Source organism: Helicoverpa zea, chromosome 3, assembly GCF_022581195.2.
Source record: "Helicoverpa zea isolate HzStark_Cry1AcR chromosome 3, ilHelZeax1.1, whole genome shotgun sequence".
NCBI lineage: Eukaryota > Metazoa > Arthropoda > Insecta > Lepidoptera > Noctuidae > Helicoverpa > Helicoverpa zea.
Window position 1 is genome coordinate 2,941,012 of NC_061454.1, and position 72,089 is coordinate 3,013,100.

The 72,089-nt window shown below is 35.6% G+C and overlaps 4 protein-coding genes and 1 non-coding gene across 5 annotated transcripts; 2 read left to right on the forward strand and 3 right to left on the reverse strand.

Moving 5' to 3' along the window:
* Positions 1–10,011: 10,011 nt before the first annotated feature.
* On the reverse strand, positions 10,012–15,831 carry LOC124645647 (lysosomal thioesterase PPT2 homolog). Its single transcript, XM_047185472.1, has 7 exons — positions 15,504–15,831; positions 14,014–14,155; positions 13,605–13,712; positions 13,029–13,200; positions 11,321–11,422; positions 10,742–10,974; positions 10,012–10,598 (listed from the first exon to the last, which is right to left on the reverse strand). Exons 1-6 carry the CDS (start codon positions 15,636–15,638, stop codon positions 10,776–10,778), a joined length of 858 nt encoding a protein of 285 aa, XP_047041428.1. The 5' UTR covers positions 15,639–15,831; the 3' UTR covers positions 10,012–10,598; positions 10,742–10,775.
* Trnaq-cug lies at positions 12,159–12,230 on the reverse strand. Its single transcript has one exon. It is a non-coding gene; the product is annotated as a tRNA-Gln (tRNA).
* Positions 15,832–16,021: 190 nt separating the features above from the next.
* On the reverse strand, positions 16,022–17,955 carry LOC124645646 (DNA polymerase epsilon subunit 2). Its single transcript, XM_047185471.1, has one exon. The coding sequence runs from the start codon at positions 17,726–17,728 to the stop codon at positions 16,148–16,150; it is 1,581 nt and encodes a 526-aa protein (XP_047041427.1). The 5' UTR covers positions 17,729–17,955; the 3' UTR covers positions 16,022–16,147.
* A 267-nt stretch (positions 17,956–18,222) lies between these two features.
* On the forward strand, positions 18,223–26,882 carry LOC124645645 (HEAT repeat-containing protein 1). Its single transcript, XM_047185470.1, has 5 exons — positions 18,223–18,368; positions 20,006–21,190; positions 21,395–25,918; positions 26,008–26,427; positions 26,645–26,882. Exons 2-5 carry the CDS (start codon positions 20,028–20,030, stop codon positions 26,835–26,837), a joined length of 6,300 nt encoding a protein of 2,099 aa, XP_047041426.1. The 5' UTR covers positions 18,223–18,368; positions 20,006–20,027; the 3' UTR covers positions 26,838–26,882.
* A 9,042-nt stretch (positions 26,883–35,924) lies between these two features.
* Positions 35,925–38,485, forward strand: LOC124646204 (esterase FE4-like). The gene is made up of 3 exons (XM_047186301.1): positions 35,925–36,171; positions 36,442–37,733; positions 38,101–38,485. The coding sequence occupies exons 1-3, from the start codon at positions 35,986–35,988 to the stop codon at positions 38,267–38,269; spliced, it is 1,647 nt and encodes a 548-aa protein (XP_047042257.1). The 5' UTR covers positions 35,925–35,985; the 3' UTR covers positions 38,270–38,485.
* Positions 38,486–72,089: the final 33,604 nt, after the last annotated feature.

Sequence of the window (72,089 nt, forward strand, 5' to 3'; positions counted from 1 at the left end):
ATGTAAGCATGACTCATTCATTGTTATGTTACCTAAGACCAAACTCAAGATTGTGTCGACCGGAATATAGATAAAAATATTATGCAGATACGACAAAGAAAGTCCAAAGTATTCAACCCATATTAATTAGCTTTATTTCCGAAAATGACTCACGTTTTAAGACTTTCTTTATATTGACGAAATCTGGTTGTATAATCAGTAGGTATTATTGGACGATAATTTCGTCAGATTTTGTGATTTTTTTATCGATTTCGTCAGAATATATTTTTGTAACGCTTACTTGGATTTTGGATTTGTGCAATCATTGATGTGGTGCTCATCATTGATGCTGCAATGAAGTGTAATATTTGTAAAATCCGGCCTAATCCGGCCTATCACTTTCAGCAATGAATAAATAAAGAAATAGGAGTCGTTTACTTTTGTAACTACTTATCTCATTTCAAACTAACAGACTTTTGAACTTTTTAGGCTTTTCATCAGGTTTTTAAATGTCGCTTCTGCCAAAACAATCTGTATCAAAGGGATCCATTGAACGTTGAGACGGCACGCCCCCGTGAAAACTTCACGCTATGAATCATGCGCCGACGCAGCACGCGCCGCGCCGTTCAATCACCAATGTTACTATAGGACTTTTTATAAATTCTACACACGCATTTCTTAGTAACATGACGACTGGCCATGTCACCGTGATTTTATGTAAAAAGATAAAAAAAAAATCTATTCAGATCGAACTGTCGTATGTTTCTTTAGAAATACTGAGTGTAATTTTCTATGTAAATGTGTATTTCCTTATGACTTTTTTTGGTTTGTTGGGCGCCAAAACACGCCTGTCTATGAATCATGCGCTTGAGCACGCGTTGTTTAACATATAACAATAACAAAAGAATCAATGGACATCGGTCATATAGGTATGTACTTGTCAGTTATTTTTTTAATGGGGTTTCCCATTATCTAAGTAATAAGTAGGTATTATTTATAATCCTATCTAATCTTAACGGCTAAACAAAAACATTTGAGTAGATTTTAACTGTGGCTTTGTTTACATCTATTTAATTAGGTAAGCCATAAGAAAAATAATCAATTTTGTAAATTATTTGATTCATTTAGGTTTTGCGGACAAATTTTAACATCGTAAAAAAATATTCGTAGAAAGCTGCCTTTCTGTGCCAAAAAATCCCGACTTTCCTGTATTTATTTAAATTAATATTAATTCATTATGTTACATGAAAATTACACTTTCCTCCTAATAATGTTTTAGAATTAGATCATTTCTACAGAATCACATACAAAGGTGCCAACATAATAAAAAAATAAAACTAAGATAAGTATTAGCGTTAAGTCTGACGCTTGGATTTTGTTTTTCTTCGTAAAAAGTGACGATAGCCAATTTTTGGCGCCAGTTTATTTTTTGCAATCACATTTAGATCGCTTGTCGTTTATTTCAAAGAAATACTGAATGTTCCGTTTCGGTGTACCTAAAAATGATTTTTCACAATTCACACGACTTCTTGCAAAAAGAAAAAGACAGACTTAAAAGAAAAGATTAACATGTAGATTTCTGACACTTACGCGAATATTAGACATTGAATAAAAGTACTTTTACGGAGTTTATCGCGGTTGAGTATATTAATACTATTGAATTCCTTTAAGTCCTTGCTATAGAAAATAAAAGGAAGGAATTTTAAGTAAAAGGTTGCCATCGTAATATTTTTTTAATTTAATGCTACATCAAATTTGAATACCGAACGATGCGCCTGGGCAAGCCTCCGTGGGAATTCGTTACCGTGAGTCATGCGCACGCGCAGACGCGATTCATTATTACAAGAAACCAAAACAAACTTTTGTAACGTAATATTAAGACTCAGTTATTGTTTTTTTTTCTTAGTAAATGACAATGTTTTGGATTTTATTTGTGTTTAGTTTTATTGGAATTCTATTTTATTGGGGCTTTTGTATTTTCAGGGTTTTTAATTACTGAGAAATCTGTATTCAGTAATTTGACTGTAGTTTTTTACAGGGTGACCGCACAGACTGACGGTTCAGTTTTATAACAATGTAGTTAAAATTTTATGAATTTGTTATCAAGCCAATAAAAATAATTGGTAAAAAATATTTTTATTTACAAACCTTTACGCAGTTTTCGGTGATTTACAATGACTAATCTGTTATTGAAAATAAAAAGGGGCACCCCGCCCTTCAATAGGTTTAACAAAAGTACATGAGGATTATTAGATGTTATTGATAACCCTTATCTAGGTAAAAAACCTAACTAAAGTGGCATTGAGAGTTCATACGGATGTGCTAACTCTATTGCATCGACTCTATTGACACAAAATGTTTGAGTGGTTATCATAGTTTGTTGATCAGATTGTCAAAGAAGATATGAAATAGTAGTAAAATTTGTACTGTTGTAAGGGTTGTACCCTAGAAGTACGTACTAGGTACCGTTCCTGAAAGAAACTGTTCTTGAATTTTTAAACTTTTCTTCTTTTTCTGTTCTATTTTTAAGGCCCGGTTGTTCGTACGTTACGGTAAAGTTAAAGTTAAAATTTGACCGATGTCAATTTTGACCACGGTTAATTTGACGTTTTTATTATGAAATTTTGTCGTTCAACAACGCTTTTTGAATTTAAACCCTGTTAATTTTACTGTAACTAGAATTTAACCCTAACCTTGACGTAACTGAGCTTCGAACAACTGGGCCTTAAAGAGGCTGACGGAAACCTTTTTTTTAACGACGTTAAAAATCTTCAAATGACCCCTCTCGCTGTGGATTAGCAGCGGTGAGGGAGTGTCAGACTCTTACTAACTAAAAACCGCCGTGTTCCGTCGTAGGCCTGTAATGTACCTTGGAAAAGAAAAATATTAAAATCTACTTACTTACTGTCTTTACAACCGGCCAGCATTCCCAACACTTTGAAATGATAGGTACCTATAAGACGATCGTATTTTTTGATTATTTTTCCTCCCTAATACATGGTAGGTATGTAGAAAGTAGGTACCTACCTAAGTTTGTATGTCGCTACAATGTGCGGTTACTAACTTAATGACGTAGAACGATGACATATTGGCTTTTGATGACACCAAAATTTTAATACAGCTTTACCTATAAGGAAAGTTAATAGAGGTTTGTATACCTACTATGTTTTTAATGTATCTTCATACCTACCTTTTGGGATTGTTAATCAGGTACTTAATAAACTAATAAGGTAACTGTTTCCTGTCTGTGGGTTGATTGCATTTCAAAAAGAAAAAATACATGCACCGAACATGAAAAATACACTGCTCTGCTTCCTCGATACATGGGCTGTCTAACACGTAATCTTCCTGAAAATAAAGCATTCAAGCCTAGAAACCAACTCTTCAGCTTTATAAATGTATTACTACCTACCTACTTAGATATTCCTAAATGGCACCTACAATGCAAGATATCGCTGTTTTGTTGCCTAAACAATATCATTCGTATGACAAATCACGATAGGTAAACTGTCTGTGTATATGGCTAATACACGTGCCTAAGTCGGTTTTCCATAAAAGGCAGATATCTACCTAAGCCACCTCCATTATAATAACTTAACCGCCTGCAAGGAAAAACAAAGCCTTAATTGGTAACCTAACCTATCGGAAAAAATCTAACACAAAGGAAATATCGACCGCAACTGACCACTAATAAAAAAAACCTAATCATCTTATTGGTGGTTCCCCTAGCTGACTTGCTAATTAGTTTATTTTATTATCTACCAACACCTACGGCTAATTACTTGATATCACAATGACATAACTGCAGTGATTTACCTATTAACTACAAGAGATAATATTGTAAACTTCTAATCGATATTTCGTATCGATAGATCGGTATCATATCGGAAGACTTGATGGATCGAGTGCTCAGGGACTTTTTACGTTTGACGCAAAATTTTCAAGAGTTTCTGTTGTTTGAAGTGTATGTACTTAAGGTTTATGTAATAGACGGTAGTTTGATAATGTGATTACCCCGTGGAGTGCCGGAAAGATAGACAGGGTACTTTTTGTTTGAACAAAGCAGAAAGCTCTACACATGTAGGTAATTTTTTTGTGAGGGAGACGTAGAGCAAAAAAAGGGATGTCGACTGTGAAAGCAAGACCTAGAATGAAACATTTAAATATTCAGAATCATCATGTAAGTATGTATGTCCTTAAGAAAATGTTAAAAATATAACAGATCACCTGATTAACCGCAAACCACAATACCAAATATAATCATAGCATAAAAACAAACGAGGCCTAATTAGTTGCCAAACTAAATATAGCCAACAGTCCCAAAAATGGTCAAGAATGAGTCAAACCAATGCATTTAAAGCTTAACCAGCATAAAACCTCATATTTCGAAGAAAACGCAATGGAATTGACGGCCGAGTAAAAACTGCATAGTTAAGCCAACGGATGCAAGATGAGTCACACAAGAAATGTATCAAAGTATTCGAAAAAAGTAAAAGTCAATAAAGTAGGGATTGGATAACGTCATGCATGTCATGGTGAATGGTGTCGTATGCTGTTCAGCCTTTTAGATGATGATGTAAATATCTTACATCATTTAGGTAGTAGTAGAAAGGTTAACAATAAACCCCGATTTAGCAGGATCTTGTGTTGAGTTTATTTTTGTTTGTTTTCACAAAATTATGTAGGTAGGTAAGCAGCTAGGCACCTAAATAGATGGGAAATAAATAAAAGAGGATTTTTCGCAGGAAGGTAAAACACACATAAGCTATTAAACAAAGAAGACGACAATGAATACCTACATGGGCATGACACATTTGAATAGGTAAATAATACGTACCTGTATCGAATTCGATATGTCAAATTATTTGACACTCATTAAAATAATCAAGTTATGACATCTACCTATCAGTCAGTCATCAATTGATTACGAACCCGAAAGGCATTTCCCAAACTTACGACAAAGTCTTAACAGAGTTTTATACTAAACAGGGACTGCTGATACTGCTGATAGGACCTCCTCAACCCAATTTAAACGGTTAGTAAGACCGGTTGTCAGACTTTCTGGCTCCTAACTACTGCCACTCGTAACGACTGCTAAAAATGTTCAACGGACTGGAGGACTCCTCATATCAAGAGGGACACTTATCCTCCGATCGACCGGTCCAAGCGTTATGATCAATCAACCCATGCCATTACTTTGCCAATTTACATACAAACTATATTATTTAAAACATAGATTTTTCTAACTAAATGCGCATCGACAGGAATGCTAAAACCGCGATAAGAACTAACGGAACAAGATAAGGCATAGTTTTGAGTGCACTATGACTAATACTACTTGGAAGATATTGAGTAATACCTGATAACAGTCAAAATAGACACAGTTTTCGCTTCTTACCTTTTATGGGCATATAGCTGGCGTTTCAACGTTATCATTTTCAGAGGAAGTTATAAATGACGTTGGTGGTTATCTGAAGATGGCTGATAAACGCTTTTGCTTGTCACCTAGGTAAAAGATTATTATTTAGGGCGTCATTGAATTATTGACTCAAATGTGTTGATGACGTCAAATAATCTTTCTGAAAAGTACTTAGTTGAACTAGCCATTCGTGTCCTAATATTTCCTATTTCGCGCACCGAAATGTGGAATAACCTACACTACTAATATCCATGGTCCCATATGGGCTATGGGATTGCTTTTTTCTGTAACAAAGAAATATTATCGACAAAAAAATAATGTTTTGCAGTAAGTAGTGCGACGATAGCACTTTATGCGCTTGTAGGTCGGTGTGGTAGGTAAGTGACAGTTTCCTAGCAAGTGTCCAGCTAGGGAAAAAGCAAGACACAATTAATTGACGCATCTCGATGAGAGGCCTAAGTTCAGTAGGTACGTTCCCCATAGTATTGCGAAGAACAGAGTTTAATACCTACGTACTTACCTACCTTACGACATGCGTGAAGTCACTCAACCAGTCGACACGTCACAACCTCACCAACAGTGACCTCAATTGTTTTGATGTTTTAAACAAATGATACTAAAGGTCGCTGACATAAGTCAGTGACGTAGGCGTGGTCTGATGTGGCTTTTGCTGCATCACAGTGGTTAGGTAGATGAAGTTAAACCACGCTCACTGTGCTCTGAATAGATGATCAATTTAATTTCGACTGACACTCTTTCTTCCCATGGATACTTACAAGTTTTTTTGGTAGATGGGAAAACATCAAATGATTCCTATGTCGGAGAGTATAAAACTCAGTGACTAAACCCCAACCATGTTTCTTTTGGACCCCATAAGCAACTCTTTAAAAAAGCTCCAAGAAATTCGCTAACCTCTAAGAAGACGGAAAGTATGATTTTACGGAAATTAATTATATTTTCTGGGAATCCGTTTTGATTACCTACATAAAAGACTAAACAAATCATGACGTTAGCTATTACATAATTTATTACAACTATAAATATGCATGTTGTTAATAAATAACAGGTGTAAAATATTCAAAAAGTCAAAAACTGGCTAGTTAGGTAACGTTTTTCCCCCGAAACCGGTTAAGACCTACCCAAACTTAAAGAAATATTTGATTAGCTTTTTTAGGGTTCCGTACCCAAAGGGTAAAACGGGGTCTTATTGTTTTCGCTCCTCTGTCCGTCCGTCTGTCACCAGGCTGTATCTCATGAACCGTGGTAGTTAGAGAGTTGAAATTTTCACAGATAATGTAAGTATTTCTGTTGCCGCTATAACAACAAATACTGAAAACTCATATTTTGGGGGGCTCCCATACAACAAACGTAATTTTTTTGCTCATTTTTGCTCTGGTACGGGACCCTTCGTGCGCGAGTCTGACTCGCACTTGGCCGGTTTTTGTACAATAATATCTGTCATGGTAACCCTCATTATATTTTATGGCAGGATACACCTACTTTGTAGTTATTTATGATGCAAAAAAAGTATGAGAAATTAAGTGGTTCAGATTTAGATCCGGTTTTGGGAGGATCCTATCACAAAAAGCTTTTGAAGGATTTGAATTGAAGATTTGACGTAGGTTTACTAATATTTTGTATGTAATATTGAATTTTATTAGGTACAGCAAAATTATTTATCAAAATAAAAATCTAAAGTCAAAGTTCAAAGTAGACTGAAAATCAGCAAGCTCTTCAACACTTCCTATGTGTTTTCGCTGGGAAGAAGAAGTGGTGGAACAAACTCCCTAGAGACAACAATTCTGTCTGTGTGGTTTGAATTAATGACGAACTTAACATTGTTTACTAATATTTTATGGGCAGATAGTTATGGGCGCCCACACAAAACTGCGATGCGATGCGATTTTGTTCGGCAGCTCGTTTGGTAAGGTTTGTGTGGGAGCCCTAACATGTAATTAATTAAAATAGTAAAAGATTGAAATAAAAATAAAATTCTCTTTAAATGGTTACCTTACCCGACTAACAACTATAATACGAACGAACAACTATAATTAATATCCGAATCACTTTTATTAATAGTATTTGACGACCTCGATGGCGCAATGGTTACCATGCCGGACTGCCGAACCTGAGGTCCCGGGTTCGATTCCCGGTTCGGTCGACATTTGTGTGATGAGCATGCTTGTTGGTCGTGGTCTGGGTGTTACGATGTGTATTTATCAATATGTATATATGTAGCTATATGTAGTTTATCAGTTGTGTTAGCACCCATAACACAAGTTAATTAATAACTTACCATGGGGCTAACCGACCGTGTGTGAAAATGGTGTCCCGATATATTATATATTATAATAGTAGGAAAAACTCGAAGGTACAAATGACTTAGTATTTTCAAGAAACAGAACATTAGACACGCGTGTCATTTAGAGGTAAAACTAAAAATATAAGTCATTAGAAAACTGTACAGACGTCACAATCTTCGACAATTTGTGGTTGAAAAAAACCCTTGGTAACAAGTTGTATGAATCTGCCTTGAAAATTACGTTTTAAATGATTAATGATTCAAAGTGCATTATATCAAATATAGAAATCTAAATTCAGACCTGCGATTCAGTGTTACTATAAATAAATTAGTAAAAATTAAAAACACTATATAGAACAACACGCATTTATAATTGCACGTACAACTCTTTACACTACTTTTCTAACAAGTCCAAACACAGCTATCATATTGTTCCAGTTCATATCTTCCGGCTCCATCATCAGATCAGTTCGACAGTACCATATTATTGTATTGTCATCAGAAATACATACAGCTGCCAATTTTGACAACATGACGCTACGATCCTTGGTAGGTAAATTAGTTAGATTAGATTCCATTACACAAGTTGACCTAATATAAAAAAAGATCCCGAGGAATTGAGAACCTCCTTTTTGGGAAGTCGGTAAAAGGGGGTTAGGCAGGGTTAGGTAATAAAACAGATAGGTAATACTTGTATAAAAACTTCTTATTACTTTCCTTATAGGACTAAAAAGCCTACTTAACACAGCAATTATTAATTATTTGAACTATTGTCAGTAAAATTATATGTATCTATAAAATACTTGCATAATGTACAGAGATGTAAAATGAATTGAGAAATAACGGTTTTCTGAATACATTTTAAATGAGTTTTTTGATATCCAAAGTTCAGTGCGATTTCATGTGATTTTAGTACCTTTTAAAAAATGTTTTTAAACAAACATAATATTCTTATACTGATATCAAATTAAATAAGTACAAATAGATAAAAATCATCAAGACGAGATATTAAAACATGATAATAAACACGATTTGTTTTAAATACAGGAATTAAAATAATAATTATAATTGAGCCTTTGTTTAATATTATGAGATTGATTAAAATGTTGCCATACGATAAAATTATAGGTAACTAGCTTCCGCCCGCGGCTTTGCCCGCGTAGAGTTCGGTTATATCGCACTTCCAAGAGAATTCTTCAAAAGTCCGGGACAAAAACTATCCTATGTTCTTTCTCAAGGACAACTCTATCTCTGTACCAAATTTTATTAAAATCAGTTCAGTGTTTTAGACGTGAAAGCGTAACAGACAGGCAGACAGACAGAGTTACTTTCGCATTTATAATATTAGTAGGGATTGACTTATTGTTGATTTTATTAAAATAATGAAGATCAAACAATACCATCGTCCCCACTCAGAGACATTTAATGGTTACTTAAGCCATTCATTAGTGAAGGATTTGTATGACATTCCGTCACTAAGGAGTGACTTAAGTAATCATTAAATGTCTCTGAGTGGGGAGGTAAATCTAATTATATTACAATGTATATTAATAGGAAAAGTTCTATCGTTTTTGAAAACTTTCTAGTAATTTATTAGTAATTAGGCTTACAAACTAATAGTGCATTGTAAAATTCACACGAAATGAGAATTGAGCCGAAAACCGCCTCAAAGTAAATGTATGCGTCTGTATACATTTTTGTGCGTAATTTAACATTATTTCATACTTAGTATTTTCTAAATAAACAAATTAGCCAAGATATTTAGGTATTCTAGTTTTTAAGTTATTCAATATGAACTTTATAAAAATCTAATCATAAAAGATCTTACACAGACTCAAATTCCAATTCATAGCTTCATATTTTGGCATTATTAGGATTAATTCTTATTAAAATTGCTAAAAAAGGAACAGTATAATTTTTTTTTTCAAAGATTTGACATTTGATTATACAAATTCGAATATTCTCTTACATAGATATACACATACACGATATATCGGGTGTGTCGTTCATAATCACATTAAATCCTATGGCATATACTTTATAATATTCTATAGCGAATTGTAAAAAAAAAAATAACCTAATTCATTCAGTAGTTTAACCACAGGAGTCATTTTTCGTTTTTATAATTTACAACATCATGTGTAAAGCAAAGATAAAGTTAGGAATATCGAATGTTTTGATCGGTTGACAGCTGTCAGTTTTCAAGGGAGAATTTCAGTTGTTTGTAATGACTGACTTTTATATGGTGTTCTAATTTTCGCACATTTTTATTCTATTTACTTTGTTTGAAAAATTCATTTTTTTATTTTTACGTATTTTTATTTTTTCTTTGTGTTAATCGACATATATTAACCAGTATATTAACGCATTTCATTTAATGTGATTGTGAACGACACACCCGATATAAACTTCAATAAGAAGTTACATATTTAGAAAAGAACGTATGGTTCAAATCAGATCGACAAAAAATACTTAGGTATTGATAGCAAACGAGATACAATATATATCGAGAAAGCTACTAAATCATAAAACTATAAACTAAATGAGTTAGTTATGTAAAATTTGTCTACTTAATTAAATATTTATTTTTAAATTACCAATCACTTTCTTTCTTATATTCGAAATTCAATTTGGCTGTATTATAAATTCGTTTTATTATTTGTAGTAAGTATACAAATTACACCACTTCCTTCCTTAAAAAATGAAATAATGTTCAATAATTTTGAAAAGCAGATTGTATTTTTAAACTGTTTTGTACCGTTTTCAAACATTTTGTTTTTGCCGTTTTTATCTTTTTTACCGACTTTTCTTTAAACTTCTGAAGTTAAGAACTTTAGCCAGCGGATTTATAACTAAAAAATCCTTTCATGTAAAAAGGGTTTTTAGCTGTTTATTTTGCTGAAAGCAAAAAAAATCACTGCATTAATTGAAAACCAAATTCAAAAAAACAAAATAATTCAAAATCGTTCGAAAAATTATAAATAGACTACCACCATTCAAATATAGAACGTCCTTTCAAATTAAAAAGAAAGTCCACTTACATTTTTTCCACAGAGTTCTCATTCCAAAAAGGTTCTAATCCAAGTATGGTAGCAAATAGTCGTCAACGATGCTGATATTCATATGCCAGCTGAAATGGTTGACTCCTGGGACGGTCACGACATGGAGACGACCGCTCTCGTCGAGGGTACGAAGGCCTATCTTGTCTTCCATGTAAATATCCTGGGATTTCATTTCGATTATCGTCTCGTTCGCATCGTAATACCCGAATTGGCTGGAATTTTATACACATTAATCTAGGTATTTTTTTTTACTTAAAAATTTGTTATAAGTAACTGACCTATTTATAACTTTTACAATCAAACTTTAAAATGAATTTTGCTGCGTCACAATAAATTCTAAGCTGTGTTCTACTGCGTCATGAAAAATTATTTCGAAAACGAATCATTGACATTCCAAGTCTCTTAATAAAATGGAGGAAAACCGAAATAAAATTAAGTTTTGTTACTTTAGTAGGTCCTCAATGACGGTCTGACTCGTAATACGCTTTTTCAGTACAAAAACAAGGTATTAGATCATTTAATTAAAGGATAATAAATGGTGGTATTGACGGTTTTTACCTGCTTTGCCAAGGCGTGATAACGTTATCATCTGGACCTCCGATGAGCACCAATCTCTTCAGTCTTAGTAGATTTTTCTTGAAGTCCTCCGATTTTGCTGACCTGAAAAATGTTTGAAACAATTATTTTAATGAATATATTTTTGAGGAAATTAGCAAATATTTTATTTAAATAATATTGAGTGAGTCTTATCTATACAGAGAAATCCCATAATCTTTGACGATTTTGTTTTTGCAAAAAGTTAACATCATTATTATAAGTAGAAAAAAAAAGTTCGGAACATTATCGGCGGGACCTGACTCAACTGTATCGATGTATAATTTATTCACATCGCTGGTTTAGTAATTAGGTATTATTTATTTAACATATACACATTTTAAAGCAAAATGCATTAAAATTGCTTCTCTGATTTGTGGCAAAAATATTAAATGGATCTTTATTAATTATTAGCAAGTTAAATATAATTCACTGTTGTTATTATGCCCCGTCAAAACATGACCTCGTTTGAATGTTTGACGTAAGCAATTATTTTTAGATGACCAACATTTTAGATTATTTTTTGCTTCCTATAGATCACGCCTACACATATTTAAAGCTAATAAAATAATCCAATTATAATTAATATCTGTAGGAAATGTTGCAATAAAAGAATCCTATGGTATTTATTTCTAAATAATCAATAAATTATGAAATAAGAAATTGGATAACTATAATAAAATTATTCAGTCACAAATATTAATGAAAAAACAATTTCATATCCATTAAAAACTTCTTACAAATGCTCTTTTCATATATAGAAATGGATTCAAAATATTGTACCATAGACAAACAAAAGATCAGGTTCCACCGAGATTTGAACTCGGATCGCTGGATTCAGAGTCCAGAGTGCTAACCGTTACACCATGGAACCGATTGATAGCCGAGTCGAAATTACGAATCACTTACGACTTCTGTGCCAAATTATTTTGCATATTATTACATAATCCGCAATAAATAAAGTTTATAGTCGGCTATCACAGATTAATTTGCATTTAAAATAACTATGAAGCGATTACCGTTATCAGTAGGTATTTATTCAAGGTCACGTGACTTTTAACTCCGCATTTACTTTCTAATACTATGTACTCCACGTGGCTTGAAACAATGCCAATACATTGTATGCATTTGGCATTTATTAGCGAAATAAATGTAGCATGTATACAATAATGTTGTTCTATCGTGTAAGTAGGTAGTTAGTCAATAACATGAAAAAGGCATAGTACAATTAGTACATATAAACTTCAGGCTCATAATAAAAATTCCACATTGAAAAAGTAAGAAAGAGTTTCCGGTACAGGATTTGAACCCAAGTTTGTTTTACTACTAGAGGATGTTTTCATGAAGATAAACTAAGCAACAGGAGACTATTCTCTAAATCTCATCACGTCATTTTCGAAATATTCAAACATTAATTAACTTTAAGTCATACATAAGAGTTTTCTTTTGCAACAATTAACACAAGTGTCATCATCATCATCATCATCATCATCTCAGCCATAGGACGTCCACTGCTGAACATAGGCCTCCCCCTTTGATCTCCACAGATACCTGTTGGAAGCGACCTGGTAACGCAAGTGTGATGGGTACAAAATAATGTCTGAGCTTTTTCTAAAATTGAGAAGCATTCCAGCATTTGGCTGTTGGTTAAAAAAAAGAAATAAGTACTCACTTAATATGATTATTAATATAAGGCAGATACACACTGTAGGTTTCATACAAGCTCTGATGGTAAGGGTCGTTCCAGTAGTTACCGACGGAAGTGTGCTGTCCTACTCGAGAGTAAAATAGTTCATAGACTGTATCTTTGACTAGACCGGGGAATACTAGGTGGAGGAAGCCGGCTGGAAAGTAAAAAAGAATATGTTAGAAATTAGGTTCTATTTTTAAATGGAGGTTATCAATTGATTTTTTTTTTGGTGTAGTAAGTCATAGATCATTGCATCTATATTCACTCCTGTTGAGATAGACTAACTACGCTGCTTGATTATATTATATGTAATTCTAGCTTTCTCTAGGTTTGTTTTCCTGGGAACTTAGGCTTAAAGCTGAATACAAGGCTGTAGATTGGACTCAGCTTCTGAACATAAGTGAAGACCCCAGAACATTTATCACTTATTGGCACTGTGCCAAAGATGAAGTGTCATAATACAAAGAAGTGGTGAACAACTGATTTATAGGCCAATCTGAATGTTTTGTTGTCTTGAATACTGTTTTGAATATGCTATATCGGACATAATTGTATTACCTCCATATTGTCCAGCTTGAGGTGAGCTCAGGGATATAAATGTGCTAACAGACACATTGGGGAATGTCTCCACTATGCCGCGCGCTATCAGCCCTCCTTGGGAATACCCTGGAAAGTTAATTAAATAGTTGAAATTAAACATTTCAAATAATGGCTTATTTTTACACTACGAAGATAATTTTCTTGCCTATCTTTAGTACAATTACCCATTGTTAGTTCATTAGTACAATGAATAATGATTCTTTTGTTTTGTGCCTACTGAAATTTGTTGTTTGCTTGAATGAGCTTATCTTAGGACTTCTGCTGCTGATTTTTTTCTAGTTGAGGAAGGCTACAGGCTACCTTTTATCCTAGGGCATACAGTAGTGAACTGTTAGAGGCTAGTCAAAGGCATGAAAATATATCTTACCAATAAGATTTATTCCTTCAGGATGGCTAGCCGATATATTGGCTATGTCCATACCAATTTCCAACACTTGATGCCACATCGTCTCCAAACTGGACCAGCTCTCGAATCTGTTCACATTGTACACTATTGTTCCTGGGTGTTGCTGTGAATTTTAATAGTACATTTTTAATTTAACATTGCTATAATAATAATTGTAAAGAGGAAAAAAGTTTTTTTTTGTAATTTCCAAAAGTACTGGGCTGATTCAAAAAATTCTTTCACTATTGGAAAGTTACACTCTTCCCAAGTAAAATAAGCTACATTTTATACAGCAGCAAAATTGCTTGTTTTAATACTATTTTTTTAAATATTTTTTTCGTATCGGCTATCGGGTTGCCCGGGTAACTGGGTTGAGGAGGTCAGATAGGCAGTCGCTTCTTGTAAAGCACTGGTACTCAGCTGAATCAGGATAGACTGGAAGCCGACCCCAACATGATTGGGAAAAAGGCTCGGAGGATGATGAGGATGATTTTTTAAATATTTTTTTAAGGACACTTTTTATGTGGAGGTACAAAGTAGGAACTGTGACTTCATATTAAGTACATGCCTATAACTACCAATCTTCAGCTTTCTCATACTTAGTCAATCTAGGTTTAACAAAGATATAAAGGTTTTGTCTATTTGTCATAGTCAGCGCTTCATAATATGTGATAGAGGCAAATAAAATGTTTCAGGTGCGGACTTGTGTGTTCTAGAAAAATCTGATCCACTGCAAAAATGTTGGTAGATAAGTACCTACCTATACGGAGGAAATTAATTGTAAGGAAGATGATGCAAGAGTAAAAAATACAGATAAAAAAGATGTAAATAAAAAATATGCAATATAATAAAAGTATCCTTGCATAATGCAATAATTAATAGTTGTCATACAGTCATAATAATTTGCATCCTTTTGTTGTTCACAGGAAATTAAAACAATAATGTATTGTTTGTTTTATTCCAATGTTCTTTATCCACTAGGGAATAGCAATGTGATATGATAACCCTGGGACAAAAAGGTGCCTATGCACTTAGTAGGTAAAGATATATAAAGATGAGGTAAGTAAACATTTTATTTAATTGGTACCTAATAGGTAAATGGTCTTGGATTAATATACAGGTGGACTGATGGAGAAGATATGTCTCTTCTACATACTATTAGTAGGTATTTAGTTAATCAGTTTATCGACTTTGAGTGTAATCAAATCTTCCTTTCTGAATAAAATAAAATCTGAATTTTAAGTCATATATTCTATACCTACAATAGGTACCTACCTCGAATTTCTACTAATCATCACATCAGTTTGAACATTGTGGACCACACTTTTTTCAATACAAAGGGTAGGTAATGGCATTATAAGTGTAATTTAATACGCCGCTAGAATAGCGTTGCAAAAAACATAGAGGAATGAACTTGACCTTCGCAAACACCAGCATGGTCATTTAAAAAAAAGTTTAGAATAAAAACTTACCTCTTCGATTCTGAATTTGATCATTTCCATACTAGCGCTCCCAGTCATGACCCCATGGATTAAAACCACCGGTTTATAACTTAATATAGGCGAAATAAATAAAACTAAGCCAAGAAATGCGATTTTCAATGCCATTTTTAAACACGCGAACAAAGGACTCTACTGATGTAATATTCAACGATTACTGAATTCACTTACAATACATTATAAACTTACACTACATATACGTCATAAATTAAACATTGTTAATTTATTATTTGATAATATTTCAATAACAGAATTTACGTAAATAATACGCAAAATCCTTCAATTTGTAAACAATAATCATCTGGCATGAGTCAAAAGTCAAACAGCCAATGTCATTCTGTGTGTTGCCATTGCTACGAAATTCTGAGCTCCGTTTATCAATTTCAGATATAGCAAGTATTTTTACCTGGCTGCATGAAACCATTGCGTGAAACTAATATTTATAGAAGTTTTCAATAAAATGAAAAGGAATGAAAATAAAACAATACGAATCTTAGGCAATATTGTATAAAGTCAGTTTATATTTCAAGTACATAAGATGGAATTAATATACAGAAAACATTATTATCACAATCATTCCTTGTTACTTTAAAACTTAATATAATTTATAAAAAATATCATGTATCATCATCATTAGGTATTTGTGACTCTTCTACTACTCTAGTCGCTGGGACATACACATTAAAAGTAAACTCAGTTCTAGGAAATGATCCAGGATTAACAACTTGACAATCCTTATAGTTCCTTACAAAAGGTTGAAAATGATCTGCGATAATAACCAAATCAGGTAATGGATACAGATTTAAGGCACTAGAATGCTTCCAAAAGACTGGTTGGACTCCTATAGATAGTGGTGTTAGACAGCATTGACTTAATAACGTTTTTGTTAAATGGTCAGGAATATCCCCACTGTCCGGAAAGTGTAATGTATTCCTACATAATTTCATGACCAGGTCATGTCTAAATACAACAATTTCTTGAGTACAGTACTGTATCCGGCATGGATTTGTAGTGAATATTGCATTGTCTCCGAGTTTCTTCTGTATTGTTTCCGTTAGATAGTTGGGCAACGGTGGCCTTGGTAAGACATTTGCTGCTGCAGGGTCTGTCTTCCCAGGTACAAAAATAAACTTGCATTTCTCTCGTAACTGCTTGAATTGACAAATAGTATCTGCTAAACTGTTTAATCCATTCTTCAAGTGCATGTGAAACTTATATGTGTAAGGGCATGACAGAAACTCGCCAATAAGTACAATAGCTATTGGTGGATAATCTTCAAATCCAGCAAATAATTTCTTCAAACTATCCATTACTTTAGGGCTGTCTAGCCACACATCGGATACAAAAACTATCACTCCATCTCGGTTTTCTTGTTCAATTTTTAAGAGAGCTTTTGAATTTTTAAGTGATGTCTTTGATTTTCCTCCAAACACATTCAAGTTGCCGAAATATGGTGCTGAAGCTTCTCTGGGCTCTACAGGAGGTTGGACTAGACCAGTTACGTGTAATACTTTGTCATCATAGTACCCTTCTGCGAGAACAAAGCTTCCCTCCATGAATAATCCTGAATGGTATCTCACATCGGTCATATCAAGGAGTATAGTTCCTGTAGGGTCTTCTAAGTGGTACTTTCTTTCAATAACTTGTGTAAGCAAGCCTAAAACTACTACATCATCAACCCTACTAGAACAACTTAGTAAGAACTCCACTTTGCGCAATCGGAACCGTTTTTCGCTTTCAGATGAATTGACAGGATCTGCCGTGAAGAGATTGTTCCTTAGCGTTCTCTGCCAGATAACTGTGTAACGATCTATTACAAATCGAGACTTCCATTTTGGATCAGGAAGTAAACATTTCGATGTATCATTGTCTTTCACGAATTTCTTCAGTTCGTGATTGTAACAGAGTTTAGGTATACTGAACGCGTCTATAACATTTAAAATAGTTTCGTGTTCTTCTAGACCTGCTGTCGAACACTCTTTGTAAGCTATTTCTATGTGGTTCTTCTCTAAAATAGGTTGGGAAATGCATTGGTGGAGCAAGTGAGCTGCTAGCTTCTCGAGCATCTTAGATCGTTCTGCTGGAGGTAATTGCAGGAGCTGTTCAGCCAGATAAACGCTTGCATCCTTCCTCAATGTGAATCCACTAAGTTTGAAAGTCGAAGTAATTTCGCTGCGCATCCGTTGCACATCTCCCATATTTCGAATGTAGATCACACACAAACACAATAATTCACGTCTAAATTGCTTTCGTTGTTTATAACACGGCAGATTATCGTAATCAACAAAGTTAGAACTTGACTAACTCCAAAAAAACAGTCAGGATACAAAACTGATTTTGGCGGCAAAACAATCGGTAAACAGCTGACACTGACAACAGTAAATCCGACTTTATCATTGCATTTACAAAGTTTATTATGCACATTCTTTATAACCACTATCTGAGAAGTAGAATGGTTTTCGTTCTAGTTTACACAAATTGAATTGGTAAAAATACAACTATATTTTTTTTTTATAACACTCTAAAATTTGTGCTTCAATTGTAAAAAAATGTTTCTTTGTAATAATATAATTATTTACCAGTGAGCAAGCATATAGTAACAGGATTTGTAAACAAGACTTAAGTAATTTTAATAATGGCAATGAAATTAAAAAGTTACAAGAACTGACACTGACAGAAAAGTTATAAAAAATTGTAAACATTGAGTGGCGAGCTTAATTTTCCACGTGCAGTTTACGATTATATTATGTATTTGTATTAATATTGTGGAACAGTGTATTGAGCAATAATAAAAGATCAACAATAATTACAAATACTCTACAAATAAATGTTGAATTGGTACGTATTCATTACAACTCTTTATCCTAACCTCGTAACATGTAGTCAGTAGCGGCTTTAGGGTAGGGCGCGGTTGGGCGACGGCCCAGGGCGCCGGACATAAGGGGCGCCACAGGCGCCCCCAACCAATCCTTGATCAGAATTTTACTCCTATTTTTGTTTTAAATTTCATCAAAGATCGCAGCTTACAAGAACTGTATCCAAATGTATGGATAGCATCAGGGCCGCCTTAACCTATGGTGCAGGGTGTTCGAATAACCCTGGCGCCGCGAGCTCAGGGGCGCCGCGGTACGCTCCTGGACCAAGAAATTTCAATTAAATTAATGTATTGTCATACAATGCCGCGCGCGTTAGATACACTACTTTTATGTCCCAAAACTCAAACATTTTCGCGCTCGCTTCGCTCGCGGTTTCTTTACTTTACACTTACATTTTTTTTTCACATAGCTACTAGAAATGGGTAGTTCACGAACGATTGAAGGAAATGGACTACTTCACTTCCGAAAATAAACGTATCATTCCTTCACTACTCCTTCGAATGTGTCTCTACTTCATTTAGTTCACTAGTTCAGGATCCTTCCATAGATAGGATCGGCTACATATTTCGATTTTTAAATATGCCAACCTAAACTAAAATATATCTAAATTACTTTAAAGCTACATAATTTTCTGTTTATTAATATTTTCACGGTTGATAGTCTTAACCCTGTATAAAGTATGAAGGAAAATCGAGATATCGAGATAAGGAATCAAGTGATTCATTCGTCGATACTTATCCCTCACACTACAGATTGACTCGTTTTGATTTACTGAACTAAATGAGTAGACTACAATTATGATTCCTAAGAGCTGGGTGACTCATTGACTCGTTCAGATTTGGTGAACTAAATGAAGTACTGAAGTAAATGAGTGGACTACTTCGTTGAGCGAAAAGAACTACTTCATTCATTTCTTTTCAATGACACATTTTGCGCATGTCTAATAGCTACTTTTAATTTAATGTCCCAATGCTCAAAAAAATTCGCGCTCCCTTCGCTCGCGGCTTCTTCACTTCACAGTCGCCTTTTATTATATATGTTAAGGACTTTTAGTGATCCAAATCTCAAAAAAGCTTTTTCGGGCTTGCTTCACTTTATAGTTGTTTTTATTTTTGAAATTTTTTTTGTCCTTTTATTAATAAGAAAGTAACTTCCAGTTTCTATTTATGGTACTACTTTAAGTCCCAAAATTTTAATTCATAGGCGCCAACACCAACAAAGAGCTATCTACGTTTGGGCTACATTTTAAGTCATTTTTGTTTTGAGTTCTAAAATATAACAAAAAATTTCGCGCTCGCTTCGCTCGCGCAATCACAACCTGTGTTCCCGTGTTTTTGCATTCACCAACCAGCAATAACTTATGTACGATTGGGCTACATTTTAGGTAATTTTTGCTTTGACTTGTTAACTATAAAAAAAAAATTCACGCTCGCTTTGCTCGCTCAATCGGTAACTACATATTATGTCTCTGTTTTTCGTATGGGTTTGAATTGTAGTTGGGGGCGCCGTAGAAATCTCGCCCAGGGCGCTAGTAGAGTTAAAGCCGGCACTGCATGTAGTTCCGGCGTGGAAATATATCAATGTTCATGTATTTTACAGGTGAAAACAAATATTACCAACCATGGCTGCTACATCTTTAGCAGAGCAGCTGAAAAAGCTAACAGTACCCCAGGCAACGATCTACAAAGATGATAGCAAAACTATTTCTTTACTCTTTGACCCAAAGGAAGCAGCTGCGAAAGATCGCGATACTTTCTACGAAATCGGTCTAAGCGGGTTGAAAGAACTCATTGCAATTTATGAAGGATTTCGTCTATTTGAAGATACACTCTTCAGCCTATCATCCAAAGACTTTGAAAGAGCTGTACAGACCAAAGAGGTTAATCAAAACCTTGATCAGACCATAGAGAAGTTCTTACTACAGTTGTCACCTTACCTCCTTTTGCAGTCATCTCATAAAGCCCTGGAATGGCTGATAAATAGATACCATATTCATGATTATAATCAGGATGCTATTATGGCGTTAATCCTGCCTTACCATGGGACAAAGATATTTGTCCGTTTTGTACAGCTCATGGATATAAAATCAACTAATAACAGATGGAACTGGTTGATGCCTATTCACAAACATGGCATTGCTTTAGCCAATCAGGTTCTTTTCAACCAATGTGCATCTAATTCTGGTACTTTGCAATTCATTGCTAAAACTACTCTGAAATATGTTAAAGAGTTCGGTGACAGAGCATCGCAGCTGAACACCGTATTTGCCTTCTTTTGCCAAACCGCTATCGGCGTAATTGACTCGAGCAAGAAAGTTACTGAAGCTATCATTAATGCATTGTTACCAACTGTAATAAAAGCGATAGATTCTCCCATCACTGACTTCAGAGCAGCAGCATACATTATCCTAGGATATTTGTTTACTAAAACAAGTCTTAAAGAAGATACACTGAACGAAATAGCTCTTAAACTCTTGACAACAGAATTTGATATTTCTTATGATGTAACGATCTTGATTACGATGATGTATGAGAATGAAGACCATGTGACAAGTATGTCTGAAGATATACTGAATAATTTGTCGGTAGACATAATAACTACATTGTGCAATCATATGAAGAAGTTAGTTGAGAAAGGGAATAATATCAGAGCGTTTTTATTGGCATTCTTGTCGAGCATTCTGCCATTGATACAAGGTGAAGATTTCTGGAGGTATTGTAAGTTGCCAGAAATTCTGATTAGTGAAGTGGATCTGAAGCAGCAAAAGCCAGAATTGATTATCAAGTAAGTTTATATTTCTGTAACAAAACAGTGAGTCTAGCGAGTTGATGGCAAATTAAATGCAGCAATTACTACTCTACTCTTAGAGTGATGTACCTAGATGTATTTTTTTTAGATTTTCACGGTTTTAGCAGTCAGTTTCCTTGTTTTTTTTTTTTTAGATTTTTACCTGGCATATTTTTTAATTTAATGTCGTATAATTTTCAGGTGTATCCTTGATGCTTTCCAGCCACAAAGTAACATAAACACAATGGATGATGGCAACGAAAGCGACATCGAAATTATTGATGAAGAAGACGAATCTTCCGGCAAAGTACTCAACTGGTACGCACTTTTCGTGAAAGATCTTGAGCGCCAATACCCTGACGCATTTGACAAAGTTGTTAAAGAACAAATGAGTTCCGATAGTAAGAATTCACCTAAAAGAAGGAATCAGTTGTCAAAACTGCTAGGTTTTAAACCTGCAATCGCACATAAGGTTGGTGGCACTTACCTTTTTGAAAACTTGAACCACGTCAATGCTAAATTACGTATTGAAGCAGTAAATTACATAGCAAAGGAGTTTGATGCATTGAAAGCTGAGAATTCTGACTTTGTCAAAGAATCCATAATCAACCGACTTAATGATGACACTCCTGAAGTTGTAAACGCAGCTTTAGATATACCTAATGATAGTTTGAAAGAGGTATTAAATGAAATAGATGCTACCAATTCTTTTGTCGCAATAGTTGGTAAGGGAGCCAAGAAATGGAAGCCTGTAGTCAAGAAAGCAATCACTAAGTTTTGTAAAATTGAAATTTTACCTGTGAACCAAGAAACTGTACTAGCTCTAGTACCATACCTCTTCCCAAATAGTGAAGAAACAGCAAAATTAACATGGCAGATACTGAATTCAGAATGGGGAAAGAAATTCGGACTCGCTAATAAAACTAAAGACCTAAAAGGATCAATAAAAGGAGACCATTTGAAATTATGCGAAGTCATTTTCAAGGCTTTGTTTGTTGATAAAACTGTTAACTTGGATAACATACTTGATGAGAATCAGTTGAACAAAAGTAATACTTCTGATGTCTGCTTTTATATGCTACTTAAAACTAGCTGCCTTAAAAATGCGTCTGTTGAAGAATTGTCTGCTATTCTAAATCTGCTTCTAGAGTCAGTTGAAAATAGGTCCATAGTACACAGTTCAGAAGGTCAAGTATTTTCAAGCACCATAATGCCGGAATTTATCAAGCTTTGTCGCGAAAATAACATGCTCTTCCAAATTATCGAATACATTTTCTCTAGAGTGATTGAAGACATGAATATTAAGGACATCCCTAAACCATGGTGTGATGTCTGCAAAACTCCTGAAACAATTCTCATTAGAAGATTGTATGAGATATGTGTGATTGGTTGTGCTATACCAAGTTATGGTGAAAACTACGTTGCTCTCCTCCAAAAACTTTTGGAGAAATTCTTCAAGAACGCTAGAGAGAAATTCGAGTTCATAGCCAACTTTGCTTGTGGACATATTCTTTATGCGACCGATCCTAAAGACGTTATTGGTCCTGAACTTCAGCTAAGAAGTCTCAAATTGCTTTCCAATTTTCTCGCTGTACAAGAAAATGAGAAATGGTTATATGATTCTGATGTGGTTGTGCTAACCATTCTGTTCTGCTTGAACAACCCCATAACAGCTATACGCGAGTGCGTCATCGATATTGTAAACAAATTGCTGAGAGAAGAACCAGATAAGAAGCTGATTTACGTCCAATTATACGAAGAATTAATGGCACATAAAGAGGAGTTGGTACTTGACCACAATCAAATAACACAGGTGTTGAATACTATTCTGACACAGAAAGACCAGAATAAAATGTTCAGACGCAACTGTCTTCTGAAACTTGTTGGTATTTTAAATTCTGATGCTCCATCTCATATCAAGTCTAGTTTCTTAAAGATTCTATGTGAAGTTAACAATGCTGTAGCTTTCCCGCATATAGTACAAGCTTTGAAGGCCTTGGAACAAACTTTGTCTGAAAATGAATTTAACACAAGATTTACGTTTGACATCTACGAGTCCAATATGTTCCAGAGTGTGTATAGTCACATCAATGAATCGACTATTTCTACATTCTCTAAAGAACAAGTATGGAATTCCATACAAGCAGGTCTGAAAGAGTATAGAGAGTGTATTTTACGAGAGGATCAATCATTCGTCAGTCCTGCAGTTTTGATATTAAAGCAAATAGACGAAAATGTCTTCAATAAAGTGCCAGAAGAGAAATCGAATGATCTTGTCTACTTGATCGCTTGTGCCGGAGCTGTAAGCAATAATCCATCGATTTCAAGTGTCGCCTCCAAGGTCATGAAGAAAATCCATCTGAAGTTCAGTCACTTCAAGCCGATATTAGAGAAAATGTTACACGTCGTTGATCCAGCTGAGACCGTGTCCAAGAAAAAGAAGTCTTCAGTTTCCATGTTGTCCTACCAAGTTACAGAAACAGATGAATGGAGATTGGGAGTTGCTTTCCTTGAATTCGTTCAAAGCAAAAAGAAGATGAAGCTGGATAACTCATTTGTTTCTCTTCTGTTCCAAATATTAAACAAATGCTTGAGATTTGAGGAGCAGTCTTACGTGGAGTACACCAAACAGCTGATATTGTCATCTCTCTGGTATTATTGCAAGAAATTCGTTGACGAAAACGATAAGGATCAAATGAAGTCTCTAAAATCCGTATTTGATGTAGAATTAGCTGTGCAATGTATCAGAGGCACACAGAATCCTCAAACTCACCATCATGCTTTGATCCTCTTGTCTCATGCTGCGTTCATGTTGCCGGAACAAGTTCTTCACCATACGATGGAGATATTTACATTTATGGGCACATCAGTGCTAAGACATGACGACGCGTACAGCTTCCAAATAATCATTAAGATCATAGAAACTCTGATACCTATTTTGGTCAAGTTAGATAAGAACATTGAGGATTATACTGAAAAAGAACTGCAACAATTGCAAAACCGTGTAGTCCCAGTTTTGCGTATTTTCGCAGACTGTGTGCTACATGTTCCGGAGCACAGAAGACTTCCCTTATTCAAAAAACTTATAGAAACTCTTGGACCAAGTCAATTCCTTTGGGTATTCCTAGCTTTATTGCTCGAAACACATGTTGCTCACTTCAGTGAAGAGAAGAAAACTGACAAGCGTAACACTAGAACATTAGCAGATCAGGAAGCTCCTATAAATCGCATTGATTTTGGCCAAAGCATCGTTTTGGAGTTCCCACCAGAAATTGCTTTAGAAAACTTCATAAAACTGATAATCTATATAAAGTCCTTACCTTTGCAGAAGGATGAGAACACAATGGATGCTGATGTTGATCCTAGTGACATATTTAGCGTAGCAGGACATAGTCCATTACAACTACGTCATTACAAATACATGATAATTACTTTCATGAACACCTGCCTAGCTTCGTCTAGGTTTATCCAGCATTCCAGCCAGGCTACTGATGATAAAGCCATGGAAACAAACTATAAGACCTTCATCATCAACATACTGACTTTCATTCAAACAATATCCAAAGTATCTGATGATAAAAGTGCTAAATATTGGCGTGTCATGCTGCATCACAGTTATGACTTGCTTGACCATACAAACAATTTACTATCGGCACCTATGTTCTTGTCCGTAGTCAGGGGTCTTATGAAACATACACTGCAAACTGTCAGAAGGAAGTCTATGGAGCTCCTGAACTCCAAGATCCAGTTCAGTCCAGAATTATTTGAAGGAGTTGACAAAGAGTTACTGTTCTCCTTACTGCCTCCTCTTTTGGATATTGTCAAAACAATTGAAACAAGAGATGAGAACTTGAGTGAGATTGCTTCTCAAGAATTGGAGTTGAACCAGCAAACAGCTCTTCTATCCTTGAAATTATTAACGAGAATGCTGGCATCAGAGAACCCTGAACCATTTAAGGACGTCTTGGAAACAGTCACTGATTATACTTGCAATCCTAATATAGCTGGAAATGTTATGGCCTCAGTGGTTTTATGTCTGGCTGAACTGTGCAGCAACTTAAAGGCCCATGCTTTAGTAAGTCTTCGGAAATTCATGCCAGCTCTGATCAAAGTGCTCAAAAAGCAGCGAAAGGCAGAAACACAAGAATTGGTACTGCTCAGTACAGTGACAGCAATTGCTAAGATAGTGGAAAGCCTCCCACTTTTCCTGAGTCCTTACTTGCAGAAAATATTGTATGAGTACTCAATTCTGTTGGCCAAATGGCAAAGTCAGGATCAGGAGTGCAGTAAAGTGTCCGCTATAGTCACCAAGCTTTTGACGATCAAGAAGAAAATCGCCAGTTCTATACCACCTAGAGTTCTCATTCCTGTTGTAAATCAAACTCACCAGATGCTCTTAGAAAAGGAGGATTATGATGCTGTTGGTCCTGTTATGTTGGTACTCGCTGACAGTTTTGCCAATGTCACGACAGCAGATTTCACGGCTCTTCAACAGGACTTGACAACGTTCTTCTTAAGTGCCCTTCAGCTTAGAAGTGATGCAGTAGAAAAAGATGTAGATGCTGATGTTGTGGATAGGGCTGAAGATGAAGTGGTGAATGCCCTTGTGTGTTTGGTTTTGAAGCTGTCGGAAACCAGCTTTAGGCCGTTCTATTTCAAGATCTATGACTGGGCTATAAGGACCAATGTTGATGGGCATAAGGATCGGGCTATTACGTTTTACAGGTATGTATATATTTTTATATCAAGACTAAAATTCAATAATGTTTTTGATTTATTTAATGTAAGCTATAATATTTTTTATGCAATTTCAGATTAAGCAGTGCCATAGCAGACAAACTGAAAGGCCTATTCGTTCTCTTCGCTGGTCATTTCATCAAAAATGCTTCAGATCTTCTCGATGCCTGCAACAATAGCAAAACTGAAGACCTATACTTCGACTCTGAAGCAAAATGCCTAATGTTAATCAAGTATATTGTGAAAACTCTTCATACTGTGTTCTTGTATGACAGTCAAAGTTTCTTAAACAAGGATAGATTTGAAACATTGATGCAGCCTGTTGTGGATCAGCTGGAGAACACTTTGGGTGGGATTCAGAGCCTTAAGTCAAGGGCCACAGAGTACATTATTCCTTGTGTGTCTCAGTTTGCGGTGGCTACGGCGGATGACTCACTGTGGAAATTGTTGAATTATCAGATTTTGTTGAAGACGAGGCATAATGATGCTGAAGTCAGGTTAGTGCAGAAAGATCATTGTTTCATATTGATTATACATTTCATGTGGTTTTGGTTAATACTAAACCATTGTATATTGTTGTATTTGGTTGTTATTTTTACCTTTTTTCTTGTTCAATAATATGCAAAATATTGTATGTTACGACCACCAATGATATTTTTTAGAAAGTTAGAATTCATGCGATGTTTTATGATACAAAGTTAATATTGTTGTCAGGTTGACAGCCCTGGATTGTCTGGTTGCTATGGCAACACAACTAGGCAGCAGCTGGTTACCGCTCTTGGCTGAAAGCGTTCCATTCTTAGCAGAACTACTGGAAGATGGCGACTCAAGGATAGAAGCGTCCACTAAAGATGCCATTAGAAAGCTCGAACAGATATTGGGAGAGCCCCTTGAAAAATACTTTTAAGTAATCAATGTAATTTTATACTGAAATACATTATTACTCAGTGTATTGTAATTTTTCATTTAAACGCTCGGGCCGTAGGGTCCGAGTGCTCTCGGCGCCGTTTATTAGTTTTAAGTTTATTTTTTAATTTAATATAGATAGAACTATAATTTTATTTACCTAAGCGCCATCTATCAGTAGCTAAAAGTAAATACTACGAGAACTGATGACTCGGCATACGTTTTGATAACTCATGAAAGCAATAGAGGGCGCTGAATACCTCGGCGTCGAATAATATATTTCCCACTCTAATTTTCAAACTGTAAACTTAAAAATAGAAAAACTACTATTAATAAATATTCTTTAGTTAATTTATAGAGGCGTTTGACTGTCTCAACCTCCACTTAGGGCCATTTCAAATTGCATCTTAATCGGTTCAGAATTTTTATGTAAAGCGTACCTACCTTACAAATAAATCAACAAGGTGAATTTCATCATTAAATTGCTAATTTAATGGAAAGTATTATTTTCCGGTTTTTTTGATCCACGAAAAAAACCTCCATTAGTACCTACCTAGCCTAGGTACCTATTTAATGCAAAAATCGTGTTCACGCATGCAAAGTTCAAAAACTTTTTAGCTAATAAACTTCGTCAAAAACGTTATAAGTAGGTACTCAGATTCCGAACACATTAAAGTCAGTCATTAATTTCGAAGATCATCAATCAAAAACTAAAAGCAAATACTTAAGTTGGAAAAAAACGCATCACATCAGCAAAAATGAAAGTACCTATCAACTTGTGAAATATCGTATCTCGCAATATTTACCTACCTATATACTGATATTAACTTAGAGTACCCTCACACTACAGACTAAACAGTCGGCCGAAAGTTGAACTAATGGTCAAATTTTTTTTTTTTTTTTAATGAAATCTTGATTCCAAAAAGTTCTCAGTCGGTCTGATGTCGTACAAGTATACGTACTACCATTCATCTTGCATCGGAGAGCACGTAAATGTCGGTCCTGCTGATCTCTCTCCGGTCGTGTCAGATTGCCGTCCCATCGGGCTATGAGAGTGAAGGAATAGTGAGTGCAGCGGCGTCTGCGCACATGCTTATGCACTATTATGTCCTGCGCAGTTGGCCGATCTCATTACATGAGAACAGCCGCCGTAGACGATAATCACATCACATTACAGGATTTAATCATCATCATCACAATTCATCTTCATACTGATTTATGATCCAGGCTGTAGGTCCCGGCTGTCATTGAACATCCTTGGCAGTCGTTACAGGTAGTCAGAAGCCAGTAAGTCTGACACCAGACTAACTACGGGGCATTGGGTTGCCCGGGTAACTGGGTTGAGGGGGTCAAATAGGGCAGTCGCTCCTTGTAAAGCACTGGTACTCAGCTACATTCGGTTAAACTGGAAGCCGACCCCAACATAGTTTGGGAAAAAGGCTCGGAGGAAGACTGATTTATGATCCCAAAAACCTATCGGCCGACTAAAAGTTTGCAGAGTGCAACTCTTGGCCTTATTTACTCGCGAAATGGGAAAGTTTTCATTACACGATGAAAGTCAGCGCCTTGTCAAATAAAGTTTTTGGTATGAACCTTAGGCGTTACCTAAGTAAGATGGAAACTTGGCAGACTTTGAAATGTTTTTTTAGAAAGCCTAAAAACGTCGCATTATAGGTAGGTAAGTAGTTTTTCTTCCGTCGGAATATAAGCACTTGCCTGCTGCCTACTTAGCTCAAACTGTAAGTAGGTACGTACTATCATCATCATCATCATCATCAGCCTATCGCAGTCCACTGCTGGACATAGGCCTCTCCAAGGTAACTATTGAGTAATATGTGTTTTTTATAGATTTAGATTTTATGTTTTAATTCATTAATAAACCAGTTACTTACTTAAGCCGTCATTCCCTAATTCTAGATAGGTCAGTGGCTTGCCTGGGTACCTACTTACCTATTAGTGCGTTACTAAAAACACCTACTTTTCACTAAAAGCTTTATCAACCTAACATTAATAAATACTTAGGTACGTTGGCGTGTACCTAACAAACATAGGTAAAATCCGAATCTAAATAAAGACTAAAACATAAGCCAAGAAAAGCCTAAGTAAGTTATTAATTAATCAACAAATCATTAAGTCCTAAGTTAGGTCAGGTTTAGGCGTACATAATCAGGCTTTAATGACGCAAAGTTCCTTCACAAACCTCCTCTTTATTGTAACTTAGGACTTTTGAAGGTCTCAACTAACGTCATTTTCTTAATGTGTCCTGAAAGTCCTTGTTTTTTTATTAGCATATACTGTCCCACTACTGGGCAAAGGACTCCCCCATAGCCTTCTTTTTGTCTCCAGTCCTCGACGACGCTATCCAAGTCTTCTCTCCAGCGTTTTCTTGGTCTTCCTCTCGGTATACTAACTTTATTTTCCAAAAATAGATGTTCCCTATGCAGGTAATCTATACATACCCACATATTTTCCGAAGTACGTACCTAAGTACTAATCTACTTATGTATTCTTTTATCTATCTATTTCAAATAGATTCTCCATTCCCATCTTATTTCATTTAATCGCAATTCTTTCTTTGTAACAAAATTGAACAAAGTGCATCAAAATTCCAATAGATTATCGTGAAGCACGTACAAGAAAGAAATCTATAGTTTATCGTTCGATATCTAATACGCCTTCTTTCTGAAGAACTCTTATGTTCGTATAGAGAAGACAGACGATTGCAGACAGTCCGTTCTTATGATAAAAATGCAGGAATTGACATCGTATATAGGAATAAAGCTTGTGTGTGCTTCAATAGAAAACTGATTTTGCTGAAGTAGGTCTGAACATGTTATTGCGTTTTACTTTTAGATATTGTGAGATATTGAGTAGTCCATGGATAGTCATAAAATTATGGTAGGTAGAAGAGTATACCTACTTACCTTGGCTCAGGCATCCCATGGAACATTCAGTGAAAATACTTACATGCAAATTTTGACGAATTATGAACCTCCTCTTGTTTTGGAAGTCGGTTAAAAATCTCCACCGGGTATTTTTGGTATATAGGCCAGACCTTGTAGTTTGGTAGTTCCAGAATATCTGTCTAATCCTGACTTCAATAAAATAAAATCAGTAGAAACTTACAGCAAATAAATGAGATGGGCAGTAACTACCGAGCTAACCAAATAAAACCTTTCAGTATCACAAGAATAATAATTAGAATTTCTGCCTGAAAGCTACTTCAAATGCAAGGAAATGAAAGGGTATAAAAGAGGACACGTCTTGAAAAATAGAATAAAAACTCTTTGCTCGGATACTACATTAATTTTCTTCTGTGAATAAAGAATTCTCAGGTGTTAAGTGCTCTTGGTAAATGTAGTCCGTAAGATGGGGTTGCTATAGTAGTTAAAATTACGAAGAATGTTAGTAGGACACTCCAGTGGTTTTATGTGATTGTTCAGTACTTTATATGGGGCTTGATATCATCTCCCGAGCCTTTTCCCAACTATGTTGGGGTCGGCTTCGAGTCTAACCAGATGCAGCTGAGTACCAGTATTTTTAAACATTCTAGGGCCTGGAAGGATATAGGTAGTCTACTTTTTATCCAAATAAAGCCGCGGAAAACAGGTAGTAGTAAAATATAATAGTACTACAATCGACTTTTAGTTCCTTTGGGTAGCGAATAAATGGTAGGAAATAGCAACTATTTTCCATTCATATTAATAAGTTAGAAGTATAAGTATATTAAGTGGCGAATGATGTTTTCAAGGAACTGATTTGTAGACGCGATAGGCCGGGGTCATCGTTCGGGTTTATGAACTAGAGGCTTTACTACGAAGGTATGGCAAGAAATATTTATTTTTCCTCGATTTATAGGTGAAGTATCTGTAAATAGGACTATTAGTTCGCTTTCAGGAAACACTTTTATTAATTAAAGTATCTTTTTTTATTCCCCGTGTTTCTTCTCATGTATTTTTTATAACATTGCCAAGCTTTTTCTTCAGCAGTTTTCGCGTTTAAGAATAAGAAACGTTTTAACATTCCTAACTTTATTATAGTACCTAGCGTTAGCGATTATCTGAACTAATTGTAGGACAGGCGTGGGTGCTTGGATAATCGATTTTTACGGTGAATCGTATTGATTATACTTTCCATATTTTACTTGACATAATGAAAATAATTATTTATCAGAGACAAAGGGGATGCTGATAGTTTCGAAGATAGTTTATTCATAACCACATACTTGCTTCACATAAAGGCACCAAAAATATTCAAAAATCAGGGCAAAATGCATAAACTATAAACTACGGACACAGCAAAGTATTTTTAATTAAATTGAAACAGCGGCCCTCCTGTAGAAGTTATATTTTTAGAGATCCTTAGCGTTGAACCTGAGCCTTTAAGAAACATTAGCGACGATACAAACAGGTCTATTGTTAGAAACGATAGTCTATTGAGAATTAATTCGATTTCTGTAGGGTTGCAAATAATGTTCAAGGGTCTGAGGAATATTAATTTGCAAAACGATAGGTTTGTAGGTAACTTGTAAAGGTTTTAAGTTTTCCATTAGAAGTGTGCACCGTTGGTTTAGTGGGTGCAACGCCTGACTGCTTAGTAAAGACCCATAGTAATGGGTCTCGGGTTCGAATATGTACGAAACTCAAGAACCAACCCGAAGGCTGGTGGTGATACATCCATGTTAATGTCGGTAATTCGTCCAATCTCTCGTCAGTCGTGTCAGATATTCGTCCAATCGAGCTATGAGAGCGAGAGTGTCTGCACTGACTCTGACTCTGCTGATTCTGACTCCTTCGAGAACAGTCGCCGTGGCCGACAATAGGTCTGTGTGCCATTATCAATTGATGGACTATAATTTGTTTTTTTGTTCTCCAAATATTCCGAATATTTATATAGGAACGGCTTATCTTAAGACAGAAAGAACAAACGATGTTTATAATGGTGTTTGTTCCTCGATTAAGTATGAAGCAACACAGGTTTACATTAAGCAAACAAATCCCCTCTTCTATATACAAAATGTATAAGGTATTAAGGTGACACGTGTACAAAATGAACTTCTGAATAATAATAATATCCTTAGTGACAGGAAATACCGCATGTCACGTAGAGGGAAATTCATGAATAGTTTTCCCTTCGTTTACCATTTATACATAAAGTAAGTTTTAGTCTTATTTACTTTAGTGGTTGTTCCATATGGTTCCACAGGCGTCAGTGCTTACCACACCCGTGTAAAAAGTAGCCTATGTCCTTAGGCTCAAGCAGTCCGTCTGTGCAGGTACCTATAAATTAGTTCAGTAGTTATAGCATGAAAACACGACAGGCAGACATAACTGTCTACTTTTGCATTTACAGTTTTTGTAAGGGTAAATTATTATATACTAGGGTATAATATTACCACGGCATAAACGTTTTTCAATAGTATACAAATTCACGAACATAGATCCAATAGATAGATTAAGTCTAAATACTAAGGCAATACCAATAATAGCAGGTACCTGCCGTGATGGTGTTTCGTCGCCGTATTCCGGTTCACTCGTAGTCTGAGAGAACTAGTACTAGTAGTTTACCTAGTAACACATTTCTACACTTTAATATTAATCATAGTTCACATTCAAGCACAACACACACACAGAACATAAAACACTTACTTCAAATACACACAGCACACACACCAATAGTCTACTCGACGTCCGTGCGTCATTTTTAGGGATCCAGCAGAATACCAGCGTCAGGTATTCTAAAAAAAAATAAAAAAATGTATGTTTATAATAATTCATGTTTCTCTTTCTACTCACTTCTTGTTTTGTTTTATTTTTATTATTGTGTATCTTTGTGGTGTCTTTTTGTTTGTCTGAATAAATGTTTTATCTATCTATCTATCTATCTATCTATCTATCTATCTATCTATCTATCTATCTATCTATTAAGTATAGGTACGTCTCTATTACGCATGTTAAGCCATTGAGCTAATCAGAATTGATTCATTATTCCAACTGTAAAGACTATCATCAAACATATAAACAGAACTTTGTCAGCTAAACAACTCGGTTAACCATAAATGATAATTCTCAGAACCTAGCTTACCAATTTACAGTTGGCCGATTCTGGCTTGCCCATTTCATATCCCCGAGGCGCGTAGAGCAAAATCCAATTGAACTAATGCATATGTCGAAAGGTAGATATTACGAAAGCAGTGTAAAGATAAAATGAAATGCATTTTTATGTACGGAACTATGTTTACCATCGTTTTAATGTACGCAACTCTATTTTTTGAGCTTTTAATTTGATGAAGATTGTGAGTGGTATGAGTTTTACATGGAATAGAAAGAAGTTCGTCTATTTTTTAAGTGTGTAAATGACCTCTAGAATAAAGTACCTATTGGGATTAACTGCGTCATTGGGGAACTTCCTACGGGGATAAAATAAAGCACATGTCGCATGACCTTGAGATACCGTAGCTAGCTAGTGTAGCTTATCAACAGTGAAAGATTTTTTCGAATCGGTTCGTTAGTTCCGGTGTCTTTAGGGTACAATAAAACAGAAAGAGTTTTTCCTCTTTACACCTAGGTAATATTAGTTCCATTCTTCTCAAAATTAATGATAGCAAAAATACATCGGTTTTAATAAATTTATCCGTAAACAATCTTACTACTGAAAACTAATAAAGGATTTTAATTAAATCTAGACAACGAGACAATTAGTCCCGTTGTATTATAACTCAGTTCTACGAAGCTTATTGTTGAGCAAAATAAGAGTTTAATCTGCTTTTAAAATCTAGCGCCAAAAGGCCCTCTATTAAACTACCCACTACAGAAATATTTTCATTCTAGTACTTCTGACTCACTGCGCTGTGGAACGGCGAGCAAGGTGGGTCTGATTTCCAGCGGGGCCCAGCAGGGCCAAGGCCTGCCGGGGCTGCGGGTTGTTCGAAAGAGATACCGCGGCCCTGGTACATAAAAGGCATAACTGCCTCGTTGGTCTAGCTGTCGCAAGTGCGGCTGCTAAGCACGAGGTCTCGGGTTCGATTCCCGAGTCGGGCCGAAATCGCCTTGTGGGTTTTAGAAGACTTTCACAAAGCAGCCCGGAGCCTGGAAGCTGGTGATTGATACACCCGTGCATCGGAGAGCACGTAAATGTCGGTCCTGCGCCTGATCTCTCTCCGGTCGTGTCGGATTACCGTCCCATCGGGCTATGAGAGTTAAGGAATAGTGAGTGCACCTGTGTCTGCGCAAATGCTCGTGCACTATAATATGTCCTGCGTAGTTGGCTAATCTCCTTACATGAGAACAGTCGCCGTAGCCGATAATCGGCTAGGAGGACATCATCACATAAAAGGCCTATGACGGAACACAACGGTTTTTAGTCAGTAAGAGTCTGACACTCCCTCACCGCTGCTAACCCACAGAGGGAGGGGTCATTTGATGATTTTTGACGCCGGAAAAAAAAAAGGTGGGTCTGATTTCATTTACAGAAAAATATCTAGGGTAAGTACTTACCTACTTCAAGTACCTAGTCCCTTCGTCATTACGGAAATAGCAGGAATAAGATAATATAGTCGGCGAATTATTACGAGTGTGTATGTACCTGTATCTGTTACCTATGTAGGTACCTAGGTATATTACCAATAACATACAATTTGAATTAAAATATTGAGTTTGCACTCATTGACTAATCAATTATTATCAGATAAGATTATGATTATGCCTTTAAATAATAATAATAAATCCCAATTTGTCCTTGGGTACATTTCTATAGTGTATACAGGGATAATCGTCGGTTTTATGTCACCATTTCATTAAAGTTGTCTCAAAAGGGCTTCAGCGTGTTGGCTTCGGCCCCACGTTCGCCTCCCAAAAATCCGGGACTCTATAGTCCCGAGGTCGGGTAGAGACATACAAAATAATAAATCCCAATAATAATCATTCACATCTGTAGCTAGCTTGGCAGCCGGTAGCCATAATAACAGATATGTAATCTACTTTATAATACTTAGATTATCTACACCTATTGCTGCACCAAAACAACACAGGTACGACCTACGAATAACTAAGAAACAAAGCATTCACAAATACAATACATTTCTTGGGATGTTGGTTAAGTTAAAAACGAAGTAAACGAACCTCTTTTTTATAAAGAAGTCCGTTTAGATTTAGAAAAAAAGAAATGAACGATCTCTGTGAGGTGTTTTGAAGGTTATGATTAAATACGCTGGATAATATTTATTATCGAAGTCATTCATAAGTAGCGTGTTTTATTTTGGAGACAAAATAACATTTTGTTGTTACTATAACGAGGAAGTACGGTGAGCCAATATTTGTCCTATAAATATTATTATTTCTAAGTAATTATAGAATGAAACCGACTAAACTTAACACGATAGGTAGACCAAATTCATAACAAATTAATGCATACTATTATTATAGAAACTCTGTAGGTCTTTATGTTACGGCTTCACGCTTAAACGGCTGAAATTATGATAATAGTAGGTGATATCCTGAAGATGGATATAACTATTTACCTGATGGAAATAGTTCCTTCAGGACGCGGGTAAAACCGAAGGCAGAAGCTAGTTATATATGTGTTCGCGATTTTTAAAAGAAAATAAACCCGACCATTGATTTAATTTGCTAATGCCGTAGGTCATAATAGTCGTCACTGGTTTGGAAAAAAACTCGCCAAAAAAACATAGAAAACATACTTTATCAAAGTCTACCAATTATTATGAATTATAATCAGTTACAATGTAAAATTGCGCGATTAAAGAACACGTATGAATTAGGGATCTGCGTTAGAAATCTTAGAAAATCACACTCCTTACATAAGTCGCTTAGGATTTCTGCGGCTAGAAAATCTCGAAAATACCTCATTTTTTAAAAATTGTCCTTGGAATCGGCAAAATCACTTAATACCCATTTTTTACACCTCGATTAAGGCCTATATTTCTTACATAAAATACGGAACCTAAATAAAAAGGCACAATTACAATTCTCATCTAAAACATCGACCAGTATCAAAGGTCGATAAGATACCTCAATTCAAGGTAACCAGCGTATCATAATCTATGATACAACAGTTTACAACCACATTATTTATTAGTGTTTACATCAGTTTTATATTGAAACTATAGTGAATAAGACCTGTTTGTAGTGATGTTCGTTAGTCACAAGTGGTTAGTGCTGTGGTCTCTTTGGGCGGCCCGATTTGTGCGACAACCGACACCAATTCGTCAGTTGCAGGACGGATCGCTTCTTCGAGGACAATACTCCCCGGATGGCACACATCAACGGTATTTCGGCATACCTTACGCCAGTTCTGAATTCAAGTACAGATTTAAGGTGCATGCTTGCTTAGTAACTTGGTCGTCGAGACTGACTTGTGCTGTATGTATTTGAGTCCAATTTTTCATTTTACTGTGCAGAATTACTGGCCGGATCTAAGCAAAAGGAGGAAAAAAACCTACTTAAGTTATTTACTATGATGATGTTTATGTAATCAGTGGCTAATACTTGTACAATTAGCATAAATGACTTCCTCTTAATTACTAATAAAATTAATGTGAATAAGTTAGCAAAACATAAATTGAAACTATGAAATAATTGTTTCAGGCTCCCGGTCCCGTACCAAAATGGGAGGGTGTCTTCGAAGCTACTCGAGAGAATATAAGATGTCCACAAGTGTACAATAATTACCTATCGCTAGTGGTAGGACCAGAAGACTGTCTTGTTCTGAACGTGTATACCCCAAACGACGCATGGGATGGCGTCCCCCTACCCGTTATGGTATTCGTACATGGTGGGGGCTTCAAGGAAGGATCGGGGTCAGCTCTACTTTACGGCCCCGACTACTTAGTCGCTAAAGGCGTAGTCCTCGTCACAATTAACTACAGATTAGCCATCGGCGGCTTCGCATGTCTCGGTATCAAGGAAGCGCCAGGAAATGCAGGATTAAAGGACCAAGTAGCTGCACTTAAATGGGTCCAAAAAAATATTCGAGCCTTCGGTGGAAACCCTGATGATGTCACGTTGTTTGGTGAAAGTGCGGGCGGTGCTTCGGTTTCTTACCATCTGCTATCACCAATGTCTAAAGGACTGTTCCATAGAGCTATCATACAAAGCGGGTCGTCTCTGGGAACGTGGACTAGACAGAGATCCCCGTTAAAACTCGCCAGTGCTGTAGCAAAAGTTTTAGGACACAATACTGAAGAGCCACACGAATTATATAGAATTTTTAAGAACACAGCTATAAATGATTTAATTGCTGCAGATATACCGAGGACTAAAGGACGGCTGATGTTTGCACATCTACCATTCGTGCCGTGCGTAGAGAAGCCGCTAGATGGCGTTGAACCATTCATAACAGATACTCCTTATAATATTTTAAGTAAAGGAAAATTCAACAAAGTGCCTGTTATTATAGGTTCTAACAGCGAAGAAGGATACATGTTCGCTGTAAAAGAGACTGATGAGACTTTGAAAAACATTGACTTCGAAGTCACATTAGAATTATTTGACTTAAAATTCCCATCTGATGCTGTACGGAAAAAAGAGGCTGAAACTCTCAAGAAACTCCATATGGGTGATGACGAAATATCCTGGGAAACGTTAGGAAAATTGTCGAAATTACATGGAGAGCCGTATTTTAATATACCGGGGCATATTGAGACAGGACTTATATTAAAGAGTAGTGACAAACCGGTATACAATTACCTATTTAAGTATGATGGTCGGAGAAATATTCCAAAGAAAATAATGGCTGGACGGAAATTTTCGAAAGCCCCTGGAGCTACTCATGCTGACGAGTTGTTCTATCTCTTTAGCTTGTTCCCATTTTTGAAAATGTTCGAAGACAAAATGATTGAGACTATGACAACGTTGTGGACTAATTTTGCTAAATATGGGTATGTAACCTTTTTTTACTCCTCTTAAATAGTGGTACCTTGAAACAGTTAAACGACTCATACTGTTACAGCCTTTTTATCGTCCCACTGCTGGGCACAGGCCACACGGAGAAGGACTGACGCTGATATTCCTAAATTCGATTAGATAAAAGTAAAGAAGTAGCTTGAATTCTGTCACGATAACAGAGCATAGACGTTATTCTTCACTCACTCAAATGCATTCATATAAAGTGCGGATGGTGTCCTGGGAAACATTTACTTTTCTGCAAAAATATTTCCTTTCCTAAAACTTTCTTCCCACTACAAAAACTAGCCCCATCGTATCGTAGTATCAAATATCATCCACATAACAAGCTGTTTGTTACAGGACGCCTACTCCACAAGGCAGCGAGTTCAAGTGGCCTCCCACATCCTTGACCTCACCAACTAGATTGGAGATTAATGAGCCCCTAGCCATCGCTCCAGCAACACTGTGGACGCCCACGTTACAATACTGGGAATATTTGTATGATAAATATCGGGCAAAGGATCTGTGAATTTTGTTGTACTGAGGATTTCAATAACCGATCCATGTATGTGTTGGGTTTTTCGATTAGAGATTGAAATTTTCATATGAAGCTTATGTCAAAATTCAATCTCAAACAGTGGATAGATGGTGATTCATCTAGTTTTTTTTGTGTGTTTATTTTATTTGATAGTGTGTGTTCTGTATGTGGCTGTGTGTTATTTAATAATAAAAAAATTCTTATTTATTTTGGTGTCTGTATTTTTTTGTCCATGTTTTTTATTTCCGATACATTGTAGTAGATTGCAGTATGACGTTGATGTAAAAGACTAATTGATTTCTGATAACCTGTAATACTAGTGCTACTATCCAAGTGCAGCTCTTATCATAAGATATTATGCATTTGCAGTTGACGTGCAGTTTTTTTGCCAGTAATTATTTTCATGAGTTAATTATAATCCTCGTATAGAGTATTATTTGCAAATCAGATAACTGTTACCAAGGATTATCGAATGGCCCAGGTATCTTGGTTGACGACCTCCTCAACACGAGCGTCACGCCATTTTATGCACTGGTACTCAACTGCATTCCGTAAGACAGAAGGCGACCCCAACATATTCAAAAAGCATAGGCAGATGACTTTACTAACTAACCAACTTCTTCTTTCGTGTCGATGACATGTCTTATAGTGCGAAGTGACTACCCTTTGTCAGCCCAATATGCCGCTACAGCGAGAGCACAGCCGGATGCGCTCATTACGTCCTCCCGCGAGCAAGTTTCAGGGCACAGTGGACATGCGATGAGGTGGGACATGGTCTGCACAGCAGCCCCGCACTCGCACCCAAGGTCCACCCCGCCTGTAAAACCAACCAACCAACCCCACCAACCAACTAATCCCACAACAAAACAGTCCGTATATCAGATATTTAAAACGAATTTCCTTATGCGCCGTCAGGCACAAGCTCTCCGCAAAATTGGAGGTCGGCCAACCGCGAGTCTGATAACGAGAGCCACTGATTGTGATAACTTCAGATGAACACTTGATCTTCCTCGTGCCTCTTGAATTACTGTTAAAGCTCCTTTTGGAGTTTGGAGAAATATTTTTTGGGTGTTTGAATGTTGGTTTTTGTGCCTATTTACGTAGTCTAGTCGCCTTATTTACGTGGAAGTCTACAAAACTTGAAAGTTTGGTTAGGTATGTGGGTGGAAGGCATTATGTACTAAGGTTGTTTGTTTTTGTTACTCTTTCAAGCAAAAACAACTGAACCGGATTCTTTTCTAAACTTAACAGCTGTACAGCGAATAAGCACATCAAGATCAAATATAAGCTATTTAAATCCCAATTCAGGGAAAACCTTAGCTTCCTTTTGATCCGAGGAAACAGCTACTTCTACCAAAACCTCACCCGACTAATAATAACATACAAAACGAAGACTCAATTAAACTTACACAAATCTACCTACTTAATTCTAATTTCAAAGTTAGTCGGTCCATCAATTTTGACAGGCTGACGTGACCTTACTCTGTATGGGATCAAATTAATTTCTACCGAAAACATTTGAGGATCAACTCGCCTCAGGGAAATAGGGCCTTTCATATTGAAATCTTAGACCCGGGACACACGAGGCAATTTTTTCATAGTAGTAAGCTAGCATTATAGTACTTATGACTTTGTGAAGACAAAACAATACTCCATTTTAGTACATAGGTATACCTACAGGTAAACAATCATTGATAAGAATTTTTTATCAGCTTAAAATAATGAATCATTTGATTGAGTAATTGTTCGGCATTACATTGATAAGTAGACGCACAAAATTTTTGAATTAAAAGTCATATCAAGATACCAACCCACATTGAGCAAGCGTGGTGATTAACGCTCAATCCTTCACCGTGTGAGAGGAGGCCTGTGCCCAGCAGTGGGACGATAAAAAGACATGATGATGATGATGATTATTTACCTGTATTTAAATGATAGCTTGAAAAATTATCCTCGTGTATTCCAGACATTATTTCTGCTATCTCAATTCCGACAACGGGATATCGTGACTTTGTAAATGTGTCTGTTATTTTTGACGATGAAAGGTGTTGATTTTCGAGTTTTGATGGGTTATTTAATGGTGGGGTTTGTTAATGGATTTCACGGAATACAGAACTATGATGCATTGCTTTTGTTTTTCCTTCTCGTCTCAATCCATCCTAAGGTTGTCTGGAAGAGATCCCTCTTAGCGATAAGACCGCCCATTATGTCACCTACTTAAAATAAACTAAGATCAAAAATGTAAAATTGGTGTACTTAATTTAGATTATCTATCTATTTTTCGAACTATATGTAAGTAGCTAAGGATAATCAGGAAGACATTTTGAAAAGCCTAATATACATATAAAACATAGACAAATAATTCGGTTTTTCAAGGGAGATGCCATATGAGGTCTGAAGGAAAAAAAGTAAAAAAAATGTTACAGCCAGTCATTCACTAAAAGCTGTGAGGGTAAATTAAGGAAAACGCACCTCATTTTGCGTTTTATGACTACCTACAAGTTGTGAGTTTTTTGGGATCAGCCATAATGTTAGAAAGCGGTGAAGGGTGGTCGTTTTATGGGGAGCCGTCATAATATATTTTTTGGCTTGAAAACATATTGCTTGTTATGTATGACAAGTCATTTCTGGGCAGAGATATTTGTGTGGCTGTACAATACTGATGTTGTTGATTTTATATTTGTTTAGTAATTGTTTTCGTATTGTGGTAAATGAAGAAGTTCTTCTCAGACAAATACCTAATACATTTAGGGGCTATTTTAATTTCCTTCATGACTAACGCCAGCAGCCAACAGCCCGCAACAGATGCCAGCACATCAAACTACTCCAGTCTGTAAAACCTTTACATTTTAGAGATAAAGTTGAAAAACTTATTGTATTGTTGAAAGTCAGATTGTAGTAAGTAGCTTGATGCGTTAGTGTCTGTATTCACATACATTTTATTTGTCCTTGAACGTTTTACCTTATGAACTTTACACAGTAACCGAAACAGATTCCTACACAAATAAAAGTTTACAGAAACACGAAAACTCAATATCCCAACTTTATTCTCCATTTTCTAACTTGATTAAAATGATTCTGCAGAATGATACACGCATGATAAGAATCGAATATTCGTATGAAAATCGAATCAAAACTTCGATCATTAAAAACTAATTAGGAAATCGTAGTTACCCGCATCTGCGGCTTTCATTAATCAATTGATTGGTTATAATTGTCGGGTTTTATTCATTTTATTGTGCCACTACTTATGAAATTAATATGACTCGTCGTTATGGTAAATATTTTTTTTTGCGTCGGGAAATATGCGTGTTTGTAGATCGATTTGGTGTAGGTACTGTTTTTATAAAACAAAAGTATATCGGGTGTGTCACATCCTATCACATATACTTTAAGCTAGGATAATGAATTTTAACCAAATCCATTCAGTGGTTTAGCCGCAGAAATTATTTTTCGTTTTCATAATTAGAACATCGTGTGTAAAGCAGAGATAAAGTACGCAAGTGTCAATGACCCCGGCTAGCGATCAAAATAAAGGTTTGCCGTTCTTAGCAAAACCTTTAATAACTAAACGAAGAAGGAATATTTGACGAGGCAAAACTAAACTTATTTTAATAGTTATAAATTCCATAGTCACACGTTCATGTTATGAGCGAAAAGAAAAGAAATAAGTAGTTTATCGTGTCACCGGGATCATTGCTGCCAACCCAACTTTTTAAATAAGTATCGGGAGTAGGTATTTATGTTTTGAATGCTGTTTTCTACTCATTAATAATTGAAATAAAATACTGTAATAAATAATTTATTTAACAGAGTCGAATAATGCGTAATTATTTCATTTTTATTTGATCTTTCTAGCCGTCATTTGTTTTTAAAGGGTTTTTAAGCTTTCAATTGACTAAGATTCACTTTTTGAAAATTTCCGTGTTCGGGAACGTGTGTGTGAACTACTTATGTACTTACTTACTATTTACGTTTAGCACATGGCCGTCGCGCCCGCCGGTTTTTTTGATATCACTACGTTTTTGCCATAAAACGTGTATTTAAAACAGGATACCTAATTTTTTTCATAAAGGATTTAAGTGACACACTTTGTACTGATAGGTAAAGTACATATATTATACATAGCACATATACCAGCTCTGCCTACTTTCAAAAAATATTTTAATAGTATTGCAAGAATGTATCAACTAGATCTATGGAGGTAATATTCTGTAATCTTTGGTCTATAAGTCGGTCCTTTCTGTCCCATTCAAAACAAAGTTAAACTAAGTTCCGAATTTCACGTGTACCGCAAGTGCATTTCCAAACAAGAGCGTTCAAGACAGATATTTCATATACCACTTAGGAACTGCACCTCAAAATTCTATTTCCATGAACATCACCACCGCAATCCTTGTGGTTTACTGCATAGAGGGACAATTTAAAGTGGATATGACGCATGGTTATTAACTACTAAAAACATGTTTTTATACGTCATTAATGTAATTATGGATAATTTTTAATTTTAAGTCACATTCTTAACTAATTTCCTTGTATCACAGATTAACATATCACAACACAATATTTACATAAAGTCATATCACAACATAAAACACAATATTTACATTATATATTTATTTTAACTATATAATATAATCAGCATCACTGACAGACGTCATCGCGGTAGCACCGGCTGTCGCTAAAAACCAGCGCTGGGACTTCGTCTTGTTCCGGGTCGCAGCATTATGCTGAGCGAGGGCCGTATTGCGCGCTTTAAGATGCATTTATTATTCTATTATTATTTCTGTATAATGTGCCTAATTTTAAGTGTGTGTGTGCGTCTTTTTTTGCGCAATAAAATTTATTTTCTTTTCTTTTTTTTTTTCTTCTTTTAATTGTTTCCCGAAGGAAGGAATTTCTCCTTATTCAAGGAGAAATTAGTTCCCATCCCGGGTAAAAAGTAGCCTATGTCCGTTAGACTATTATGGCCTTACTACAAAAACTTAAACGCCTGTTTTACACGTGTCTAAAAAAATTGTGGCTGCAAAATGAACCATATGTCAACGTCATAATTTGACATTTTTTAGACAAGGCTTAAACTGACGTTTAAAAGTTTTTGTGGTAAGACGGTTAGTGTTCTTACCATATTTCATTTAATCGGTTCAATGGTTATCGCGTGAAGGCGCGGAAGACAGAGTAACTTTCACGTTTATGTAGTTCTTTACATTACTTTACAGACTTTTGCAGGATGACTAACGAAAAATCTGTTGGTGTATAAGTATTTTCAAGCTGTATGCAAACAAAATACAAGCTGCTATCTTTATGGGTCTTCTTGAGTCCGTTCTGTGCCTCAGCCATTTTCATTTCAACATTTGTTCTAAATACTTACCAAGTTATAAGCTTATTCAGTTTATAATATAAGTCAAGATAATGTATGTCGTATCCACTTAACACACTACAGTAGACACGTCTATGTAACACCGTACGCAATCATGTTTCACGCTAATGCACTAAGCTGGTTAGATACTACTTATCGGGTGTTATGACCCACTACAATTGCCGTAATGGTTTCAAGATTGTTAACTATAGGTACGTACGTAGTACTATACAACGTGTAACGTAATTAACGCACACCCTCAAACATCCCAATTAGAATATTATGTTATAATCATAATACATACACTGAATTTTTAATTTAACCTGTATATGCATTGTTATTTACTAAATTAGTTATACCAATTCTTGGAGAACTTTTTGGTCATACTACTACGCACGCAAATATCGCGCCGCGCGCCGCACAACTCGACACAACATAACGAAACTACGGAAAAAGCCGACAATACACGAAGTCTTATTGCTTTGAGTTATGGTCTATTTGAATTTGTTTTAACTGTACAGGGTTAATATGACAATAATTTCCGTAGTTTTAATTATTTTTGGGATAAAAAATTACCTATATTAAAAATGATGTAAATCGATTCAGTAAACGATTCTGAACAAACTAATTTCAGGATGTGCGTTAATTAAGTTACATGTTGTAGATACTATAGGTAACTTCATGTCGTAATTATCGGCACTATTAATTAAGTATGTCTAATTAAACTGGCAGTTTACTGCGATTTTATCTGCGGCTCGTGGAAAATGCTTTTTAGAGGGGGATATAATCTAGCTTTTATTATCCAGGGATAGTGTAGTTTCCCAACAGTGAAAGAATGAATCAAATCGGTTCAGTGGTTTCGGAGATTTTTGGTACAAACCAATAATTTTCTCTTTATTATTTAAATGTTCTTGGTAATGATGATGGTGAAGTATAGAGGTACATATATAAATTAGATTCAGCAAGCGACTTCCCTCACGTCCCTAAGGAACTACATCCTGCGCCCAAATAAAAAGTATCAGGTCTCAATGGTAGCCAGGAGGCGAAATATTAAATGAAGCACCATTATTTTCTGAAACATTACCACATTTCAGCATGTTTACATATTAATAGAGCAAACTAATAAAACTTATATTTATTTGAAATCTCAACACTAACACAAAAAGTTCAACGTAAGAAGGATTTAAGTTGACTGGTTTCATCGCTAACTGATCATTATAAGTTTTTGAGTTTGTTTTTCGAAAAGTTAAGTCGTAGACGGATCGATTTCGTAATTATGACCCAATATCGTACCTTAGTAATTTAATAAAACTGTTTACATTTTAAGTTTTAGAAGATCAATACAGTTTTTGGAAATTCATTAGAGTTTCTCGCGGTTTATTTTACTTACGACCTATTTTTTTTGGCTATACCTACTTAAGTCGTTTCTTGTGAAAAAAAAATCTATGTAAATATGTAATATATAACGATGTAAATAGGTTTCTATTAAAAACTAGTTAATAGAAACCTATTTACATCGTTTAGAAAAAGACCGTACTTATGACAATGACTATAAAAATATTCCACAAAATTAAAAACGATATGAATATAACCATTTCTGAAATGTCAATCGACGGTAGTAAAACGTATCCTAAATAATAAGTTAACGACGATACGTAGTAGCTATTAAGTAATCTGTAGTTTAGTGCTGTTTACAGTTAAAATAACAAAGTTTTTAGTACCTACTCGATTCCTTCTTCATTCATAAACACACCATTAAAATCTGTCTAGAATTTTCCATCAACAGCAAGAATTCATTTGAAGAGCTTACACCAGCATTCACTTCAAACAGCTGTCTACGTGAGTTTCCAAGTAATACCCTTGCCTCAACGAATATGACATGTTATGAAAAATCTTTATTGTCACCTTATGTAGTTACGTGACTCTCGGCATAGAGGGTTCATTTTAAGGGAGGAGTAAGTACTTTATGTCATTACTAGATTGCCTGTTACTTTAGAGATTTTATTCGTTTAATTTTCTTTATTTTTATGAGATATGTTGCGTGCTTCACAATGGGATTATTAACTACTTTAATGTCCAATGTCCGATTCAGACATCATCATCATCATCTCAGCTATAGGACGTCCACTGCTGATTGCTGAACATAGGCCTCCCCCTTTGATCTCCACAGATACCTGTTGGAAGCGACCATCCAGCGTCTTCCGGCGACCTTTATAAAGTCGTCTGTCCACCTCGTTGGTGAACGTTCTACGCTGCGCTTGCTAGATTCAGACATGATATTTAAACAATTGGTGAGTGCCACATATGAGTTATAGGACAGGGAAGTCGTTATCGTAAGAAGAATCTTCCAAGCCCGAGATGAAGTGCCCAACAGTGCGTCATACAGGTTTCAACCTCTGGTTGGTTAAGTCGTACCTACCTGTTTCTATTTTCTTTATTTGTATATGAGATTGTGTTATGTGTTCTGCAGCGGGAAATTTTACCACTTCACTGTCCACAATACAGACAAAATAGTTAAACAATTGGTGAGTGTCACATATGATTCATGATACAGGGAAGTCATTAACGCAAGAAGAAGTACCCAACAGTGCGGCACACAGGTTTCAACCTGTGGTTGGTTAGGTCATACCTACCTGTTTCTGCTATGAAGCACAGATCAACACTACAGAGACATAATTTCTGGTCTACTCTCTCTAACAAACAGTAACAAATGCAAGCTACGAATTGCAACCTTTGTGCTCGAACACATGCTCACGGCGACTCACTCATGCTTTATTATTTTACACCAATATTTCATTTATAATCCCTACTAATATTATAAATGCGAAAGTAACTCTGTCTGTCTGTCTGTTATGCTTTCACGTCTAAACCACTGAAATGATTTTAATAAAATTTGGTACAGAGATAGAGTTGACCTTAAGAAAGAACATAGGATAGTTTTTATCACGAACTTTTGAAGAATTCTCTTGGAAACGCGATATAACCGAACTCTACGCGGGCGAAGCCGCGGGCGGAAGCTGGTTTCATGTATAATTTTACCTTATATAATCACAAACAATGGTTTAAATTACACATTAATTATGAGCTTTATTTTGCTTGAACCTAGTGATATTATATCGATTGTGCCTAAAGGCAGGTTAATATGAAAAGCATTATATATAGTTGCAGCTCATTATGTTATGTTATGTTCCATGGGGTTGTTAAATGTAGACTATTGTTCAGTTTAACTATTGTTGGTAACGCAATGTTTTAACGAAGAGGTTTTGGAACGCTTTTTATTAGAATACATATTTTGATTTCATGATTAGGCTTGCCCTGTTACTGGGTTGAGAAGGTCATATAGGCAGTTGGCGCATGTAAAACATTGGTACTCAGCTGCATCTGATTAGACTGGAAAACGACATCAACATGATTGGGAAAAGGCCAGGCGGATGATGATGATTAGAATTGCTTAGTAGAATATAGCCGAGTAACTATTTGAGTTTGATTTTTGATATTTTTAATTTAATAATTTGAATTGAAGTAAAATAGCATAACATATTGAATGTATACATTTTATATTCTGCACTGAGGAAAACACTGCTATTTTTATCAGTAGATCTATACAGCACAAATAAATTCTAACCAAACACAACATATGTACACTTATCTATATTTAAAAGGCTTTAACGTAACTAGAAAACTTGTAAGCTTCAAGTAATGCCTTACGAAGCCTCAGTTCTTTGTTAAGCCGGAGTCTGGTTTGCTTCCGATATTTATAGGCCGGATTAAGCCGAAGACATTCTGCAATGCAAGAGAAAAAAAGGTTTAATTTATCGTGGATTTAGCTGATTGTTTTTTTTTTTCAAGTTACGAAGGCAATTTCTTTGGAATCGGTTTAGTTTTGTTTTGTTTGAAGTTTTTTTATAGGTGTTCAATACTAGGGACGTTTTATCTAGAAATGACTTTTAAACCTTGTTTTTTTTCGTGGACTTTTAAACCTTGTTTAGTGGTCATCCTAAAGCTATGCAATGATGATAAAAAAGACAGTATTGAATTTGCAATTAAAGAAGTATATCTAAATCCTAAAGTTTAGATAACGATGACAAATATTGAATTTGACTGCCATTAAAAATTAATATTTCTACAGAAAACATATTAATATCAGAGTAAAGTCTCACATATCAGAAGCAACAGTATTTCACATAACAAAGTTTGAAACTTTTTGTGTAGTTGAAAATAGTGAAATACTTTATGTGCAAAAACGCGAACCGTGTTATTATATCAGTAGTTGTCTGTAAGTTCAGAAATCAGATTTGAGAATATTAGACTATTCCATTGGGATGAAAAAAGACTCAAAAAATCAGATTCAAAATTGCAAAACCTAAAAGGATTTGCTTGATAAAAGATGAAAGTGAAATTATATCAGAAAGATGATTACATTTTGCTTCTCTATCAAATTTTCTAAAAGGATTAGGGGTGTTCTGCACAGTGGGGTGACAAAAGATAAAGATAAATTTCTTTTCACTTTTGTTCCTACCTTTTATCTATCTTGATACAGAAAAGTTTATGCTTACCTAAGACATTATAATTTTTACAGCAACCTTTATCTGGCTAGACTTTTGATATATGTTTGAATCGTTAATTGCTAGATATTACATTATGCTAGACACATAAGAATATGTCTAGCTCTATCATGCTCATTATGATGTTGCTCTACGTGTGTTTAAGTAACGTCATCAACTCATTATTAAGAGGAAATGTGGTCATATATCGCGTCCTAGTTACATGCAAATCGAATAGTATCAAATCGAATAGTATGCTGCTATTTCCCCACCACCCAAAGCTAGACTGGGAGAAAACGCCTAAGGCGTTAAGTCCGCCATTGTACTGTTTGTACAAGAAGTTTTTTAAATAAATAAATATATAAATGTAACTAAAGAATCAAAATTAAAACTAATTTTACACGTAGACATGACTTTTTAAACCCAACATTAAAATTCATGAAGGTTTACTAACAGTGCAGTAGGGCGACAACAAACTTTGTGCAAATTGTTCGGACAAACGAGAGAGCAAGGGTGACCATCATTCTTGTTTAGCTGCTGACAAGTGGATTTGTTCGGAAAATAGAAATGTCCTTTTTCGAGGCCGAATTTACTGTATGGGAGTAATTTGTAAAAAAATGAATCACGGATTTTTTTAGGGTTCCGTACCTCGAAAGGAAAAAACGGAACCCTTATAGGATCACTTTGTTGTCCGTCTGTCTGTCTGTCTGTCTGTCTGTCTGTCAAGACCCTTTATCTTAAGAACGCGTGGACGTATCAAGCTGAAATTCACATGAAATACTCGGGTCTATTGTCCCTTTAGGCTGTGAAAATATCAAGCTTCTAAGCCAAGCCAATCAAAAGATATAACCGATTATGTCGATATTTTCAACAAATTCTCGACACTCGCAAAGGAATCAAAACCTACAGGGTACTTCCCGTAAACTCAGAATCTTGAAATTTGGCATGAAGCATTGTTATATAATGCAAATATAGGAAAAATTGCGAAAATCTCATTTTTTTTGTTATATAATAAAATAAAAATATTTTAATAAAATGAAACTTACTACCTTATTTCTCACGAACGAATAAAGGTACCAAATTGAAATTTATACCAAATACATAGGTCTATTGTCCCTTTAAGTAATGAAAAAATCAAACTTCTAAGTTAACGCGATCAAAAGATACAGCAGTTTTACCGACACCTTAGACGAATTTCCGTCACACGCTAGGGAATCAAAACCTACAAGGTACTTCCCGTGAACTCAGAATCTTAAAATTCGGCACGAAGCAACGTTATATAGTACAGATAAAGGAAAAATTGCGAAAATGATAAATTTGAAGTTACAAAAAATATTAAAATATTATTTTTGCTTACATGACATAAAATATTTTTTAATAATTATAAACTTACTACCTACCCTTTTTCACATGAACGCGTAGAGATATTAAAGTTTTGAATAAAAAGTGAAATTCAAATCAAACACTTCTTAAATACAATGGCCTCTAAACTGTGAAAAAATTTAAATCATTCAAAGGTCATTGGGCACCTTAGTATGAAAACCATACCCACGGCGGATACGAACGAAATATAGCACAGTATAATGATAAAGGCTCTGATTTACTATGGCATTAGTCGCATCAATGTGAACCATGGGAATCTAGAGAAAATCAGGTGTAAACATCAAATATTTTCCTCATTTCAATGGGGAATTTAAACGACCAAGTTTGACGGATTTGAGAAATCATTTCTTTGTAGTGAAAGAGTATACTCGCCGTTTATTTCCATTGTCATCAGGTCAGGATCTGATGATGGAAATCCTGAGAAATCGAGGGCAACTATCAGAAATTGTAGGCATGCATAGGATTAAAACTTGATTCTCAGATGTATGTCTGGTGATACTATCAAACAGTGAAGGTTTAGAGCTTATCTGATGATGGAGACGTGAGAAAGTCGAGAGAACTCGGTATGTTTTAGTTACGTCGTGTTTGGGCTTATATTATTCGTATTGACGAGAACTTTTCACAAAAGTTAAAAATAAAAACTTTTTACAATAAAAAAAACAACTTCTAAAACAACAAGAAAACTGTTTATATGCATCGGTCTAGATCTCGGTGGTTAAATAAATATAGATGCATCCTCTAGACACCGACTTCTAGACCGATGCACCTAACATCTTTTTAATTTCATTCTTGCTTTTGTTTTCTTGTTGCTTTTTTATATGTTTGAAGTTGGATTTGTCTGTAAAATGCTACAAAATAAAATAATGCCGACTTTATAAAACAAAGAAAGGGACAGAATTACACTTTTGTCAAGGCTCTAGAAACGTAAAGCCAGCAGCCCCGAATCCTACTCTCTAGAAGTCGTTGTTACAATTCGACAGCTACAAGTCGTCAGGCGGTCTGCTTTAACCCAAGTTAGTAGTGAATTCTCATCACCTAAAATAAAATAAGCTCCAACACAAGGTTACGTTATAAATTGTAAAGGAGTTCCCATAACTATATCTGATCTTAGCTGTCGATCCCACAATGGCAGTCAAACATATCTTTGTGGAAAGTCTTCGCCAATACGAATAAAATAAGCCCAAACACGTGGTAGTTGCAACATACCGTTCGGGAGTTCCCTTGACTCTCTGTAGTCTCCATAATCAAATCAGCTCCAAACCTTCACTGTTTACCAGTACCCTCAAAAATACACTCACATGTCTGGTTATGACACGATGCGTGCCTACAATATTCAAGAGTTGCCCTCTATTTCTCAGGGTTTCCAGATCCTCATCAGATCCTGGTCATCCGGATTGGCACCTTCCTTCTTTATGAAATGTCTTTAACAATAAAAACTAGCATTGCAACCTGTACAATCCTCTGAAACTGCTTGTCTTTTATATTTTTCAAACGATCCTGGACATTCGTCTCCATGGAATTTTAATAAAATATTTATATTCAAAGAAACGTCATACCATTCTCCACGATTTAAAACTACTTTGATTCATGTCCGCCACTTTTTACAAAGCGGGTCAGATATGCCCCATGACTTTTAAGACATAATTAGTTATTTTCAATCAGATTTCTAAATGATGACTATAAAATGTTGTATATAAATAACTTCATTAAAATAACTTTTACAAGGTACTGGCCTACTATTTTAGTTATATTATAAAATAAAAAATATTAACTATTTTGACTCTCACGAAATTACCATAACTATGATTGTTCTAAACTGAACGGTTGGCGCGAAACTCACTTTTTATCTATGTTATGGACCATGTGATTAATTCGGGCATTATTTATAATGCCCGAGCATTATGAATAATGTCTAGCTTTATCGGGCCAAGTGATTAATAACTATCTTAATTTCATTATTTATCACATTGCACGGGCATTATTATATTGCTACATGATAGTTGGGCAAATTGATAATAAAGCTATATTTTATGCGGTGCGAGGGTGGCAGTTGTTCTAATAAATAAATCCTGTTACTTGCTACATATTTTATGATTATTGTTTTAAATTATATGTTCTATTTTAATGGGAAATTATAAGTCTAGCCACAAAGTTATTAATTGGACAATTGTCATCTAATTTACTAACTCGGCCTCGTTTTTCTTGATTTCATTTTTCTTGGCTCCTTTTTTTATGGTAGAATTTAATTTGGATTCGAAACATTGTATTAAAATCTGAACTTAGTGACGAAAACGAATCGCTGCAAAACCGACTCCACGTAGTCTTGTCTGCCCTACCCCTAGAGTGCAATTCAAAACCGCGTAGGCGCGGAGGGGCGAGGCGGCCTGCGAGCTGAGGCGCAGGTAGTTGAAGCGCTCGCCGCCGGCCAGCAAGCCGAAGCTGCGGTGGTGAGCGTGAAAACAATCTGCGACAATAAGCTCGCATGGGACCGCCGGAGCCCCGCAGCGCCGGAGCCGTGACAGAAGCCATGCTTGCTGCATGTTGCATGCTTACTTCCATGCTCTGTCAATTGATATGGGATGTGTTCTATTTTAAACGTACTGAGTAAAAAAATTAGAAGCTAAATAAATATATTTTATGATGTCATTTAATAGTATTTCAGAAGTTTACTTTAGTTTAGCATGCTACTTTAATTGTGGCTGACTTAGTAATTTAGAAGGCAACATACATGTTTGGGGGCGAGTAATGATATTAATTATATTTTCTATGTGACTTTTATTTAGAGAAGCTAAATAATAAAAGTTAATTATGCCAAATAATGAGTTCGATCACTTAAACTTTAGTTTATTTTGTTTTATAATAATAAGTCATTTGTATAAAACAAAGATAAGTTGTAAATTTTTGGTTTTAAATTTAATTATATTTTATGTTATATTTTTAATATGACTTTCCTTAACTTTTAAATGCAAAAACTAGTGGATTTTTAAGGCAGAAGTCCTTCATAATTAATCCAAATCATGAGGCTGATTATTGAAGTGGTTTAATATTTAGTTTATTTTAAGTTAAATGTCAATAACAATAAAAAAAATGAAATTAAATATGTTTGTATTACTTTGCCCAAAAGGTCACGGGCAATATGTATAGTGCCCGGTCAATTTGATTATTTGAATAATTATTATCAAATTGCACTCTCATATTGGGCATTATTCATAATGACCGGGCATTATGTATACTGCCCAATTTATCACTTGGTCCATAACATCTATACAGCATTTGTACGGAACCCTCGGTGCGCGAGTCCGACTCGCACTTGGCCGGTTTATTTATGATTTGTTACAGTAATGTTGTGGTACATTTGGTGGTACCTATATTGTTTTCGAAAAAGACTGAACGTTTGATTCAGTAGCGTTGGATTAATATGCTCTTAAAGTAATCTATGGAAGAAATAAAAAATATGAATAACTTAATTAGTATTTAAAATATCGTAGTTCAATTAAGCGTAAATGCCACAAATATGACAACTTTAATATTAAAAGTGGAGTTGGAGTGGAGTGGCAAATTACAAACCGCACATTGAAAGAAAAGAAAGAAAGAAAAAACCATTTATTTGACACACAAATGACGCAAGAAACAAACACACACAGATGCAAATAAATAAATCAAGGGACAATACAAAAAGAAGAACAAAAAGAAAAGCGCTGCAGCTGCGTCATTCATGTGTGAAAAGGGGCAGCGCTCAGCATAAATGCTGTGTCTCGCACACGCAGGCACGAGACAACAGCGCTGGTTTTCAGCGCTGACCCAACACATGACTTTGCCTCTCGGTACTATACAATCCTGACGCCGTTTCGGCACGAATAAAGTAAATAAATAAATTTATATATATATGTAATAAGTAATAAGTAAAACAACAGAAACAATAAAAATTAACGAACAATAGTACATTAGATAAAAAAAAACAATGAATATAAAACAAACCATAGACAAAACAAAACGAGAATATCAAGACAAAATACATAGACAAAAACAGGTGAATAATAAAAAAAAAGAAAAGTTGAACAGAGCGCATTGCAAACTTTTAGTCGGCCGATATTTTGTTTGGGTTTCATAAACCAGTGCGAAGATGCGTACTATGCGTACATGGCAAAGATCAAGTATTTAGCTATAATCAGACCTACTAAAAACTTTGATTGGAAACAATACTTTCTTAAAAAAAATTTTACAAACAACAATCGGACCAACCGTCGGTCGACTGTTTAGTCTGCAATTTGTCTCTTATACTCCATTTTATGTGAACACTAAAGTAAACCAAACCACTCGTACAAAGACAAATATAGTAGTCCAGCGGCAACGTGTCTCTGAAACTAAACTTCGCCTACATTTTGTGATTTTAAGCCTAACAACATAGTTATTATTGCTAGGAGTCCTTCCACGAATTTAGGCAACACTGTATTCATTATGAGACATTACTCGGCCGGTAAAATGGACACTATTTTGTTTTAAATACCAAATTGTTAAACTTAATAATAATTTTTAACAGACTTTAAATTAGGAGGTTCTCTGTTTGACCTGTATACGATCTTAGATAAACGGCATGTTACAATGGAACAGCCTTACTTATAAACGTGAACTAAATAATAAGTAATACTTAAGGGCTGTTTAAGAACATTCTTACTTATAAACGTTGCTTAAGTATGTCTTAACTAACATTTAATTACTACTTAAGATATTAAGTAGTGATTAGTTCAATGTTGCTTAGAAGGTGATTAGAGATTTTTATAAGTAAGGCTGTATATCTTTACACCATACCCAAATGGGAGTCATTTTATTAGTTGCCTTATTCAGACACAGGTGCATTCTCTATTTCACTCTCATAGCCCAATGTGACGATAATCCAACCCAATCAGAAAGAGATTAGGCGCACTACCGACATTTAAGTGCTCTCTCATACACGGGAATATCACCACCAACTTCCAGACTACGTGATGTTCTATGGAAGTAAGCTAGTCCCACAAAGCGACTACGGCCCGACTCTGGAACTTCGTGCACAATAATCGCGCTTAGATACTAGACCCAAGAAGCTGTACAAAATCATAAACCACTTATAGTACCCGCATACTATAGACTAAACAGTCGGCCGATAGTTGACCCGACGGCTGTTTTTTTTTTTTAAAATGAAAATCGTGAATTCAATTTAAGTTTAGTTAAGTTTAGTCTTTTTAGTCCGTTACCGACCAAAGACCTGATAATTTTTATATACTACAATTCATTTCCATACTGATTTATGATCCTGAACAAACTGTCGACCGACTAAAAGATTGCAATGTGTGGATACTCTTCTATGTATACTAGTCTAACGTCTTAGGTATCTGAGCTAGATACACATTACATCTGATCTTCAATCTCCCATCAAATCAATTCGTCATAACGTAACCTAAGCACAATTCCATTACGGTAGAACCTACATGTTTTGCACCCGAACCGTTCCTCACAAAAACTAGACATTATTGTATATTTGACGTATATCATCCTCCGAGCCTTTTTCCCAAACTATTTTGGGGTCGGCTTCCAGTCTAACCGGATTCAGCTGAGTACCAGTGCTTTACAAGAAGCGACTGCCTATCTGACCTCCTCAACCCAGTTACCCGGGCAACCCAATACCCCTAGGTTAGACTGGTGTCAGACTTACTGGCTTCTGACTACCCGTAACGACTGCCAAGGATGTTCAATGACAGCCGGGACCTACAGTTTAACGTGCCATCCGAAACACAGTCATTGGTGTCTAAGATATACTTAGAAAGTACATACAAACTTAGAAAAGTTGCATTGGTACTTGCCTGACCTGGAATCGAACCCGCGCCCTTAGACTCGAGAGGTTGGTTCTTTGCCCACTAGGCCACCACGATATATTTGACGTATAGCTAGAACATTATTCCAAAAGGCCGATATTGAGAAACACATCTATCATTGACGGAGAGAGCATGGAGAACAAAATGACTAGCGGAGGTGTCATAACGGAAAATCTTCTAAGAAAGTTGCGCGCCAAAATGAGGATGAGCGGGGGCCGAGGAGCGCTACTTTTTCGTCTTTATACGCCCTCTTTGGACCCGACAATTTTTCGTAATACCAGAAATCGTTGGCAGATCTAGATCTAGAACAACCCGACGGCCTCGTTAGTTCACTCGTAACTGATCGTTTTGATCATGCCTACCGTAAGTATTTGACCTAGATGAAGGGGCTTGACCTACCTACGTTTTGGCATCTCCGCTAATCTTTCCTTACTCCGTGGCAGGGATGCATCCAATAAGGTAGTTATTTTCACGTCTACCCTCAGTTATTGATGGGTTAGTTAACTTAGATCGTCTTTCAGTTACTTTCAGTTAGTTCTTGTCGCTTGATATATTGGAAGTGTAAAAATATTCTCTTTGAGTGTTTGTGTCTTGAGTCCTGATAATATTTAGAATCTAAAAATATAAATATCATAGTTAGTTTGATAGTATTTTGCTTAGTATAACAATCTTTATTATCATCTCAGCGATAGACTGCCTTAAATTCGAAAAAATCCGAAAATGAAACAAATAATAATAGAAATTATTTAATGAAAGAATATAATACTTTTAGGCTGACTTAAAGTTTGAAGTGTGTACCCCAAAACTCTACTTAACCTGATAGGTGTAAAAACCATTTTGATGTTATTTGAAGTGGTAAATAAGAAAAAAGAAACTAATGAACAGTGCCAGCTGTTTCCAAGTGAAATGAGCAGACATTTAATTAACTACCTGAAGCTAATTAAATTATGAGAAAGAAAACTCTTCGAAGAATTTAATTAGTTTTGTATTATTACAAGTTAATGATGTCAGCTTTAGGTTTCTTTAAGGGGATAGTGGATACTTGTTTTTGAAGAGTTTTGAGAAAAATACGTTAGCATAAGATTCCGTTAGGTACACTTTCTATGCCCTCGTACACTCTTATGAAGAAAGGAGAGGAAGTATGAAAGTGATCACCAAATAAAGGACGTAGAGTGAAGGGATAGTAGACGAAAGCTTGCTTTAAAATTATTTTCGGTTATTTCACACAACAATATTTAGTCAAACAGATCCAAATAAGATTTGCCTTTCTTCCATAAACTATCAACCGAGCATCTAAAGTTGTACCTCAAAATTATGTTGAAAGACTCCTTTCATCTTGGTCGAGGTTAATGCCATGGTCTGGAGCGAGAGGGAATGGGATGCCGTCGCCTCCTTCTGCGAAGCAGTCATGCTAGAGAAGGAGGTGGCGGAGCGACTGAGAATTCGTCTGCGTCAGGATCCCTGTCACAACTCTCCGATCCTCTCGAAATACATATAGAGAGTTGCTACCTAATTGCTACCAGCTACCATTAGTTGCTACCAATTGCTAACCTCGTGGTTTTGAAGATATTCAGCATATCATAGCCTGATATCAGAATGGCTGTCACCTTTAGATGGTGAATATCTTCAAAACCACGAGGTTAGCGATCCTGACGCAGACGAGAATTCGCACCTCTCATCCCAGCCGCTACGGTGGAGTTGCAACGCCACGGGCGACGGGTGTCGATCAGCGAAAGTCTGAAATTACCGTCATTTGATGATTTCCTACAAATAACGTTACCTTACTACACTTTGTATCGGGTTGCCCGGGTAACTGGGTTGAGGCGGTCAGATAGGCAGTCGCTTCTTGTAAAGCACTGGTACTCAGCTGAATCCGGTTAGACTGGAAGCCGACCCCAACATAGTTGGGAAAAGGCTCGGAGGATGATGAACTTCACCTTACGTAGAATGACTTCGTAAAACCAAAATTAGGAGCCACAGCCTGCAAAAAACAAAAGCCCAATAAAGTAGCCACAGTATAAGTACAAACAAACCAGTATACCAAATAACAACAGTACCCTATAAATCACACTTGACTTAACGTGCTCGATAAAACCACGTGTGAGCTAATAAGTTGCTATCGCTGTTTAAAATTTCCTAGTAATTTCATATCTTTAGTTTTTGTACATATATAAAGAAAGCATATCTTGAAATGACGTTGAAAGTTACCTTACATAAAAAGGTCTAGCAAAACCAAAATTACAACATCTAAAGCCACAAAAATGCAATTTTGTTTTTAATAATATTGTATAAAAGTTATAATTTAATATTTGAATCGTGTTACTTTTCAGGAATGTTACAATGTAAAGTGCATCAATAATAGTACATATACAATTGAGACACAGTTTTGTTAATTTCTGAAATTACAAGACCAAAAGCCACAGCCTACAAAAATACAAAACCTTAACAAACCACACCAGTATACCAAGTAACAACAGTACCCTATAAATCACACTTGACTTAACGTGCTCGACAAAACCACGTGCGAGCTAATAAGTTGCGCGATAAATTCTGTTTAGCCCACCTCTCAAATCTGCCGAATAAATACTAAATTGTTCGGGGAAGAAATATAGGGGGTGAAGTTTGTAAAAAAACTTATGGGAAGCGGTTAGATTAAATTGTTGTATTAAGAGTTTCATATCTGAATCAATTTTCGATCGATCTATCATCACTGACAGGACTATTGCAGCCAATAAGCCTGATATAGTGGTGATAGATCGATTAGCGCGCCGCGCGATGATAGTCGATGTCGCCGTTCCGCATGACGAGAACCTCGTGAGAGCTGAGAAAGAGAAACAAATAAAGTATCTTGACTTAGCGCACGAGGTTGTCGCCATGTGGAATGTCGACACGGCTGTCATTGTGCCGATTGTCGTTACGGCCAATGGTCTAATAGCCAAGAGCCTCGACCAACACCTCAGGAGGCTCTCGTTAGGCGGCTGGATCAAGGGACTGATTCAGAAGGCAGTACTCCTTGATACGGCGCGTATTGTGAGGAGGTTTCTGTCTCTGGGACCCTAACCACCGGTACCTTGGACCCTGTGCCCGATATCGGAGGCAACCTATTTTTTATATTTTTAAATGTTTTTTATTTTTATATTTAATATTTAAAAATGTAAAATATATATTCAAAAATAAATAAATGACATAATAGTAAAACAATCTCAATAACAAGTACTGTTTTGTACTGCAAAATTTTGTTCCGTATATTTACAAAACTATCGACTTGCTTTCCGTATTTTGCTGTCATTCTTGGCGGCAACTTAATTTATTATAGCAAATAAATCGCCAAACTAGACAACCATAACTTTTAGTTATTTACTCATAGACCTCATTTCTAAGAGTTCAAGAAATACAGATTTTCAGCATTATTTCTGAGGCTGATTTTTATTTAAACGCGTGAAGTAGTTATACCTACACTTTAAGTACCAGCAGTTAACTAAAGGTAAAAAACAATATTGATTTCTGACACTTACGCGAATATTCGTCGTAAGTCGTATTAAAATCCAAGCCTACAACTGCTCGACCTATGGATACAGTGAGCTCGTTTTGCGTGAATCGGATTGTCAATAATAATCAACAAAATGTAGGGTAGCTGTTTGTAACTAATATATCAAGACGACCAACACCTTAGTCTGCCCGTGACCATGGATGCTGTAAAGGATCCGAAACGTCGGGATTAAATAATATTAATATAACGCGATAAAATCCGTAAAAGTAGTTTTATTTAAATGTAAAAAACAATGTTGAAAAAACATGGGACAAAAATACATATTAAACAAATTAACTACTGCTTTTATTTTTGTTCTACATAGTTTTTTAGCCGCATTTTACTTTTAATAGTTTTAAATAAAAGTCATATCCAAATATTTTTTTTTGTTTAAGTGCCTACGTAGTACAATTACCTCGGTATAAGGGTAAAACTGCAGGCAACAGGCAACAGCTAGTCAAATAAAACTATGCTAAATAAACTACCATCGTATTCAAACCAGATTCACCAAAGAAACCAATCACAGTCACACTTCAGGCTCCAAACAAAAGCCTCCCTGAAGTCTGAAAACGTCAGACAGATGCAGAAAGCCTTATAAAGTATCAAAAGCAATGCATCCGAATGCGGAAACCACTTTGTATTCAACCGGGAATCGATCCTATGGCCCTTGAGATGCAAATACGGTGACAAGATTGGAAGTGGGACTGACAATTTGGGTTGGAGTATTAATGTGTTGGAGAGCGCCGTAATGAAACAGGCATCCACAGGAAAAGTCCGGTTAAGCAGTACACGGCCTTCTAGGCTGAACTGAGAGATGCCATACCCACTAGAAGGAAGAAAGGAGTGTATGTTAGTATGATGAGTGACAGAGAATTAAAAACATATAACGCCAACTTCAAGTGAAATTGGGAATAGGACAGGAAGAAGAAGAATGCTCTAGCTAGTGCTCTAGTAGCCATAATCATTTTTTTCTAATAATAATGTGACAGTAAGATTTTCACCTATTGTGACCAGATTTGTTTAGTTGAAAGTAATTAAAGGACTTTTAAAGTTTGCTAAAGCTACTAAATAGAACTTCGTTTCGTTAGATATTGTGTAATACAATGAAAATAAAGTTCTAAACAATTAAAAAGTTTAAAAGGTTGAAATAGATACCTACTTTTACTTGCCCTTTTAAACGGAGAAAGTGTACAAAACTTATTAAATATCTGATTAATTGACGAATAAATTCAATTAAAAAAAAATAATAATAAGAAGAAAAACTCTTAATTTGCTTTTTTGTAATATTATGTTACTCGCTCTATTTCTTTATTCATACTCTTATCTTAGTTACAGAAATACAGAGGCAATTTGTCGTGTCTGATTGTCGGGTCCAAATTATGTGCTGCAATACTTCCCTTTCCTTATTAGTTAACATAAGTTATATTACTTACTAGCTTCTGCCAGCGGTTTCACCCGCATCCCGTGGGAACTACGGCACGAACCCGGATAAAAAGTAGCCTATAGCCTTCCTCGATAAATGGGCTATCTAACACTGAAAGAAATTTTCAAATCGGACCAGTAGTTCCTGAGATTAGCGCGTTCAAACAAACAAACAAACTCTTCAGCTTTATATATTAGTATAGATTTTACATTATAGTTCCTATGTACTCATAAAACTTAATCATAATAATTAACTTAAAATATGAAAAGGTAATGTAATAAAAACGCAATTCAAAATTTAACAATGACCATTGTGGTAAAATATTTAATAAACATGCATTGTTTTTCGTATTTACTTAATAAGGTTGCATGGCCGGCTTATAATATTATCCACTTCGCTGTCCACGATGCAGACACAATAATTAAATAATTGGTGTGTATCACATATGACTCATGGGACAGGGCAGTGGTTAATAAATAAATACATATTTAATAGGATCTCAAGAAATAAGTATAAGTACAACCTTATTACCTACAAGAAAACATAATTAACAGAATGTGACACGATAATGAGAAAAATAAGTTTTCTATTCTGTATGTGCTGATTCATGACTAAGATAGACTGACATCACTGTCCCGGGAAAAGTTTGTCATCACCTGGCCTGTAATAATTAGGTACAAATTACATTAATCATTGGGGGATGATGATATGATATAGTTAAGGCAAAAGTTCATGGCAATTTACACCTACATTCCGAGTACTAGTAATTCGAGGTCTTTCACTTACTTGAATTTAAAACTGTAGAGGCGAGTTTCTATAGCTATGTTTGGCACTATAACACACACAATTTTGGTGTAGACTCTCTCGAGCAAATTGAATGCATAAATTGTTTTGTTAAATGTCTCCAAAATTGCAATTTTTATGAGCAAAGACGTGCTATTAGTGCCACGGATCAAGATTCGTGCCGATGATTATATAGGTCATTCTTTGAAGGTTTTTTTCCATTGACATGCCAAGTCACAAAAGCATCTCCTTTCGAAGAGTTATCAAGATGCCTGTCATTAGCGTACAGGGTGTTGTTTTCTCACAAACATGTGAAACAAAGGTTTGTTCATACTTCGATGATCTTCTATAGTGATGTGTCGCGGCTTTGTTCGTGCCTTGCTTTGAGTAGTTGAGGGCGGTTTTAAGAATTGTGATTGGATGTTGCTTTTTTGTTTTTGTGTTGAGCTGTAGAAGCGAATCTATTTTCTTAATTACAGGCAGTACTTGTGGTTGTGTGTATTACGATCAGGTATTGGCCAGCTAAAAAGATATGATATTCAGAATAAATTGTCGTGCCGATAATCGGTCGAATAGTTGGCCGATAGTTAAGTCTGCTATCTGTGGAGCCTTTTTGTTCTAAGTAACTAAAATGATACACAGGAATCTCAATTCTGAAGGAAAATAATGCTTAGACTTTAGAACATATTTTTGATTGGCGATTCAGTCCTGATTTATCAAGAACAACTAAGACGGAAGGAATCTGATGACAATGGTCACTCAGCCATTATTTAACAGCCTTAACCATAGCTTAACTTAATTCAATCGTTCTCATGATCTTATTTAAGACCAAAGTAAACATTAAAACTAAATAACGACACACAAAACTCAATATCGCAAATAAATCGAGTGATTACCAAAATAAGTAGCACTCAACCTTTTAAAAGTGGCATAAAAAAAATGTTCATTCACGGTCACCAAGCTCGAGGATTATTAATCAAATTTCTATGCGATGGGGAAGATTAAAGAAAATTTAAAAGGTTACAAAGGAAAATTCACCTTTTTTATAACAGTTGATACCTGTTTGATTAACGTTATACGGAAGGCCCAAGTAATTAAAATCTTTGGGATATTTTTGGGGGCCTTTAAAATGGATTTTTTATGCTTTGTGAATATTTTTTTGTTGGTCGGAAGATTAATGTCTGTTGATTTTTATTTTGGTGGTGATTAAAAAGGTGTCTTGATGTGGGTAAGATAAATCTTTATATTTTTACGTGATACCAACTTCTTTCACATTGATTACTGTATGAAAAAAAACTTTTTCTCACTCCCCATTGTTAAAAGGTTTGTAGTAGTTATCGAAACCATATGTTTGTTTGTACCCCAATAACTCCAAAACTATTAAACCTATTGAAAAAATCTTGCACAGTTCTAAGCTATGCAGACCCCGGGTGGCGTAGGTTATAAACTCTTTTGCAAAACAAGCGGGCACATACGTCAAATCTTAGTTTTAAGGACTTTACGTGTATTTCAAAGGGTTTTAATGATTGTAGTATGTTTCCAGCATCAATAAAGATAGCCAAGCATGCGTGAGAGTGTATTCTAAATTTGAATTTTGTACAATTGCTAAGAAATTGGACCTTGTTTTGGACTAATTGCTGGCAGAAAGTTCGTGGGTGTTTTGAAAAGTTTTTGAAGTGATTTTCAGAAAAAATATAATGCAGTTTTAATTAATGATTAATGTACCTTTTTATTAGACCAAAACATTTTTGAAAAAGTATTTTAGCTTTTTTTGAAAAGAGTGTATTTTATCCAGGTACTGGAAGAAGGCGAAGGATACTAGAGACGCGGGTGAAACCTCAAGAAAAATATAGTTCAGAATAAAGTATTGTAAATTATATTACAGAATTGACCCGCAAAGTTATTTGTATCGTAACCTAATAGCACCGTATACCAACCGCCATTTCACCTTTATTGACCCTTTATGGGGTCATTCTATTAGGAGTGACCGATATTACGCTTTTATGGCGAAATGTTATTGCAGCTGATATTGATGGGGAGATGAAAATTCAATGGCATCTAATAAAATATTGTTTATACAGTTCTTTGTTTACGAAGGCTTTCGTTTTATTTATAAGCTGTGAACTGTGGAAAGTAATCAGCGCACCCGGGTACAAACTAGCCTATACAACATGTAACTTAATTAACGCACATCCTGAAATTAGTTTGTTCAGAATCGTTTACTGAATCGATTTATATCATTTTTAATAAGTATAGGTAATTTTTTATCCCAAAAATAATTAAAACTACGGAAATTATTGTCATATTAACCCTGTACAGTCAAAACAAATTCAAATAGACCGTAACTCAAAGTAATAAGACTTCGTGTATTGTCGGCTTTTTCCGTAGTTTCGTTATGTTGTGTCGAGTCGAGCGGCGCGCGGCGCGATATTTGCGTGCGTAGTAGTATGACCAAAAAGTTCTTAAAGAATTGGTATAACTAATTTAGTAAATAACAATGCATATACATGTTGAATTAAAAATTCAGTGTGTGTATTATGATTATAACATAATATTCTAATTGGCGTGTTTGAGGGTGTGCGTTAATTACGTTACATGTGTTTATATGTAGCTTTCCTTAATAAATGGGCTAGCTAATACTTAAGATTTTTTCAAATCGTACCACTAGTTCTTGAGATTAGCACGTAAAAGCAAACAGACTCTTCAGCTACAGCATTTATTGATGAAGAAAGGCTAATTTTTCCGAGTGCGCAGAGTAGTAGGTACCCAAGGTAACACGGGTAAAACTGCTGACAAAAAGTATGTATTTATTTGTGTATTTAGATAAAATTTAAGTATTCTTAACCAATTTTGAGATACCTACTTCCTACGCATTATCGAAAATTATCAACAAAAGGTCAGCTTTGAACTGACTCCCAAAGCCGCAGATTTTAATTAAACTCAAAGTTATTGTTGACAAGGAAATATATTTTTATGTGTCGTTTGAGGTTAAACCCTTTTGAGCCAGATGCCGCCAGTTCAGTTAAGTTGTTATTGTTTTAATTTTGAACCTGGGTTATTAACTTTATAATGAAGATTTTTTTGAAAGAGTCTGAGGCTAAATTTTTGTTAGAGTCTGCATTGCATAAAAACAGTAGCAGCCCCGTTTTTGGAAAATATAGACAAAGTAATCTATTCACACTACAAACTTTTAGTCGGTCGATAGTTTGTTTGGCCTCATAAATCAGATTGAAGATTATGACAGTACTCACAATACAAAGATTTGAAGAAAATATGATCGGAATCAAGATTTTGTTTAAAAATAAATAATTATCGGGCCAACGGTCGGCCGTTCGGATGTGTAAATATAGCTTTCAAAAACATGTGCATAGCTTATTCTAATTATTTACATACATGCAATTGGCAGTATGATTGTATGATTTCCGTGAAAAACAACATTGTGGATTCAGAAAAATTTCGACACATTTTTAAATATTTAGCAACAGTTTTGATAAATCATATCACTGCTATTATTTTATGAAATTCAATGTTTGTTGTCCGGACAACCGGAAATGAAAAATATAATAACGGATATCATTAAAGTTTAATAAATCCGTGGTTATTTATCATGTGGTTCGATGATCCCGAAGTTTTATTGGAAATCGGATCCACATGTATTCATACGTATATGTTTGAAAAATGGGCGAATAGCTGTTCTAGCAATTTAACTTTGTAACTGGATAAGCGGGCCATATTATTTTCAAGGTATTAGGATTTTGCTAGTAGAATGAATAGGCAACTTCATCTGCCTAGAGCCTTTTCCTGGCTATGTTTGGGTCTGTTTCCAGTCTAATACCATTTAGCTGAGCTGTATTAAACACTGATACACTATCTGACGTTTGCAACCCACTCACCCGAGCAACCCGGTATCTCGTGGCAAGACTGGTTGTCAGACTTTCTGGCTTCTGACTACAAGTAACGACTGCCAAAGATCATCAAATGACAGAAAAGACTCACCAATTTATGGTGACTATAACTATCAAAAAAAGTTTCTCAGTGGCGAACAAACAAAAAAAACTAAATTCGATAGAACTAGTAAACATTTCTTCAAATTAGATTCAAAAGAAATAACTTCACGCTCGAAGTAATCAAAGGATGAACAAGAAAAGTGTATTACTAAGAATCTTACCCTATTCCCAAGGCACTCGATATGTTCAAACGTCCAAATTGGACTCTCATAACATACGTTCAAGGAAAAATTCTGTAGAGTGAGGTCTACTCTGTAACTAAAAACAAAGAATTGATCGATATTTGATAAGTTTCTCACAGTGTTTCTTATCCTTCGGTCAAGATAATACGCTCTTGCAATGTAATAAAACACATTTTAAGTAAGGTTTCGTTATTTCTTGCGCGTCCGAAAACCATTTAGAGACCTTTCACACGTATATTGTCGCGCGTACACGCTTGTTTCCATAGTCATCGCTTGACAGTCGCTCGTCAGTTGTCATCATAAATTCTACCGGTTTGGAAACGCCCACGGATTCTTTTCGAACCACGGAGCTATGATCAGTCGCATGGTACCATCAGTGGATGGGTACATCATCAGCCTCATGCGGCCAATCGCAGCCAAAAATAAACTTTAAAATTACGTCACTTTGTTCACGTTTCGATCGATTTTGATTTTCCTTTTTCGTCGAATTACAGTATACCTACCCCCATATAAGTTTGTCGTAATCCGCACATTATTGGATGGGTAATCGTTAAGCGTGACTGATTCATATCGAACGGGATCAATATAAGCCGTGTTGTTATGTGACAACTTCAGAATAGCATTCTTATGATAGGTATCATGATACATCTATATCGAATATTCAATATCTTGCTTTCAATGTGGATAAAAAATTCGTTACCAAAAGTACCCGTACACAGTAGACTAAACAGCCTGTCGCCATTTGACCAGATGGTTATTATTTTAAAGAAATTTGATAATAAAAATATTGCAGTCAGTCTGATACCGGCTAAATACCTTATCTTTGTGATATGCTTACTACCATTAATCTTCTTATTAATTTCTGAGCGCAAACAAGCGGCCGACTAGAAGTTTGCAGTGCGCGAACTCTTAAAGCTTGTAAAATACCTTTATGTAAAAGACAACTTTCTGCTGTATTCTCGTGATACATAACGCACCACAGCCGTTCTTCAAATACCTGCTTTCACAACAAAATATTAAATTGAAAACGACAAACAGATTACCCAATATTTCTCCCCCACCGACCATTTATATCCTCCAGCTAAAATATAAGACGATTTAAAAAAAAACACAAATAAAATCTGTTGCACCAAAGAATATCAGACAAAGAATAATTGAGTTGAGAAAGTGCTGAATGGCGTCGTAAAATCACAAGGATACCACACCGGGGAACTTGAGATTTGAGAACATTTGGACGCATATTTGGAAGCGAAACGCAACGTTTGTGGAACCCAATTTCACAACCTGTAAGATGTTCCTTTGAGGTTGAAGCTATTGACTCCTGCGAGCAGCTTCTAGTTGATTAAACACACTGTAACCCTTCTCTAGTCAGCTTTAACAGTGGTACTCAGCTCCATCGGGTTAGACTGGAAAACCGAACCCAACACAGTTGAGAAAAGGCTAGGCAGATGATGAACTCTTTTCTAGTCACATTCGCGTTTCAAAAGAAAAATACAAAGAAAGCAATCGAGTTATTTTTCTGTAATATCTATGTGGTTTCTGGCATGTGCTCTCTTTCCATTGAGTATGAGTTTTCCAATAGTCGTATTTAATATAACTGTTACAGTCCTTTTTATCGTCCCACTGCTGGGCACAGGCCTTCTCTCACATGGAGAAGGATTGAGCATTAATCACCACGCTTGCTCAATGCGGGTTGGTGATTTCAGACTTTATAGTCCAGGTTTCCTCAAGATGTTTTCCTTCACCTTTTTATCAGCCATTGGTGTCTAAGTGTACTTAGAATTAGAATTAGTATTAGTATTAGAATTAGTATTTAATATAATGTGTATTTTTAAATTATTTCAAGCATTACCGCTCAAAAAATCCTCCCGTATGTCGCCACCATCTACAGCCTGTTAAATAATACCCTATTGTAATCGAGTTGACGTTTCATCCCTCACCGCGACCCCGCCGTCGTTATTAATCGATTCTTTACGAGAACAAAATTATATCGAGAGGTCCCGTCGCGATTTTGTTGCCGTATTTTTTCAGTTAATTGGAGGAGTTTTTCAAAAGTCCTAGACTTCAGTTTTTCAGGTGTTTTTGCCGTGAAATGCTTTAATTTGAACCCCTTTTGAAGGTTTACTATTTTAATTGGTAGTTTTTTTTTTTAAGTTTTAGCTTTAGGAATTGTCTGGTTTCGGTTAAAGTTGTATAACATATTTTCTTTGGTATTTTTAAAGAACATCTGAAGTTGAATGAGTAAAGCTGAAAGAGTAACCTAGAGCCTAATGTGGTATTTAATGAAAAAATGCATCTTTATACGTAAAGGACATCCACATAAAAATATGTACTGCTTGAATGCGTCTGTAAAATAACGAAGAAAGATAATTGAATGTTTGATTAATAAACCGATAAAAACCCCTTTAACTCGTAGATGAAAGCACTAGCGCAACTGTCTTACAAATATCCTCAATATCCGATTGCACTTAAACATGCATTATTTTCAAGTAAAAAAAAAACTTCATAGAAATCTCTCCGTTCATTTACAACCCTCATGCCAGCATGCCTTAGACAGCCATTCACAGCCAGACAGAAACAAAGATAAATCCAGAACACTATGTTTCTACCTACTTCTTAGGGTTCCGTACCCAAAGGGTAAAACGGGACCCTATTGTTTTCGCTCCTCTGTCCGTCTGTCCGGCCGTCACCAGGCTGTATCTCATGAAAATATAGTTAGATAGTTGACATTTTCACAAATAATGTATTTCTGTTGCCGCTATAACAACAAATACTGAAAACTAGAATCAAATAAATATTTTGGGGGACTCCCATACAAAAAATGTGATTTTTTTGCTAATTTTTGCTCGATTTAGTTTGGATGGTACGGAACCCTTTGTGCGCGAGTCCGACTCGCACTTGGCCGGTTTTTTTAGTTTTATTCGCCATTACTATAGAACGCTTGCTTTTATATTTCAACTTCAGTACGACGAAAGATACAATAGAAAATACTTATGTTATGAAATATTGTAGTCGTTCCGTCTTGTGAATAGATGGATTCATTTGTTACGCTCAAAATGAGCTGAAAGTTTAGCTATGTTGCTAGTGTAAACTGGCTAAGATGTTTCTAGAAGTTTTGCATGTATTTTTTGAGCTTTTCGAGAAGTTAAATGATAGCTTACTACAGGTTGGAAGAACAGATTTGAAGCTTAAAGACGTTATTATTTGTTGCTTAATTCAATTCAATAATGTTTTATACTTGACTAGCTGTTTTCTCGCGGTTTCACCAGCGTCTCGGGCCTTATCGCGGAACGCAGATAAAATATAGCCTAGTTAGTGAAATAGTATAGCTTTCCAACGGTAAAAGAAATTCTGGAATCGTTTTGTAGGTTTCGGAGCCTTAATGGTACAAACAAACGAACATAAAAATATATTTTCCATTTATTATATGCGTTTAAGAATAAATTGGTTTATGAATAAATGTCTATATACTTAAATAAGTAACTATGATCAATAAACGTTGTCTATAATTAGTCTGCAATCTATTTTCCGCAACATATTTCTATTATTAGTCAAAACATCGTTTATTAAGCAACAACAAACAAGAAAAGAAACTAAGACATAAATAATGTGTTCGCTGTTGGAATAAGATTATATCCCAAAATAAACGATATTAGGCTTTTAGGTAAAACGTTCATCGTTACTTAAATCTTCAAGATACGCTAAGGGAAGATACCTACACTAATGGTGTAAAAAAACAACCTTTTTTACTCCGCAATAGAAATTGCTTGAAAATATTTTACGTAAGGGTACTTTTAAGTTTATCCACGGAATTTGATAGCAAGGAAATGAATGCCGTGTTTCAGAAGGCACGCTAAATTGGTGGTTACCTGTCATTTGAACATCTTAAGAACGTCTGACAACCAATCCAACCAAGGGGTTTCTGGTTGCCCTGGTGAATTTGAGGATGTTAGATATGCAGCCATATATGATGGTCCTCAGCTGCTTTCAGTTAGATTTCAGCTGCACAACTAGATAAATGAAAAACGAAACTGTATTTTTTCATTCCTAAACCGATCAAAACTGATATTTACAACGACTTCCCAAAAAGGAGGAGATTATTTTTTGTCTTTATTACTTGCTTTCTCAAAGACTCTTCACTTGAAGAAAACATATTTATCACCTAGCTAAACATGTATCCAAAATTATCAGCAAACCTTATTATACCAAAATAACTCCCGCCTACAGAATGCAATAAAAAATTAACCAGTCTTATTTATTCACAGCCACCATCCTGAAAGGTTATGATGGTCTAAAGCAAGGAGAACAAAATGACTAGCGGAGATGTCATAACGCAATATCTCCTAAGAAAGTAGCTCGCTCAAATGCGAGTGTTCGGGGAATGGGGGCGCTAACAGATAGATAGATGTATTCTTTATTATGTACATCAATTAAAAATTACAAAAAACACAATGGCTACTTGTTCCGCCCTCATACGTCTTCTTTAGAATCCACCCATATTTGAGAACTAAACCACCAATCAATCAAGACTAATCTTTGCCAAAATCATCTTGATTTGACAAGGAACGAGAACGCCGCGTTAGTTCTAGTAACTGATCACGCCTATCGCACGCTACTTGACCTAGAAGAAGGCGCCTGACCTACCTGCCTTATAGCATCTCCGCTCAACTTTCTTTTCTCTGTGGTCTAAAGGCTTACATATTGTATAAGGATTAGCCGTTTTTGTGGCCAAGCCCGAAACGGTCGCAGTTATATTTAATGTCCCTGGTCTGTAATCTGCGTGCTTTGAATGGCATATGAATAGTTTATCATTTTGTTATGCGTGGAGTGAAGCGTTATTTTTTTAACTTGTGAAGATCTAGCTTCTAAACCCTGATAAAAAGTAGTCTACTATGTCTTTTCGCAGGCTGTGCTGGTATGTGTCTTTTTTCAGGCTGTGACATACCACATTAAAATCGGCGCATCGATTTTGACATAAAAGACCTAGACACAGAGTTAGTTAAAAATGTAAGAATGACACAAATAACCAATCATTGCCAATGCTAAACAAATTATTTTCTTTGTGTCATACAAACGAAAAAACATAGGAAAATTACCTTTTTGTTAACGATTTAAAAACCAAATCTCAAATTAATATAAGTTATTGTCACCTCTAAGAATAGGGTGTGCTTAATCTATCATCTTAGTGCTCGTCTTTATCTCAATACTTGACTAAGAATACCTAAATACGAAGGTATGTATAATAAAGAATTTAATGACTTTTCCGTAGGTAAAGTAAGAGGCTTAAGAGTCATCAAAGAGATTCATTAACGACAAATGGCAGACGAAATGAATTTATTACGGCACTCATTAATTCAACCATTTTATTAGATGACCCCAAATTATCAAGATATTAAGACCATGGTAATAAAAATTTCCGAGGAAATATCTTGAATTATTTATTACATTTAATTAATGTATTTTTAATTATCTTTAGCGATACTTAAATATGCTTAAAAGGTCCATCATCTATACATATAATAAATCTGTAAAAAAACTGTGTCTGTACATTGAATATATTAAAAAAATAATAATTGGGTGGGGTTTAGAAACAGTAATGGAGCACAAATCCAAAAAAAAAATTCTGTCTTTATGTCTGTATGTCTGTATGTCTGTATGTCTGTTTGTTTGTACACGCTAATCTTCCGAACTACTGAACAGATTTCAATGATTTTTTCTTTGTTGTATTAGTATTAAGCCTGGTCAACATATAGGCTATAATTTATCTTCGAAACTTGAAGACCTGATCCAGAACTCCAACAGACCAATAAAACTATAAGAGCAAAAGTCGTTCAATCTGATAAGCACTCTCTGTTGACTTATAAAAATTGAAGATGTAAAACACCTGATGTGGAACTCCAGGAGCCCTGCTAGACTATATGAAGCATATGAAGATATGACGTTTTAGCAAAAGTGGTTCAATCTGATAAGCACTCTCTATTGACGCATTTTTCTTTTCTCTCTCACACAAACAAATAATAACGAAGATACAAAAATGCTTGATTTTCGGGTTAAGTCACTGCTTAGTACAAATTTTACATACCTAGACGTGGCGTCACGAGCCCCCACTCTCAAACTTTGTTGCATTATATCTCATTATTATTTTGTATGTCTCTTCCAGACCTCGGGACTACAGAGTTCCGAATTTTTGGGAGGCAAACGTGGTGCCGAAGCCAACACGCTGAAGTCCTTTTGAGACAACTTTAATGAAATGGTGACACAAAACCGACGATTATCCCTTTATACACTATAGAAATGAATCCAAGGACAATCCCCGGTGGACGTCGTTAAAAAAAAGACAATCCCCGGTTCTGTGCTAAACTATTGCTAACTATGGAGGAAAACTACTTGGGCTATTGTGATGGGATGTTAGTGGATGACAATGTATTAGGTACATGTAAAAACGGCAGGTGGAGACTCGCCACCTCACTTACTGGGCCCCCGGGAACCAGTCACTGAATAGCAACAAGAGGGCAACAGGGACATGAGCGGCTGAAGGGTGAGAATACCTCGGTGGACTTTAAACGCAGATTACGCGCTCCCTGTGCTTACCATGAGGCACCTATCCTCCGAGCAGGGCTACTAATCCTGCTTTAGCGACTCCACTCTGGACGGCCAAGCCAAGCCAGAGGCGTGAGACCTACCCCCGTCATGGTTCACTCCGACCGGCCGGAAATGGGGGACAGTATACACTCCCTGGAGAACTCAGTATA

Coding starts and splice junctions, on each gene's coding strand:
- LOC124645646 (XM_047185471.1), bottom strand. CDS start 17,728: ATGGGAGATGTGCAACGGATGCGCAGCGAAATTACTTCGACTTTCAAA.
- LOC124645645 (XM_047185470.1), top strand. CDS start 20,028: ATGGCTGCTACATCTTTAGCAGAGCAGCTGAAAAAGCTAACAGTACCC. Junction 25,919..26,007: donor CGGGCTATTACGTTTTACAG/GTATGTATATAT, acceptor ATGCAATTTCAG/ATTAAGCAGTGCCATAGCAG. Junction 26,428..26,644: donor CATAATGATGCTGAAGTCAG/GTTAGTGCAGAA, acceptor TATTGTTGTCAG/GTTGACAGCCCTGGATTGTC.
- LOC124645647 (XM_047185472.1), bottom strand. CDS start 15,638: ATGGCATTGAAAATCGCATTTCTTGGCTTAGTTTTATTTATTTCGCCT. Junction 14,156..15,503: donor TCAAATTCAGAATCGAAGAG/GTAAGTTTTTAT, acceptor TAAAATTCACAG/CAACACCCAGGAACAATAGT. Junction 13,201..13,604: donor TCAAGCTGGACAATATGGAG/GTAATACAATTA, acceptor TTTACTTTCCAG/CCGGCTTCCTCCACCTAGTA.
- LOC124646204 (XM_047186301.1), top strand. CDS start 35,986: ATGTTCGTTAGTCACAAGTGGTTAGTGCTGTGGTCTCTTTGGGCGGCC. Junction 36,172..36,441: donor AATTCAAGTACAGATTTAAG/GTGCATGCTTGC, acceptor TAATTGTTTCAG/GCTCCCGGTCCCGTACCAAA. Junction 37,734..38,100: donor ACTAATTTTGCTAAATATGG/GTATGTAACCTT, acceptor TGTTTGTTACAG/GACGCCTACTCCACAAGGCA.